This window comes from Eleutherodactylus coqui, chromosome 6 (genome assembly GCF_035609145.1).
Source record: "Eleutherodactylus coqui strain aEleCoq1 chromosome 6, aEleCoq1.hap1, whole genome shotgun sequence".
NCBI classification, from domain to species: domain Eukaryota; kingdom Metazoa; phylum Chordata; class Amphibia; order Anura; family Eleutherodactylidae; genus Eleutherodactylus; species Eleutherodactylus coqui.
The window spans coordinates 23,537,105-23,609,193 of NC_089842.1; the positions used below are offsets into that span (position 1 = coordinate 23,537,105).

At 45.6% G+C, this 72,089-nt stretch overlaps 2 protein-coding genes across 14 annotated transcripts in view; both read left to right on the forward strand.

The window, feature by feature from the left end:
* The first annotated feature begins 4,107 nt into the window (after window positions 1-4,107).
* Window positions 4,108-37,454, forward strand: LOC136631943 (uncharacterized). Of its 10 annotated transcripts, none has more exons than XM_066606438.1 (15): window positions 4,108-4,216; window positions 12,165-12,218; window positions 14,982-15,035; window positions 17,913-17,966; window positions 22,070-22,123; window positions 23,114-23,322; window positions 24,620-24,673; window positions 26,128-26,181; window positions 27,997-28,254; window positions 29,915-30,001; window positions 31,829-31,900; window positions 32,147-32,401; window positions 33,902-33,982; window positions 34,194-34,283; window positions 35,295-37,454. In XM_066606438.1, exons 2-14 carry the CDS (start codon window positions 12,178-12,180, stop codon window positions 34,280-34,282), a joined length of 1,362 nt encoding a protein of 453 aa, XP_066462535.1. In that variant the 5' UTR covers window positions 4,108-4,216; window positions 12,165-12,177; the 3' UTR covers window position 34,283; window positions 35,295-37,454. The 10 variants fall into 10 exon arrangements, with proteins under 10 accessions (XP_066462535.1, XP_066462544.1, XP_066462538.1 ...); XM_066606441.1 differs by lacking the exon at window positions 4,108-4,216 and adding an exon at window positions 7,426-7,685 and having other exon boundaries at window positions 34,197-34,283; XM_066606437.1 differs by lacking the exon at window positions 4,108-4,216 and adding an exon at window positions 7,428-7,685.
* Window positions 37,455-44,940: 7,486 nt separating this feature from the next.
* Window positions 44,941-72,089, forward strand: part of LOC136631944 (uncharacterized) — a 36,401-nt gene continuing 9,252 nt past the window's right edge. For 2 of the 4 annotated variants that reach the window (XR_010793101.1, XM_066606449.1), the window contains exons 1-10: window positions 44,942-45,370; window positions 46,429-46,468; window positions 57,763-58,493; window positions 58,659-58,698; window positions 60,434-60,498; window positions 60,727-60,789; window positions 60,900-60,932; window positions 66,924-66,962; window positions 70,134-70,196; window positions 70,492-70,566. Coding sequence is in view for 2 of the 4 variants with exons in the window: in XM_066606449.1 (XP_066462546.1) it covers window positions 46,431-46,468; window positions 57,763-58,493; window positions 58,659-58,698; window positions 60,434-60,498; window positions 60,727-60,789; window positions 60,900-60,932; window positions 66,924-66,962; window positions 70,134-70,196; window positions 70,492-70,566 (1,147 nt within the window). In the remaining 2 variants the exon portion in view is untranslated. Of the gene's footprint in view, window positions 45,371-46,428; window positions 46,469-57,762; window positions 58,494-58,658; window positions 58,699-60,433; window positions 60,499-60,726; window positions 60,790-60,899; window positions 60,933-66,923; window positions 66,963-70,133; window positions 70,197-70,491; window positions 70,567-72,089 lie in introns of all 4 variants that reach the window. The other 2 variants (XR_010793102.1, XM_066606448.1) reach the window with 2 other exon arrangements.

Consider the following 72,089-nt stretch of genomic DNA (forward strand, 5'->3'; position numbering starts at 1 on the left):
TAAATCTAATATTTTTACTGATTGAAGTTTTTCTGGTTGAAGTAATAAAAGTCTATCTGTTTACAGTTTTAGGATTTACGTCCCTTACCTTTCCTGACAAAGCTGAACCCCCAAGAAAATGGGAAAACATTAAGCTATTCTTGTGTATATCACTCAACACTACTGTTATCATGGGGGTATAATCCGGCCTGAGGGGGTATGAACTGGCTTGGCCATAATATACCCGGGGGAATAATCTAGTCTAGGCCCTTTAAACCCCGGGTATATTCCGGACTGGTGGTATACTCTGGCCTGTTACACCGGCTTGCCGTTGCCTATGATGGCTATTTCAGGTGATATGGGTAGGCAGTACAGAAGTCGTACAATGCATTATCATAGTGATCAGAGGTTTTTTGCTCACTTTCCCCTATTTGTATAGAAAATTTAAAAATTTTAAAAATCTCACATATTTGGTATCATCATATCCATATACCTGTACAATAAATTGAACACACTATTTATCCTGCACAGCCAAAACTGTAAGAAAAAAAAACTCTAAAAACCACAGGCAAAATGCTTATTTAAGTGAACAAAAAAGCCGTATGAACCCCAAAATGGTACCAATCAAAGTACAGTAAAAAAATTATAGAATTGAGGTTTTCTTTCTCTTCTCTAAAAAAAAATTGATAAAAATTCTACAATACTTTGGCCCTCATACGGCCCTGTCGATGGAAAAATAAAAGATCTATGGCTTCTGAAAAGTGGAGATGAAAATTCCCCCAAATGATTGCGTCCTTTGGGCCATAATAAGGCTGTGTCCTTAAGGGGTTAATACAGGCAGTCCTATTGAAGTGGGGTTGTCTGGTAACTGGTAATTAAGACTCCTTTTGAGGATCAGGACCGGGGTGATATCACAGCATCAGCCCCGGCTCATGTGATCCTCACACCGGCGCATGCTCACTGACACTTTGGCGCTGGACGCCGGCGGGGACAATTCTCTGCTGGTGTAAGGACTGATTGTTTGGCTTGGAGGTTGACCTTCCAGCCAGTCCATCAGCCTTAGCTTGTGTATCTTTCTTCCTGTTCCTCCTCACAGAGGACGCCGGTTCTACTCTTGGTCTGAAGGTGTTTCCTGGTCATGTCGGCGGCTCCGGCTCCTGACCTGCGTCTCAGTTAAGATAATTCAGCTGGTCATTTACATATTTATCTGTAGCGCTTGCACATCAGTTTCTCTGTACTCTTGGGGTTTATTTTCTCTCCTTTGCCACTATAACCTTTCACCATCTAGGGAAAGTCAGGATCGCCCCAGGTTACTGATGTGGGGTTGCCCTCATCATGGTGAGTGCTCCACTGGTAGGTAGGGGTTTCTCTTATCTGATGATTCAGAGTTGGTTTCCCCATCTCCCCTGTGTGTTTCCTTTTTACACTCTTGTGTAATTCGCATTTATACTGTGTGGATACATTTGTTCTTTTAGGATGTAATCGATATGGCAGATCTAACATTTTGGTTCTTCTCCAGGATCTATTTATTCTAGGAAGTCATCATCCAAACACAAGGAGACCTACGGACAATCACAGGGGTGGTCTCTGAAGAATGGGGCCACGTTGGTTCTAGACTGTTGTGGGATGTTTGAGATACATTAGAGTGTTCACCCACTTTTGGGGTCAGATATGCAAGTCTTGGGGTCCATATAATCCAATAAATGTATCTTACAGATCTGATTATTCTGTGTAATTAATGTATTCATATGACAACAACATATTTCACCACGCCAAATACAGAATATATCCACTCACCGTCATGGTGAAAAACATAACATGCCCCGAACATTGCTGCTGTGTGCAAAAATCTCAATTAGTACATTGTAGTATCTGGCTGCTCGGGAATGAATGGAATAGCAGTGTACAGTATTATTATATTGGCACTGGATGGTAACACTAAGTGGGCACCAATGGCAATACTACATGGGCACTGTATTAAATATCATGTAGACACTACATAGCAGTATCATGTGGACACTATAGGGAAGTATAATGTGAGAACTCTATAGCAGTACCAAGTTAGTACTGTATGGTAGTACTATGTGGGCATGGGTGGAAGGATCATATAAGAACTCTATAGCAGTACCAAGTTAGTACTGTAGGGTAGTACTGTGTGGGCATGGGTGGAAGGATCATATAAGAACTCTATAGCAGTATCAAGTGGGCACTGCATGGTAGTATGGGCACTGTATAAAAGTGTCACTTGAGCACTGTATGATGCTATTATATGGGCGCTGTGTTGTACTATTAGGTACTGACTGGCAGTGCTATCTAGATATTAGATTATTATAATGTCATTATTATTCAGTGTCCCACTCTAAAAACAAATTAGTACTTTACAACATCCGGCAGCTCAAAGACAGTTAGGCCTCATGTCCGCTTGCATGCATGGAATCCCGCAGCAGAATCCAGGCGTGTCCGCAGACGTGGGCAGGAAAATACATTTTCTTACCTGTCCAGCTCCAGCACGGATCTCCTCTGTGCCGGACGGATCTTATTTCTTCAGCACAGCGGATGCGTCCAAACGCACCAGCCAACGTGCTGGACGCATGTGCAGTGCAATTTTTAAAAAAAGTCTCCTGCTTTCCCGCGGTTCTGCGGCACGTCTACAATGACAGCTGTGGCTGCGCTGCAGATTGGACACCTTCCATTGACTTCAATGGAAGCCATCCTGCTGGATCCACAGAAAAATAAAAAATGCTGCGATTACCTTTGGCGTGTGCGATCCGCAGGCCGGGAGAAAAATCAGATCCGCATGCTTAAAATTGTTTTGCGGATGCTAATGCATCCCTATGGGGGCTAGAGGTGCGGATCCCCACAAATCAAATCTGCCCGTTGACATTGGGCTTTAGGGTAACGGCACATTCACACCTGCATCGTCTCAATGGATCAAGTTTTATTCAAAATGGAAGTGATAGAAAGTATCTGTACGCTTTTCACTTACATCTGTTTTTCAGCGTGGTAGTCGTGCCTCTTTAATGGCTGTGGCTCAGTGGTTAACGCTGTTGCCTTGCAGTGCTGGGGTCCTAGGTACAAATCTCAAGGGCAACATCAACTTTAAAAAACCTCCATATATCCACCCCCCTTGGTCAGACTTAAACCTTCAGTTCATATTGACAGGTTCCCTTTAACCCGATAAGGACCAGGTAACATAAATATGCAGTGCTTGGTCCTGGGCTTTAATCCTGTGTCAAAGTAAAAAATATGGCGCAGGATGAAAGCTCCTGCAATCTAGGAACAGGTCCTCAGATGACAGTGAAAGCCGAGGACCCGGAGGAGAAGGCAGAACGGGTTTTTAACTGCTTCTGTGGGCGTCATGGCGATCACTGAGTGCTAGGTAGTGTATAAAGAAAGCAGAAGTGCCCCCTTACATGGCAGAGCTGTAGTGTCTTAGCAGAGCCAGATCAGCTCTGTTAGTGACTGTTACTGGGGCTCTTATGGATGCGGCTCCTATGGCTGCCCCCGTTACAGTGGAGAAGTGTGAAACAGAAAAAATTGACAATGTGAGGACTTATATGACGTCATTGGGGACACAGATTTTAAAAAACATTGTTACAAAAATAAGTTTAAAAAATGACTGCATAAAATACAAATATATATTAACCCCCTCCCCCTCCCCCGCGCCAACGCGGACCCAAACCGCCTCCATAGAGATTATATATCATAATGTCAGAAACCAGAATCCATTCCTGTAATTTATTATATCGCCAATATACTCATTTTAAGAATAAACTATAATTTAAATGTATTTTTTGTATCCCTTTTTACCCGTAAGAAAACAAACCAAGAAAGAATGAGAAAAAAATTCTGTGAAATAAAAAAATATTTAAAAACCAGTCATATGCGTCATGGAAAAAAACACAGCAAAGTAATTTGGGTAATTGTAGAAAAAAAAAATAAGCCTGTAAAATCCCTAAAAAAGTGCCCGGTCCTTAAGGGGTTAAGCATAGACGTCATAATATCAGCACAAACCATTTCCTGTTTTTTGAGGAAGTAGATGATATAATTCATTACAGGGTGTGAAGTCGCCCGCCGCGGAGGCTCTGCAGGTAAGTCTCAGATCACCTGCCGTCTGCACACATCAGTAGGGTGCGGTCATGCTGACTCGTGCGGCGGACGTGGTGACAGCTCAATCACTACTGAATCGTTACTGGAAAATCACAGTTACTTTCTGCACGCCGAGATAAGAAGTCTCGTAAGTTGTGAAATGGCGCCGGCGCAGGCCTGCACGGGTTGGGAAATGTCATTTGTCCTTTTCCTGCACAAGGCATCTAAACATCACGGACAGCCATCGTATTTTCCGGACTGATCAGACAGACGCACTGAATGATGAGGGTGTAAGCGGTGTCTGTAGGTCAGATAGGGTGTAAGCGGTGTCTGTAGGTCAGATAGGGTGTAAGCGGTGTCTGTAGGTCAGATAGGGTGTAAGCGGTGTCTGTAGGTCAGATAGGGTGTAAGCGGTGTCTGTAGGTCAGATAGGGTGTAAGCGGTGTCTGTAGGTCAGATAGGGTGTAAGCGATGTCTGTAGGTCAGATAGGGTGTAAGCGGTGTCTGTAGGTCAGATAGGGTGTAAGCGGTGTCTGTAGGTCAGATAGGGTGTAAGCGGTGTCTGTAGGTCAGATAGGGTGTAAGCGGTGTCTGTAGGTCAGATAGGGTGTAAGCGGTGTCTGTAGGTCAGATAGGGTGTAAGCGATGTCTGTAGGTCAGATAGGGTGTAAGCGGTGTCTGTAGGTCAAATAGGGTGTAAGCGGTGTCTGTAGGTCAGATAGGGTGTAAGCGGTGTCTGTAGGTCAGATAGGGTGTAAGCGGTGTCTGTAGGTCAGATAGGGCGTAAGCGGTGTCTGTAGGTCAGATAGGGCGTAAGCGGTGTCTGTAGGTCAGATAGGGCGTAAGCGGTGTCTGTAGGTCAGATAGGGCGTAAGCGGTGTCTGTAGGTCAGATAGGGCGTAAGCGGTGTCTGTAGGTCAGATAGGGCGTAAGCGGTGTCTGTAGGTCAGATAGGGTGTAAGCGGTGTCTGTAGGTCAGATAGGGTGTAAGCGGTGTCTGTAGGTCAGATAGGGCGTAAGCGGTGTCTGTAGGTCAGATAGGGTGTAAGCGGTGTCTGTAGGTCAGATAGAGTGTAAGCGGTGTCTGTAGGTCAGATAGGGTGTAAGCGGTGTCTGTAGGTCAGATAGGGTGTAAGCGGTGTCTGTAGGTCAGATAGGGTGTAAGCGGTGTCTGTAGGTCAGATAGGGTGTAAGCGGTGTCTGTAGGTCAGATAGGGTGTAAGCGGTGTCTGTAGGTCAGATAGGGTGTAAGCGGTGTCTGTAGGTCAGATAGCGATATCAGCTTATCACCGGCGTTTACCACGAGACGTGAAATAATGAGGATTACGGTCTCCACACCGGCTCAAGGACCCGCGGACTAAAATAACTCGCGGACGCACAGAATATCTTTCACGGACGAGAAAAGTGCCTGATTTTTACGGACTGTCCAGGAATTTCTGCATGATTGGCAGCCCTGCTCTGTAGCTGTAGGGACTGGTTATGTTCAAGAGACTACATGTGTACTCAGGGCTCGGTGCCTGTGATAGTCCACAAACGGATGGATGGATTATAAATGCATGGATGATGGATGGGTGGGTGAATGATGGATGGAAGATGGATGGGTGGATGAAGAATGGATGTGTATCACATGGATGACGGATGGATGGATATATGATGGATGACAGATGGATGAGTATGAGATGGGTGGGTGTGAGATGGATGATGGTTGGATAGATGAGTATGAGATGGATGATGGATAGTTGTGTATGACATGGATGATGGATGACTGATGGATGAGTATGAGATGGATGATGGAGATGATGGGTGAATGGATGACAGATGGATGAGTATAAGATGGATGGGTATGAGATGAATGATGGATAGTTGTGGATGACATGGATGATGGATGAGTATGAGATGGATGACAGATGGATGAGTATGAGTTGGATGGGTATGAGATGGATGTTGGTTGGAAAGAGGAGTATGAGATGGATGTTGGTTGGATAGATGAGTATGAGATGAATGATGGATAGTTGTGGATGACATGGATGATGGATGAGTATGAGATGGATGACAGATGGATGAGTATGAGTTGGATGGGTATGAGATGGATGTTGGTTGGATAGATGAGTATGAGATGGATGTTGGTTGGATAGATGAGTATGAGATGAATGATGGACAGTTGTGTATGACATGGATGATGGATGAATGGATTATGAAGATGATGGATGAGATGGATTGATCTTGTATCTGTAACACCTTGTGATATCCATCGTCAAGTTGTTGTCGCCTTGTAATGTGGGCGCCATCTTTGTTACAGATTTAGGGCGGAGTCATACGTCCGTATTTGCGCAGGTATTTGTGCACGCAAAATCTGCTTGCACTTAACACAGAATACAGAACAAATTGATTTCATGGGGTCCGCTCTATCCTCCTGCGTTTTGCACAGCAAACGTGCCATAGAAGTCTCGGCAGGTACGTGAATATGCCAGGGGAATCACTGCGCAAAACACGGGGAAAAAAGACAGAATTTAATAGCTATTAAATTCCATAAAAAGGGAGGGTCACGGGTTATGCACCTCTTCAAACCCCGTTCATGCGCAAATACACTGCGCTGCGGAGAGTGTGCTTGCACAAGCACTCGTGCGACGCCGCGCTTACTGTGAGACTTCGGGCACATGGCCGCATGTGTGCTCCATATTACACCAGTGAATCGGACGCATTGATTTAAACTGGTTCTTTCACATGAGTGTATTTTTTCGTGCGATCATGTAAAAAAATATGTGACACGTTCTATCTGTGTGCGCATTTGCATCGGCTTGCAGAAACGAGCGTGACATACGCAAAAACCTGTGTACTCACTGCGTATATGTGCACAATGTGATTTTGTACGTATATTTTGTGCGTGGAAACACACAGTGGCATTTACGCACACAAATACGCGCGGCAGCAGCAAAATACACGGGCATAATAGATTTCTGGTTGAAATGTGCCTACGCCCATGTGGACAAGGCCTAAGGAGCGCTGACAGGCACTGTTTGTTCCCCTTCAGCAGCTAGAGCCACGGCCGAAGAGGGGGGTCTTAGAACGGGCGCTGCAGGGCCTGCGACGTGTTTTAAGCATTCTGTAAGTGGGAACGCTACTCCTACGGAGCATCTGAGGTCGGGTCTATGATGATGTATTTAGTGGTTACGCCGTGAGTAATGGGATGTAGACCTCTGCTGATAAAATATGAGGGCGCCTTACTGCTGCCAGGAGGAACTAATGAGGAATTTGTGTAAATGTCAGTGAGAGACGCCGGGGATGAAATTGATTACTGTCGCTTTAAGAGTACTGTCGCTTTAAGAGTACTGTCGCTTTAAGAGTACAGTCGCTTTAAGTGAGACAGCTTGTTCCACCTATATATTACATAACGTTCCCCAGACTCGCCGGCGGAGCGCAGTATTTTTTATGATGCAACTTTAAAGTTATTTTTATAGAGAAAGAAAGTGCCGCCTCCGTTTGTCATCGCGCGACAACATGAGGTGGGTCAGCTTGTTGCTAAGCAACAACCAAGGTAAACCCGGAAACAAACTGCAGTGACGCAATAGTTTGCGGTCTGAACGGAAGGGAGCGAGTCAGAGCGGCTGCACACGGGCGTAAGTAATAATATCTTTATTTTTATAGTGCCAACGTATTCTGCGGCGCTTTTGAAGCACAGGGAGCTCAATGAGGACGGGGTGGGGTGGTACAGGATGCACGGGGGCAGGAAAGGTACCTGATAGGCGTAATTTGAGGGCAGCGGACTAAATCAGGTGAGTCGGTATGCTTCTTTGAGAAGGTGAGTCTTCAGGGCATGTCTGAAGTTCCATGCTTCGGGGATTGTCCGGACGTTCTATGCGTCCCAGAGGATCGGTGCAGCTCTGGAGAAGTTCTCTAGGTGAGCAGGTGAGGTTCGGATTAGGGCGGCATCCAGTCTGAGTGTGTCAGCGGAGCGGAGCGTGCAGGCTGGGTAATGTATGGGCAGGAGAAAGGTGATGTACGGTGGTGCAGCGACATGGAGAGCTTTGTGGGTGAGGGTGAGGAGTTTGAATTTAGTTCTGTAGTGTATGGGCAGCCAGTGCAGCGACTGACATAGTGCAGGGGCGACTGAGAAACAGCTGGGTGGGAAGAGTCTAGCTGCTGCATTTAGTATGGATTGGAGAGGGGAGACTCTGGTGCGGGGAAGGCCAATGGACAGCGAGTTGCAGTAGTCGAGTCTGGAATGAATGACAGTGACAACAAGTGTCTTCAACGTGTCCGTGGTCAGAACAGCCAGATTTTAGCAATATTCTAGAGGTGCATGTGGCATGTTTGGGCCAGAGATTACATGTGGCGGATAAAGGAGAGGTCAGAGTCCAGTGTCACCCCAAGGCAGCGGGCATGCTGTCTGGGGGATATGGTAGTGCCAGATGCTGGTATGGAGATGCTGGGGGAAGGGGGGTTGGCTGGTTGAGGGTGGAAAACTGAGAAGATCAGTTTTAGAGAAGCTTGAGAAAAAGGGAGGAGGACATAGTGTTAGAGACAGCGGACAGACAGTAGGACAAGTTTTGGAGGAGATGTCGCTGGAGGAGTATAACTGGGTGTTGTTAGAGTAGAGGTGCTATTGAAGGCCAAATCTGTGACTGGTTAACCTGAGTGGGCCTGTGTAGATAGAGAAGACAAGGAGGGCCGAGCCCTGGGGTACCCAGACAGCAAGAGGAAGCAGAGTGGAGATAGAACCAGTGAAGGAGATGATGAAAGAACGGTCAGAGAGGTAAGAGGAGAACCAGGAGAGAGCAGTATCCTTTAGGCCAATGGAGTGAAGCATAGCAAGGAGGAGGTCATGGTCAACAGTGTAGCCGTCCAGCACACCATCCTGGTTCCCTCCATAAATGTCATACATGTTTGTCCTATGTAGCTGCACTGTACAAAGCTTGTCCTGTCATATCCAGTGTGTGTTGCACAGCTGCGGCGCTTGAGAGGTTAACTCTAATAAAATCATTGCCTGCATGTAAATGTATCAGTCTGTCATGTCATGTGGTATGAGTGAGGGTATAAATAGGAGTGCTAAAGAGCGGGAAAGGAGCTTCCATCTTGCCTTCAGAAGGAGAGAGCGCTAACACAGCGCCTCATGGAAGCACCTTCAGCTTCCATGTAGGTGAAGATGGAAGAGAAGGAGAGATATCCCATAGTGATTGGAGTCTGGATGTGAGTGTAGGGACTCCTAAAATCCTAAGATAGAGCATCCCCGTGTAATTCTGTATATAGAGACCCATCGTACAGGTACCAATTCAGACAACAAGTCGTTCCTATGTGGCCATCCAAAATCATGATCACCGCATAGAGTTACACTACTGAGTCAAATCATACCCTCTGCTGGGTGGGGTGCTGTTGCTAATCCTTTAAGTAAATAATTGCTGCCAGAGTGTCCGCGGAGTGCCCCCTACCCTCTCCTCCTCTGGAGTGCTCCCAGTCCAGGAGCAGTTCCGTACAGATAACATGGACTGTAGGACCGGTGTCATCCTGTGTATCCTCCCTGACCTCTGAACTCTGTTCTACTTGCACTTTGAAGAATTGTACTTGCATTGTTGTGAATAATTGTTTTGCCTAAGTTACTTCAAGTAAAGTTTATACCGGGCCCTAATTGTTTCTGGGGACCCGAGATACTATAAACAAGTCTCTGTGTTCATTCCCCACCGTGTAGCATACCGGTGTGTGGGAACAGTGGCATCACGCGTGATAACTACTACCCCCATCATCCAGTTTATTGGCATTCCTTATCCTAGGGGTGTCCAAGCTGGCCTGCGATCTTGCTCTGGCCTTGACTACGTGTCATCCCTCTGGGACCAGAGCCTGGTAACTTCTGCTGTGACAAGCCAACACTTAACCCTCCCAGGTCTTCACGTTAGTCAAGGGTCACCCCTATGGGGTGTTGCAGCAGTGTCAAATGAAGTGGTGTCAAGGAGGATCAGTAGGGAGTAGTCGCCACTCGATTTGGCCGTCATGAAGTCATTTGATACTTTTGTGAGGGCGGTTTTGGTCGAGTGGAGAGGGTGGAAGCCAGGCTGCAGGGGGTCGAGGGGAGAGTTGTCAGAGAGAAAGCTTGTGAAGCGGGAAATAGACCAGGCGTTCAAGTAGTTTGGAAATGAAGGGGAGGTTGGAGATGGGTTGGTAGTTGGCAGCGTCAGTCGGGTCAAGGGTTGGTTTCTTTAGAATAGGAGATTTGATAGAGTACTTGAATGAGGAGGGTAAGGTGCCAGAGGTCAGGGAGAGGTTGAAGATGGTGGTGAGATGAGTAATGATAGCCGGGGAGAGGGACTGAAGGAGGGGAGAGGGTCACTGGCGCAGTTGGTAGGGCGAGTAGCGGAGGGCAGTCTGGAGACTTCTTCCTCTGTTGTTAGTTCGAGTACAGATAGTCAGTGGGTGATGGGTGCAGTGCTGGAGAGGCCGGGGCTAGCCATGTAATGTTTGGGGAATTCTTTGCAGACATTTCAGCCTCATATTTCACCTGCCGGTTTTTGGGCGCGCGAATACACTGCGTATTTACCTGCGTAAAAAAGAACACACAAAAGTGCATTGATTTTGTGCATAAATTTGCAGCGAATACACAGATTTGTAATAGCGACGTGGACGGAACTCGTGGATGAAAATAACACATTGATTCCAATAGGTTTATTCACACGAGCGATTTATCTCCCGCAGGATCGCTGCACGTCCTGCTGTTGGGCGACGACTCATAAGGAATCGCCCGTTATATCTTGTAGGATCTTGTAAAAGAAAATTGTATCGCACTCGCATCCCCTTGTAAGCAGAAATGCTTCATGTTCACACCCGGGCTAATTTCACACAGATGCATGTGATATCGTCCCCATATCGCGCTCGCCAACATGTGATTTAGACGCGGATGTGAAGCGTTTTTGTCTCAAAACCACCCCACATCACTTTGGGGAATTAGCTGGCGGAATGTCTGCCATTGTTTTCAATGGGGAAACATCCCATCGCACCGATGAATTGCAGGTTTCAAGCCGGTGTCATACGAATGTATTTGCGCAGTGAATAGAACCCATTGATTTCAACATGTTGCTCCTGTAAGCGTAATCTGCAAGTGTATTTTGCTTGCGTGAAAAAATACACAACATGCTCTATTTTACTGCGCATGAAAATAGCGCATATTAAACTAATTACTTTAGCCTCATGTCCACGGGGAAAATCAGGCCCGCTGCGGATTCTTCATGCAGAATCTCGGAACGGATCCCTCCTTTCCCGCGGACATGAGGCCTAAAAATAAGCATTACTCACCTGTCCAGACGCTGTGGATCTGCCCTCCGTCGCGTCCGGAACTTCTTTCTTCGGCCCGGCAAGTCGTCAGCGTGTCACGCGCACACGCCGTGCACTCTATTTATTTATTTTTTTGAACTCCTGCGCTCCCGCACCAGAGAGCAGGAATTCAGCTGCGGGTGTGCCGCAAATCCATACAGCTTCCATAGGCTTCAATAGAAGCCTGTAGGAGCCGTCCCCACGGGAGACCCGCACTAAGATGGAGCATGTTGCGGGTGTTTTCCCGCACACGCAATCTGCGCCTCAAGGGAAAATGACATCCACAGGTATTTAATTACCTGCGGGTGTGCAATGCATCCCTATGTGGCGTGGATCACGCATGCGGGTGACCTGCTGCGGATCTGTCCTCATCGACCTGAGGCCTGGGGCACAAACAGGTGGGCACATGCGCTAATTCGCTCGCCGCGACGGAGCAGGTGGTAGAAGCAGACAACAGTGACAGATAACCAGCAGTGAGCATGCGGTGAGGCAGATGACCAAGTGGCACAGGCACCTGACTGGGCAGGGAGCAGGCGGCAGAGGCACATAAGGGAGTAGGCAGCAGAGGCACATGGCTGGGCAGGGAGCATGCGGCAGAGGCACATAAGGGAGCAGGCAGCTGAGGCACCTGACTGGGCAGGGAGCATGCGGCAGAGGCACATAAGGGAGCAGGCAGCTGAGGCACCTGACTGGGCAGGGAGCAGGCAGTGGAAGCAGATGAGTAGTCATTTCTATGCTTTCGATCCTGAGACAAGACCGGAGTAGATGTAGTAACCATATATTCTGCCTTTTCTCACCAGATATCCTGCAGACATGGCTGTGATTGCTGACGATTCCCCATCCCTGGAAAAAGTGTAAGTACCATAAAGGAGACGAGAACTGTGAGTAGAAGCGAGAGGAGTGGAGCAAACCTGATAGCATCAGAGGCTTTGGTCCCAGATGAATGCCTAGAGACCAAAAATGCCTTAGGAAGGGCTGTGAAGAGTGAATGAACTGTGGAGGTGCTGCCAACCAGGAGAACCCACCAAAGGTGGGCACGGCCGATGTGTGAAGAGCTGCAGAAAGAAAAGACTGGTGGATAGGTGCAACTCTCCAGAAAAGATGTATTATCCAACTTCTCTTTTATTAAGTATATTAAAAACAACAGCATAGGATACGCATTTCGTGGAGAACCCCTTCTTCAGGCAAGCTGGGTGGGACACATACATAAAGTATATACAAAGTCATAGGAGTAGTAGCAACATATGATAGACAAGTGCAAGAACAGGGAAAGAATAAAAATTGAATAAAACAAGAGAAATTACAGTTAGATCACAATAAATAAATATAACCAAAATAAATAGGTGAATATGTACATAGGCAGGTAATAGCAATGACTAAAACGGCATGTCGTATCAAATGTAACATGAACAAACTCTATATATATAGAAAATAGATATAATAAAAAATGTGAACAGGCTGGGGGCGGGGTCATATTTGGTTATAAAAAAGTGGGCGGTACAGTAAAAATACCATCATGTCAGGCTGATAAAGCATTAATATTCAAATAGAAATCACTTAAGATGGAGTAAAATAATGTTGTGACATTTGTTAAAAATGCATATAAGGTAAAACGAGCATAAAAAAACCTATATTGGGACTCCAAATGTATGCAGGACTAAGTTGGGTTTATTGATGGAAATTTATGGGCCGGTGGATGGCAGATGGTTGTGCATAAAAAACATGAAATGGTTATGACAGGAGAATAGATAATTACATGGATATATATTCTATCTTAAGTGATTGATTTGAACGAATTCTGATCGATAATCGTTGCGTGTAAATGGGCCTTAAGAAAGTAGTTTTATCTTTGCTCCTTATCTAATCAGAGCAGAAAGAAGTTCTCTAGAAAGAAGAATCAGTTCAACCAGCTCTATATACATGATGTAAAAACACTGTAATGCACATATTAACATATCACTGAATGAAGGTCTAGCCATAAACATATGCCAGATAACTTCACACTAATTATAACCCTGCAGGCCAGAGATTCCTGGCATAAACACACACTGAGAAAACAACATATACAGTGTTTACTTTAGCTAATAAGGGAAATGGAGAGGATTTCTAATGATTATCTGTACACTTGAATGCTGTGCATTTCTATGCAAAAAGTCGTTAATTAGTTCACTAATTTGATTGTTCGAACAATAATCGTTGTGTGTAAATGGGGCGTTAAGCTAAAATATATGCTGAGAACAAACAATCATAATGTTCATGGGTTAATGCCGAGTGTCCATGGGCGGGATGGAATATCGCGAGTGATATTCAGCTGCAGGATAGCACTAGTGTCACGTGATTTTCCATGATGAACCTATCTTAATGATAGGTTCATTGCGGAGAATTGCGGCAAATCACGGCAAATCACAGCATGCCACGATTTTCCACTCGTGTACAAAGCTGAGCTTTCTATAGTTATCCTATGGAAAGTGTGTCATGCGTGGTCTACGTGTGACTTATCACCGCGGCTCACGCTATGACAAATCGCCTATGGACACTCAGCCTAACACTAATTGTTATATGTTAATAGGTTAAATGCTAAATATATTGATACAAATACAAGTTGCAACTGATTGTATGTTATCACGATGCTGCCAATTCTTATGATTGGCCTTCTGTAGGGCGTTGTTTCTTTTCAAAATAGTATATAAATGGACACCTAACTACAAAGCAGAGTCACCTGGCAGGGAGCAGATGGTGGAGGCAGATGACCAGCAGGGAGCAGGTGATGGAGACACATGACTGGGCAGGGAGCAGGCGCTAGAGGCAGATAATCAGGCAGGGAGCAGGCGATGGAGACACATGACTTGGCAGGGAACAGATGGTGGAGGCAGATGACCAGGCAGGGAGCAGGCGATGGAGACACATGACTGGGCAGGGAGCAGGTGGTAGAGACAGATGACTGGGCAGGGAGCAGGTGATGGAGACACATGACTTGGCAGGGAACAGATGGTGGAGGCAGATGACCAGGCAGGGCACAGGTGATGGAGACACATGACTGGGCAGGGAGCAGGTGGTAGAGGCAGATAATCAGGCAGGGAGCAGGCGATGGAGACACATGACTGGGCAGGGAGCAGGTGGTAGAGACAGATGACCGGGCAGGGAGCAGGTGATGGAGACACATGACTGGGCAGGGAGCAGATGGTGGAGGCAGATGGGCAGACAGTGAAGGCACATGACTGGGCAGGAAACAAGTGGCAGAGGCAGATGACCAGGAGGCAGGGACACATGACTGGGCAGGGAGCAGGTGGTAGAGACAGATGAGTGGGCAGGGAACAGGTGATGGAGACATATGACTGGGCAGGGAGCAGGCGGTAGAGACAGATGACCGGGCAGGGAGCAGGTGATGGAGGCAGATAACTGGGTGGGGAGCAGATGACGGAGGCAGATGGGCAGGCAGTGAAGGCACATGACTGGGCAGGGAGCAAATGGCAGAGGCAGATGACCAGGAGGCAGAGACACATCACATGGTCAGGGAGCAGGCAGTAGAAGTAGATGAGTGTTCATATCTATGCTTTTGATCCTGAGCCAAGTCCTGAGTAGATGTAGTAACCATATATTCTGCCTTTTCTCACCAGATATCCTGCAGACATGGCTGTGATTGCTGAAGATTCCCCATCCCAGGAAAAAGTGTAAGTGACCATAAAGGTGGGAAGAGAACTGAGAGAACGGCCCCGGACTGTGAACTGCCTCTCCGATTAATATAAAGGCTATTTCCTATTAAACAATAGCAAAAGGGAAACCAATTTAGAATCTTTAATAAGTACCTCTCCGTCCAACATGTACGGATTCCACTCCATCAGCAGCAGGATTAAATATCAAACTTCTATTAAGTCAGTTTAAAAGTCACCAACATAAATGAGAGCCATTATGGCGTGTTGGACAGAATGGTGTCCTTCCTAGTAACCAACGGAACGTGGTAGCCAGCGCCTTTATATAGAGCTGCCAACCAATGAATACAGATTAGGACCATCTGACGTAGCCCAGAGTGTGTTTTATCACATGCTGGGCTCTGCAAACAGCTCCTGGAGGCCCATTTACATGCAAATAAATATGATAAAGTGTTAACGGACATTAACACTTTATGCAAAATGATCGCTAAAACTTTCAATTTTTCAATCATTTCAAAGATTATCTTTGCATGTAAATGGGCCTTAATGCACAGGTCTATTAACTCTGCTACGCAGAGAAGAGATTTCACCCCGTTACCAGAAGCTGGATGGTTGTATCCATGAATTGTTCCCCACCAGCCGTTCTGTCCAGACTGTTAGGGGGTGTTGGGATCAGGATGTGTGAGGGCTCATAAGGTGACCGGGTCAGGGCGCCCCCCAACAGACCACCAGTAGAGAGGAGCATCTGGCCAGACTGTTAGGAGGTGTTGGAACCAGTTTATGGGGGCACACAAGGTGACTGGGCTCAGGACGCCTGACAGACCACCAGTAGAGAGGAGCGTCTGGTAAGACTGTTAGGAGGTGTTGGGACCAGAGGATGGGGGCACACAAGGTGACCGGGCTCAGGACCCCCCAACAGACCACCAGTAGAGAGGAGCATCTGGTAAGACTGTTAGGAGGTGTTGGAACCAGTAGATATGTGAGGGCACACAAGGTGACCGGGCTCAGGACCCCCCGATAGACCACCAGTAGAGAGGATCGTCTGACCAGACTGTTAGGAGATGTTGGGATGCCCCTGACAGATTATAAGAAGAGAGAAGTGTCTGATCATCCGCCAAGCACGAGCAGCTCCAACTATTTTATTCTCCCATCCATAGATAAGGGGTGCCATCGTTTCACCCCTGTGTCTTTGAAAAACCATTTCCAGGCACTTAGCTGAAGGACATTTGGCCTCGCGACCCCCATTACATGTACGGCCTCTGACACCCACTGTCGCCTCCCTTTGTAGTGATGTTGTGAACGATGAAACTGGACGTTATGGAGGGGAATTGGGTTATGATCAGGGATGAATCCAGGTTTAGTTTGGGCACTGATGACGGCCGCGTTCATGTCTGGAGAACTCAGGGTGAGCGCCTCAATCCTGCTTTTGCTGTGGAGCGGCACACTGCCCCCTGCTGGTGTGATGGTCTGGGGGGCCATCGCATACGACAGTCAGTCCCCCCTAGTAGCGGTACGAGGGATAATAACAGCTCAGCGATATGTTCAGGACATCCTGCAGCCACATGTGTTCCTCTCATGGCAGCTTCCTAGAGGCATCCGGATAATTCTCAGCCGCACACACAAGGGGGTCACAGGAGCCCCCACAACATTGTCACATTTCCATGGCTGCAGATTTGTCGCCAATAGAACATGTATGGGACTATAATGTCAAAAATCTATGAGTTTGAGCGATCTAGAGGCTCAGCTAGTGCAATTATGGAGAGATATGCTGCAGGATACCATATGTTTAGTACGTGGGCCCTTCCATCCCGCCCATGGACACTCGGCATTAACCCATGAACATTATGATTGTTTGTTCTCAGCATGTATTTTAGCTTAAAGCCCCATTTACACACAACGATTATTGTTCGAACAATCAAATTAGTGAACTAATTAATGACTTTTTTGCATAGAAATGCACATCATTCAAGTGTACAGATAATCATTAGAAATCCTCTCCATTTTCCTTATTAGCTAAAGTAAACACTGTACATGTTGTTTGCTCAGATGGGTGTGTGTTTGTGCCAGGAATCTCTGGCCTGCAGGGTTATAATTAGTGTGAAGTTATCTGGCATATGTTTATGGCTGCTCACTACACCCATGCAGTCGTGCATGTAAGGCTCTGTTCATTTCAGTGATGCTGATGGAAATAGCTGAGTACAAGAGCTCGGCTATCTCCGGTAGTCCCACTGAAAATGAATAGAGCGGCGCTGCACATGCCCACAGCTGCTCCATTAGATAGGTGATAAAAGTCTACTTTGGTACAATCCCTCTAATAATGTGAAGATAAATGTGGATATTTCCTGAATCTGAAGCACCACTACAATCACCATCTATTAGTGCTTCTTGTTGCATCCTTATATTGCAGCCCTAGGGCAAGTGACTGGCAGGAAGCAGGTGGTGGAGGCAGATGACCAGGCAGGGCACAGGTGATGGAAACACATGGCTGGGCAGGGAGCAGGCAGTAGAGACAGATGACCAGGCAGGGAACAGGTGATAACGACACATGACTGGGCAGGGAGCAGGCGGTAGAGACACAGCAGGCGGTAGAGAGAGAGCATGTGACAGAAGCATATGAATAGGTAGGAAGCAGAAGACAGTGACAGTTGACCAGGCAGTGAGTATGCAATGAGGCAGATAACTGGGCGGGGAGCAGATGATGGAGGCACATGGGCAGACAGTGAAGGCACATGACTGGGCAGGGAGCAAGTGGCAGAGGCAGATGACCAGGAGGCAGGTACACATGACATGGTCAGGGAGCAGGCGGTAGAAGTAGATGAATGTTCATATCTATGCTTTTGATCCTGAGCCAAGTCCTGAGTAGATGTAGTAACCATATATTCTGCCTTTTTTCTCCAGATATCCTGCAGACATGGCTGTGATTGCTGAAGATTCCCCATCCCAGGAAAAAGTGTAAGTGACCATAAAGGTGGGAAGAGAACTGAGAGAACGGCCCCCGACTGTGAACTGCCTCTCCGATTAATATAAAGGCTATTTCCTATTAAACAATAGCAAAAGGGAAACCAATTTAGAATCTTTAATAAGTACCTCCCAGTCCAACATGTACGGATTCCACTCCATCAGCAGCAGGATTAAATATCAAACTTCTATTAAGTCAGTTTAAAAGTCACCAACATAAATGAGAGCCATTATGGCGTGTTGGACAGAAAGGTGTCCTTCCTAGTAACCAACGGAACGTGGTAGCCAGCGCCTATATATAGAGCTGCGAACCAATGAATACAGATTAGGACCATCTGACGTAGCCCAGAGTGTGTTTCATCACATGCTGGGCTCTGCAAACAGCTCCTGGAGGCCCATTTACATGCAAATAAATATGATAAAGTGTTAACGGACATTAACACTTTATGCAAAATGATCGCTAAAACTTTCAATTTTTCAATCATTTGAAAGATTATCTTTGCATGTAAATGGGCCTTAATGCACAGGTCTATTAACTCTACTACGCAGAGAAGAGATTTCACCCCGTTACCAGAAGCTGGATGGTTGTATCCATGAATTGTCCCCCACCAGCAGTTCTGTCCAGACTGTTAGGGGGTGTTGGGATCAGGATGTGTGAGGGCTCATAAGGTGACTGGATCAGGGCGCCCTCCAACAGACCACCAGTAGAGAGGAGCATCTGGCCAGACTGTTAGGAGGTGTTGGGACCAGTGGATGGGGGCACACAAGGTGACTGGGCTCAGGACGCCTGACAGACCACCAGTAGAGAGGAGTGTCTGGTAAGACGTTAGGAGGTGTTGGGACCAGTGGATGGGGGCACACAAGGTGACCGGGCTCAGCATCCCCCAACAGACCACCAGTAGAGAGGAGCATCTGGTAAGACTGTTAGGAGGTGTTGGAACCAGTGGATATGTGAGGGCACACAAGGTGACCGGGCTCAGGACCCCCCGATAGACCACCAGTAGAGAGGATCGTCTGACCCGACTGTTAGGAGGTGTTGGGACCAGTGGATGTGTGAGAGCACACAAGGTGTTTAAAAGTCACCAACATAAACGAGAGCCATTATGGCGTGTTGGACAGAATGGTGTCCTTCCTAGTAACCAACGGAACGTGGTATCCAGCGCCTTTATATAGAGCTGCCAACCAATGAATACAGATTAGGACCATCTGATGTTGCCCACAGTGTTTTTCATCACATGCTGGGCTCTGCAAACAGCTCCTGAAGGCCCATTTACATGCAAATAAATATGATAAAGTGTTAACGGACATTAACACTTTATGCAAAATGATCGCTAAAACTTTCAATCTTTCAATCATTTGAAAGATTATCTTTGCATGTAAATGGGCCTTAATGCACAGGTCTATTAACTTAGCACTGTATGAAGGTCTAGCCATAAACAGATGTCAGATAAGATGGGAGACTTAAGGCCCTTTTACACAGACCAGCAGTACGAGTGTATGAGTGCTGATGTCATCGCTAAGGTCATCAGCGCTCCTGCAGAGCATTCATACAAAGTCCTGCCGGCGGCTTGCTGGCTTTTCGTCCGCCTCTCACTCAGTGCTTCCCCCTCCTATGGGAAATGCTGTGCAGGAGCTGTCAGACAGAACGAGAAGCCAGCGAGACAGCGAGTGCTAACAAGGTTTTTAATGCTGACTGAAAAGTTAGCTTAAAGAACCTCAAATGACAAGTGAGCGATTTTTCCACTTCACAATGAACAATTATCTCTCACGTTCGCTTGTTTGAACCAATTTTGAGTGATAATCCATGTGTGTAAATGGGGATTTAAGCTGAAATATTTGCTGAGAACAAACAAACATAATGTCCATGGGTTAACACTAATTGTTATATCTTAATAGGTTAAATGCTAAATATATTGATACAAATACAAGTTGCATCTGTTTGTATGTTATCACAATGCTGCCAGTTCTCATGATTGGCCCTCTGTAGGGCGTTGTTTCTTCTCAAAAAAAAAAATATATATATATATATATATAAATGGACGCCTAACTACAAAGCAGAATCACCTTATGGAACACATTTCATGATGAGTTACTTGTGTTCATTTCTCCGAGCTTGTACCAACCACACATAATTTGGCCGTTCTGTCCAGACTGTTAGGGGGTGTTGAGATCAGGATGTGTGAGGGCTCACAAGGTGACCGGGTCAGGGCGCCCCCCAACAGACCACCAGTAGAGAGGAGCATTTGGCCAGACTGTTAGGAGGTGTTGGGACCAGTGGATGGGGGCATACAAGGTAACTGGGCTCAGGATGCCTCCGACAGATCACCAGTAGAGAGGAGCATCTGACCAGACTGTTAGGAGGTGTTGGGACCAGTGGATGTGTGAGAACATACAAGGTGACTGAGCTCAGGACGCCCCCTACAGACCACCAGTAGAGAGGAGCATCTGGCCAGACTGTTAGGAGGTGTTGGGACCAGTGGATGGGGGCATACAAGGTAACTGGGCTCAGGACGCCCGACAGACCACCAGTAGAGAGGAGCATCTGGTAAGACTGTTAGGAGGTGTTGGAACCAGTAGATATGTGAGGGCACACAAGGTGACCGAGGCTCAGGACCCCCTGATAGACCAACAGTAGAGAGGATCGTCTGACCAGACTGTTACAGGAGGTGTTGGGATGCCCCTGACAGATCATCAGTAGAGAGAAGTGTCTGATCATCCGCCAAGCACGAGCAGCTCCAACTGTTTTATTCTCCCCCATCCATAGACAAGGGGTGCCATTGCACAAAAATCACAACTTTGTGCTTTGTGATTTTTGCTTGATGCGTTTTTAACATTAGAAAGTCCTATTGACAGTCACGTAAAAAAAATGCAGCGATATCGCGATCACAAGTGTGAAGGCACCCTAATTATGAGCTCACAGGAGAATAAAGGGTGAGGTCTGATGCAGAATACCACAAGCAGGCTGCCCAGACAAACAAACCCAACCACAAAGAGGCGTTGAGCCCTAGAAGCTTCCGAAATGGGAAGCCACAATATGCTGTGCGAGCAAGACCCCACCAGACCATAACAAGGTACGGACCCAATTCTCCTTTCATTTTCTACATAATTTTCCCCACTCAGGATTTTTTTTTTTGCTTTTACCATTAATATGCTTTCCCTTTTATTTTGTCATTGTTGTAATAGAACCTGATTTATTGTACAGAGGAAGAAACTACATGCCCCTGTGTCATTTAAGAACTAATTTTTATCCTTGCTGTTGTGCGCACCTGTTCTGGTCTTGTGGGGTCATGTTCTCACTCCATATTGTTGTTCTGCATCTTGAGTCTTGCGGTTGGGTTTGTGCCCCCGGGCAGTGTGCTGCTGGTATTCTGTATCAGTCATGAGCCTTTAATCTCATGCCAGATAATACCTACAGATTGTCTAATCATTTGCTTCATTTTAACAGCTACCAGCTTCGTTGTCATTCTGAGGCTCGGATTATAATTTAGTCAACCCCCTTATTATTATTTGGTTTGCCATCAGGAACCCCTGTTTTTGCCCTCCCACATCATGCGGCTATGTCAGATGGTTTTAAACTATATGTTTCATTGGTTGTTAGTTGCTGGCTGCGTACCTCAGTTATGAGTAAGGAAGCCATTCTGTCTGAAACGTTAACTGGTTCCATTCATGTTGGGGACTTTTAAACTCGTTTTAAAAAAGTTCGATATTTTATCCTCCACTTGCATGCCGGATCACTTTTTTTCATTTTGATAATACCTATTGTTCTCCGATAAAGAGGGGCAGGTGGAGGTGTGCCCGTTATTAGTTTGTCATACTATAGCATAATATATGTCTCACCCCATATAGACAATGGGAGGCATGTAGTTAAAATTTATTAGGCACCTACAGAAGACACTCGTTGGGTATGCAACACTGTGTGTAATGGGTTATCAAGCTGGCACTTTGTATGGTGGGGCATTTAGTGGGACTTTGCATAGTGGGGCATTTAGTGGGACTTTCATTGGATTTGGGGGGGCTGTGGTTATTCTTGTATATGAGGTATGTGGCTGTCTCTATATACTGAATATACATATATATCAATTACTATTCCTCAACAGAATTCCTGCTGAGATCCCTGTGATTACCAATGAATCACCAGCTCAAGATGAAGGGTGAGTATAGCACATCTGTAATATACATGGTGAAGGAACCACCCAAATATATGAAATACATTTTAATGGTCAGGGGCCATCTAATGTAGAAAATACATGTATAAATACCATTTTACAATATTTAATAAGGAGGGGAGGAGTCCCTAGTTCAAGACCCTCATCTATTATCCAGAGTGAAAATAACCTTCCCCTGTCCATACACTCAATAAGAACTATGTAATACTGTACATCTCCTGTGGGGGTGCTACAGGGAAACCCTTTCTGCCAGGTTCCCAGAATTCAGCTAATAGGTGGAGATCCCAAAAGTGGAACAGCTTGTGATCAGTGCAGAGCTACTCTAGGTGGCATAAGAGGGTAAATTCTAAACTGACCATCGGTGAGGCTGTGGATGCCACTTTTTTTGATTTTTTTATAGGCTTTTGATATTGTTTTATATGTTAGGTTGGTATGTAGCATGAAAAGTGTGAAATATAAGAGTGAAATATAAGGGTTCTCATTCATGTGACCCTCCACAAAACTGTCCTTGGATTGGAGCGTGGTGGGGCTTGGACTACCTAATCACTCATAGTACATTGATAGTGTTAGAATTATTAATGCACTATACCTGCTCTGTAATTGGCCAGCACTGCTCATGTGATCAGGGCTGGCCAACCACAAAGCACTGTATGGTGTACTTGGAAAATGACAACAGTCACCTTGGCTACCTGAAAACTGGACTCTGAACCAGTGAAATTGAATGACAGCCGACAAAATTAACTACAGGTAATATACCCTTCCACCTTCCAGTCCCAGGACAGAATTTTGTTTCAAAACCGGAAGGTCGCTTTAATAAAAGATTGGGTCACGGTGACCAGTGGGCAACACAAGGTTCGGGATTAAATTCTGGGGTCAATCACTCATGTTGATCTAATATCCTTGGAGGTCACTTCTTCCAAGGATACAATACCATGTAGATAATTTTGACTCTGTCTTGTGTTGTCATTTTTTTAGGTTCTCCACAGACAAAAGCAAAAAGTTCTTTCCACCCTGTGACATTGACCAGGATTTTGACAAGACGCCTTTACCACCCCAAGAAGTCATCATAGAGGCGCCCATTCTTCTTCCACCCCATAAAAAGGGGAAGAAAAGGAGGCAGAGGAAACGGAAATGCAAGAAGATAAAGGCAGTGGTGGCCATTAAGGGCCCACGTACTAAACATGGCAAGTTTATCATCCAAATTGGTAAAAGTCAAAGCAGATAAAACTTGGGTAACATAGTAACACGAAAAAAAGAACTATGTCCAACTAGCTCAACCTATTACCCCCCAATATTTATCCAGAGGAAGACAAAAACCCCAGTGAGGTAGAAGCCAATTTCCCTCATTTTAGGAGAAAAAAATGCCCTTCGGACTCCAATCTGACAATCAGAATAATCTATGGATCACCAATCCTTCGGAAGTAATCAGTGATATAACATGTAATGTATCGCTCAAGAAGGGTGTCCAGGCCTCCTAAGCTCTTTCGTCAAATTTGCCATCCCCTTCTTTCCTCTGCACGTAGAGGGCGCCCCCTTGTTATATCACAGTCCTGGGTATAAATAGATGATGGGAGAGATCTCTGTATTGTCCCCTGATATATTCATACAAAGTTATTAGGTCGCCCCTCAGCCATCTTTTTTTCTAAACAAAAAAAAAACAATTTTGATAACCTCTCTGGGTATTGTAGTCCGCCTATTCCATGACTTTAGTTGCCCGCCTTTGTATCCGCTCGAGCTCTGATATGTCATTTCTGAGTACTGCTGCCCAAAACCTTACATTCATCAGTTATAAACTTTATTTACCATTTTTCTGCCCAAGCCCCCAATTTATCCAGATCCATTTGCAACCTGATACTGTCCTCTCTTGTGTTAATTACACAGCAGTAGAAATTATTAAGAGGGTCTATGGATGTCCTTGGGTAAAATATAGGAATCCCCTAGTTCTCCCCTAAACACCACATGCCATAATTCTGCCAAAGAGCCTCCAAACATAAAACCCCCAATAATAACGACCCATGGTGTCCAACTTATCTGCAGCTGAAGTCATTCCACACTCCTCCATCACATGCCGATGGGAGTTGTCTTTCTCTCTCTGTTCCCCAACAAGTCCCTATTACAGCTAAGGTTACAAGTAGGCCAGGAAATGGTCTGCGGGATGGTGGTGGGTGTAGAGGTTATTATATTCTCTCTGATGGTTGATATGTAGCCCTCAAACTAGAAGCCTATGGACCCCACATATTGTAAAAAGCAGGATGATAGAGAGACCTAAACAGTATAGGATCTTGGACAGTTGCCCTTTTTGCACCTCTTAGAAATAGACCCTGCATATGGGCAGATTATGGCATGAGATATGGTTATTTTAGGACGTTGCTTTCAAAAAGTACCCTCACATTGTACATCATAAAGATTAAGGAGCCTTTTGCCATTGCCACCTTTGATGGTATGTTGCCCACCTGCCTAATTAATATTTTTATACTTTAGGTATTTTCTCAGGAAAATTTCACCTGAAGTTGCCTAAAAGAGCCATCGGAAACAGTAAGTTATCTAAAAAAAATTCTGGTTTTGTGCAAAGTTCTACATGACCCCAAAGTTTAACTTATTAGACTTTCCTGCACCTAGGTCGTAGGTTTGGTTTGCTGCTATAGCTTAGAATCTAAATACTCTGGTCAAGGCAGAGTAACTTTTGTCACCTACCTGACCCTAGCACCTGGGCACATGACCTGCCAACCCCTATTGAGCTGTGTCACTGCAGAATGATGGCGCAGTCCTAGAGATTCCAACTTTTTTATCCAGATCTTCTTCTATGCTACACCAACTGGGCAGCTCTGTTATAATGCAGCTGGGAGTTGGCATAGAGGATGCTCCACCTGCTGACCCCCGTTCACCAGGACCATGGGCTTCTGTTATCAGTAGCCATCAACACCTCTGCTCTTGGTGCAGTTAGAGTAATCTTGGTTGAAACTCGGAGTGAAGGTGGTATGCTCTATAGATTTGTGTACAATGACTGGAGACAAGTTTGGGATCATATCTAATGAGTGCTTAAAGGGGTTGTCCCGCGAAAGCAAGTGGGGGTATACACTTCTGTATGGCCATATTAATGCACTTTGTAATGTACATCGTGCATTAAATATGAGCCAAACAGAAGTTATTCACTTACCTGCTCCGTTGCTAGCGTCCTCGTCTCCATGGAGCCGTCTAATTTCAGCGTCTAATCGCCCGATTAGACGCGCTTGCGCAGTCCGGTCTTCTCTGTGGTGAATGGGGCCGCTCATGCTGGAGCGCTGCTCCTCGTAGCTCCGCCCCGTCACGTGTGCCAATTCCAGCCAATCAGGAGGCTGGAATCGGCAATGGAACGCACAGAGCCCATGGTGCACCATGGGAGAAGACCTGCGGTCCACCGTGGGTGAAGATCCCGGCGGCCATCTTAGCAAGGTAAGGAAGAAGTCGCCGCAGCGCAGGGATTCCGGTAAGTACTATCCGTTTTTTTTTTTTAACACATGCATCGGGTTTGTCTCGCGCCGAGCGGGGGGGCTATTGAAAAAAAAAAAAAAAAGTTTAGGCGCGGGACAACCCCTTTAACTTTGGCTTGAAGGAATGCTGCCTTCCAATAGGTGGCACTGTGGAGGTATTGTTCATTCTCCCTTATTTACATATTACCCATAGGAGCATGAATGGCCATTTAAGTCTCCTCACTCACCATCTAGGTGCTCTCCCTAAGGAGAAAAGATAGCATTTCTGACCCCCCATCCCAGGCCTCTCACTAGCAAAGCCAGACTCCTACTGTCACTGATGAAGGGCAAATACCCTGAAACAGCTGTATGTACATGGAGTCTGGCTTTGCTTTTAATTCCCAGTCATTGTTATAATGCTTGTATGAAGAGTCTAACTTTGGCTTGAAGGAATGCTGCCTTCCAGTAGGTGGCACTATGGCGGTATTTTTCCATCTCCCTTATTAGCTTTAATTACTAATTAGTGTTCCTTATTTACAGGCCTTCTTTTTATTGCCCTCTGCACCTTTCTACAATACCAGTTGGCACATTCTGGTAAGTTGATGTCTACATGCAGAACACTAAATGACATATTAGCGTGGTCAGGTCTATGAAGGCTTAAGTAGGTCCACTACCAAAGTCTTCTCCTAAACATAGTATTGGTTTTTATTGATAATCACTCTTGAAGTCTTTGTCTTGGCTCTAACATGCTATACATGCTCTTTATATCATATGCTTGATAGATAACCCTTTAAACCCTTCCCACCCCAGGGCGTAAATGTACACCATGGCTGGGAAACAATCCCCCCCAGAGTATACACTTATGCTCTATGGATAGTGCCGGCTCAGAAGCTTAGCCAGCACCATCTGCAGCAGAAGCTAGCTGTGACTGACTGCCCCTGTTCCCCCTGTCAACCCCTTATATGCTGCGATCAATGTCCATCACCTCTTGTAAAGAGGGTGGGTGATCCTTCTGTGATGTCATCGGCCCTCCACTATGTAATCATGGAAGGCTGATGGGCAACCGGACACAAAACAATGACATTCCTCTCCCATTCCCTATGATCAATACTATTAGTGATAATACATTTCAGTACAGAAGTACTGCAATGTATTATCAGGATCATCATAAGAATGCAGGCTCAAGCTCCCCACAGGGACATAAAAAAGGTAAAAAAAAATAACATGTAAACATGTAGTAATAAAAAGAAAACCTTTTTTGCCTGCTTTCCCCTTTTTGTTTACAAATATTAAAAAAATAACTCACACTTTTGGTATTATCGCATCTGTAACAACCCATACAATAAATCGAATACATGTTTTATCCCGCATGGCAAATGCTGTAAAAGAAAAGTTAATAAACAGAGCCATAATGCTGTTTAAATTCATTTTGCCTCCCCAAAAAAATGCAATAAAACTGATCAAAAAAGCCATATATACCCCAAAATGGTACCAATAGAATCTACGGTTCGCCATGCAAATAACAAGTCCTTACAAAGCTCCAGGAATGGAAAAATAAAAACGTTTTGGAACTTTGAATGGAGTAATATAAACAAAAAAAAACCCAACTATACATATAATTTTGGTATTGTCATAATCATTCTAACCCTCAAAAAAAATCTCATCATGTAATTTAATCTGTATAATTAATGCTGTAAGAATAAGTACCCACAATATGGTACCAATAAAACTACAGCTCACCTCGCAAAACACAAGCCCTCATATCGTCATGTCAATGGAAAAATAAAAAAGGTATGGTTTTTGGAAAGTAGAGATGAAAATCCCCCCAAAATTGTCAAGTCCTTAGGTCCAAAATAGGCTGAATCACTAAGGGGTTAATGTGAGTCACCTTTCAAATGCTCAAGAGTTGAACTAGTGAATGCTAGTAGCATTTACCGGACAAGTTCATAACCAGCAGAGTGGACAAATAGTACTAATGAGCATATATATCAGCACTGTCCGCAGCTCCTCCTTTCTCTAGAAGCTCTTCCCCTTCTGCAACTTCTCTCCCGTGCAGAAGCTCTTTCCTTCATCAGCAGCTCCTCCTCACTGCAGCAACTTCTCTCTCCTGCAGCAGCTCCTCTGCTCTCTGGAAGCTCCTCCCCTACAGCAGCTCCTCCTGTCTCTAGAAGCTCCTCCCCATTCCAGCAACTTCTCTCCCCTTGCAGCAGCTCCTCCTGTCTCTAGAAGCTCCACCCCACTCCAGCAGCTTCTCTCCCCTTGCAGCAACGTTTTTTTCTCTCCAGCCATTCCTCTCTTACCTCTAAGCTCTGACTTAAGATAACTTATCTCTTGTGTTCATTAGGTTGAATGGTATAAAAGCTACTTAGCAAATCATGTTGTACATACAGTTCTTTTATTAATTTTCAGGTGTTCCACCATCTGCACTCAACTGTATGACGTCTGTTCCGGTATCCGATGGTCCGATTACCCTCCAGTATAATAGCCAGGAAGTTATTCTGCAAGAGCGCACCTCCTGTCCACAGAAGGTTCACATGTTCGGCTTCTGCACTGCTTGTTTTAGAGAAGTATCTCTGCTGGAAATTGCCTGCAGCGATGCGATCACTCTGGAGATCAAACATGGAAACCTACATGAAAATCGGGCCCTCGTAAGAATTATTCCTAAAGGTAACTATTTCATTTTGTAAGTATTACAGAAAGTAAAGTAGAGGCAGAAGGGGGGGAGGGGGGGGGGTGATGAACTGAACTGCGGGATCAGAGGATCTGTGTAATTTTCAAAAGATGTCACAAAATGGAACGCTACCTTCCTCTCTCACACGAAACAATGATCACCATGATTGGTTGGTCAATTCTGACCGGCCGTTAAAATCTCTTAGGCACATTTAAACCCATGATGCCACTGGACTCAGTAAACTATGCTGATTGGTGCCACATATGGCAACACCAATCAACTCGATAGGCAATTAGTATGTTGGCAGTGGTTCCACCCTTCGTCATTGCTGTGATTGGTCAGTTCAATCCAAACTGACCAATCACAGCTGGAGAGGGCAGTGGAAACCTCTGGAATGTCTTCTAGATGCAATTCCATTCAGAACTGCGGTCCAGAGAACAGTCTGCTGGTCTGTACTGACTGTTGTGCTGGGATTTGTGGTTTCCAATAGTGATTGAATTGTAATCTGCAATTTTCATTTGCTGCAGTGTCTGGTTATCATCTGCTGTGATCTCCTGCAGCATCCCCAATGCCCTACTTTCTCTGTCCAGGTACCAAATTTCACTGTTTCTTTTCTCATTGCTCCCGGTGTCTCGTGCGGTTGATGAGCGCTGATCAATGACGCTATAAGCGCATGTTCACACGGGGCGGATGTCCAGCAGACACTCTGCAGCAGATCCTCAGCTGAAAGTCAGAATCAAAACCATCATATGGTGTGGACTTTGACGCGGTTTTTAAGGGGGGAATTCAGTGATTGACAGCTACTTAATCACTGCTAGGACCGCCCATTGGACATCAAAGCTCAGAATGAGCAGATATATAAGGGACTAGACTACAAGTTATACTGAATATTTTCCCACAACACTATATATCAATCTGCTCAGCTCCTTCAGCTCTACGACATCATGTCTACAGCTTGGACAGCATTTGCAAGTTGACAGATTCCCTCTAAAGGGGTTGTACAGGGAGGGTAAATACCCAGATCACTGATATCTCGACTTGTGGCTTGTTTCAAATACCGGCTACTGTGGTTATGGACCTTCTTAGAGCCCGTGACATCATCTCAGGGGGCTGGTTTAGTTATTAATATGAACTGAACAGTCTGCTCTGTGAGATGACATGATGGGCACGGAGAAAATCCATACTATGAGACCCAGTGTCTGATCTGGGCTAAACATGGAGGTTCTGAGACTACTGGCCGGGTTAAAGATTTCCTCTTCGTGGACAACCACTTTAATGTTTCTCAGAAAACTTGGTCTGCATCAATATGGCCAACAACCTGTCTAAATCTATTACCTTGGAAACTTGAATAACAACCTCTGTAGGATCCAATGGTGGCCATTCTGGCAGTAGAATATAATTTAGGGGTAATGTTCTGGTTTATTGAATGGTAAATGTGGGCATTATGTTTCTGTTTGGATTTGCTATGATGGATGAAGAGAATCTTATAAGTGGGTGGATTTTGGATTCTGTAGTATAAGGGATTTAGAAGAAAGAGATCTAGTATAAGACTATTCTCTTTAAAGTATGATATTGACCAAATTGTTGTCCAAATCTTTGACCAAAATTGAGACAATATTTTTGAATTAGTTTTGATGCACAAACATTTATGTTTAACTCTAGACTGTAACCACTTTGTAAAAAAGAGGCATCAACACCGGATGAAGAAATCAGAACAACCGAGTTCCAGTGTCCACCCTAAAGGTATAGAAATGTAAAAAATTGCAATAACTCTTATTTCTGGATAGGTCATCAATAGTTGATCCATAGTTCGGGACCCCAGACGATCAGCTGTGCTCTTGGTAGCTGTCAGGGTACACAGAGCAGGAAGGAGACTGTTACGATCGTGTTGTGCTTACTAATGCTAATTATCTAGCACGGTGCCCACACGATCGTGCCCAAGGGGTAGTAGTTTGCATGCGCATGGTTTTCAGACAACTGACCCTGTGCTACCGGGGAGGGTGATATGGCCCTACCTAAGCGTGGACATCGCCCCAATAGAGGGTGGCCCAGAGGTCTTTGGATCTTGGCCCTAGCTGCACCTCGGACCCATGCACCAGAACAGCATACATAAACGTGCCACATGACAGGAACAGAAGAACAGGACACACAGAGCCAGAATACACAGCATACAGCAGGCAAACTGTAACACTAATAGCAGATGATAAGCTGCATATAAATACAAGGTATTAGTTGACATTTTGTACAAAACATGGAAGCTAGCGGGCCACTTCATGGCTCCTGGTTATACCACTAGTCCCTACACTATCCAGGAGATCAGAAAAACACACTGACACAAAATAAATGTACAAATGGACATGAACCAGCAAAACACAGATCACAGCGCAAGCTCCAACAGACAAGCATTCATGACTGCTCACCCTGCACACCGAACACCAAACACACAGCAAGCTGGAACGGACATGGATACATGACTGCTCACTCTGGACACCAGACAGAGACTGACAGGAGCAGGGTTTATATGTGAGCAAAGACCCAGGGAATTGGCTAGCAGGAAGTCACTGCACCCAGCTAGCACAATCATTAACCCTGTGAGTGCTGTGCTGCTATAAGCACAATGGTACTACAGATTCCAGCAGCTCACGTAACAGAGACAGCTTCATACACTTTTTGGTGGACCGGGTTGATAATACAAGCACTGTTCCCATTGAATTCAATGTAATACCAACAGCCACCAGGAGAACAACTGATCGGCCAGGGTTCCAAGTGTCGAACTCTCATAAATTAACTATTGGTGAACTATCCTGAGGATAGGTCATCAACAGTGTGGAGGTAGCCAACCCAACCGCTTTAAGGAAGACCTGTTGTCTTTTCTGACATGCTTGCTTTAATAAATATTTGTATTCTTCATGAAATAAGAATTCTGGAGCACCTTTTCACAGACTTCTGTGTTGAACTGTTCTTCTGTTAGAAAAAGATGGCCGCTTTCTTCAAGAAGCAGCTCTACAACTGAACACGGTTTGTGTCTGCTATGGCTGCTCCACTACATTGAAGTGAATATGGATGAGCTGCAATGCCACATACAACCTGTAGTCAGGAGTTTCTTCTTTAAGAAAGCAGCCATTTTTTTCTAATCCTGGACAGCCTCATACAAGGGTATTCTCATAAATCAGTAATAGTATATCCCTAGGTCATTCTATGATTAAGGTATTGGTGATTAATCCTTACAATGAAGGAATCACGAGGACTAGCACCTTCTCAGGGTTTCCATGCACAAGTTGACTGGTTGTGTGTTGCTATTCTCTGCATATTGGGTGGTCCCGAGAGCCTCTGTGCTGGAGTACAATAGAAGGGACTTTTGTTTCTTCATTCCCAGGGGGCCTCCACTGGTCATACATGTAATAGACTATCTTAGCGATTTGCCGTAACATTACGAGATCAGAACATTCTTAGATTGAGGTCAAGTGAATGGGATAAACTCACTAACACTACACGCACTAATATATATATACTTGATCCTACTCTATAACTGTTTGTGATACTCATATAATGCAATTTTCTTTTATTTAGTCGACTTACGAGTGAGAAAACGATCCATGAAACAGAAACATGAAAATATGGCATCTATGGAAAATGATGATGGTACTAAGGAGCTAATGCTTCTAAATGGTGGTATAATGTAATGTCTGTCTATCTGTATTTACTACAAACACAGTGAGAATGGTTTCTCTCATTGACCCGCCAGCTACATCCAGCCAAGTACACCAAATGTATTCCACAATCAACGTATCTCCATATGTGTTTAATATAACAAAGACCTCCCAAAGACTCAACACCCCTATGTGATTGATGATTTTTGCCTCATCTCTTCTTTCTTTTCCTCTGTAGACTTCTGTAACGTTGCAGTTCCAGTCACAGATTTTCCAATTGTCATCGTGGAGGATGACCACAACTTCACTTTTCGCGAAGCCACATTTTGTCCAACGAAAGACGACATATTCGAGAGATGCTCTGCTTGTTTCCAAGACAAGACCGTGTTAGAAATATTTAGCAAAAAACGAGCAGATGAAGATTATAGATTGTTCTGGGTCGAGCATGGGAACGGACAAGGCATGAGCAACCTTGTGTACATTAATTTTGAAGGTATGGAGTAGATATGGAGGAGTTGGTCATCAATAATGCCCTTCACTATGGGACTGCACCACCCAAATTTTGTTGAGACAGAAAGAGAGGAGAGTCAGAGAAGGAGGGGTACGAATTGTCTGAGGATAGAAGTGCAAGTGAGTTTCCTTCTCAAGATGAGGCGAACCCCAGTAAGTCAGGTATCATGGATAGCCCCAGCAGTTCCCAGTCTCATCTTTGACCCTTCCAAGCGGGGTACAGTCTTTGCAGCAGTGTCCATAAGCCAATACTTGCACAGAAAGTCTAGGTGATGAAGCTGCTGAAGCTACATAGGATTAAAGTGCAGCACCAGATGGTGTGAATTGAAGCATAGTAGAAAAGCAGGTGAAAATCAGGGCTGGCACAAAGATGCAGAGACACGGTCCAGGTAGATGGTCAGGGTACACAGTGAGCAATAGTTTAGTCCAGTAATCAGAGCCAAGGTCAGGCAACACAGAAAGCAGAATAGTTGACGGGAGTAGAGATGAGCGAACGTGTTCTTAACGAACACTTACGCACCCAGACACCGGCTTTACCGAGGACTTCAGTGTCCGCGCGTAAAGATTCGGCCGGCGCCGGGGGGCGGGGAGAGGCGCGGCGGCGCGGGCAGCAGCAGCGGGGAACAGGGGGGAGCCCTCTCTCTCTCCCTCTCCCCCCCACTCCCCGCCGAACCCCCTGCGCTGCCACGGCGACCCCCGAACTTTTTTCGCCCGAGCACGGAATTGCTCGCAAAGTTCGGTGCTCGGGCGAAAAGGGGCGGAGCCGAACACGTTCGCTCATCTCTAGACGGGAGTCAAAAAACAGAATTTAGAGAAACAGAGGCTTTGTCACAATGGCTGTAGGAAACCAATTGCTTAGGCATCCCCACTATGGGGAGGATGCCTAGTATGGCTGGACCTGAGAGAGGATTGGTGGCAGATGGAATTAGGGAGAGCGCATTGGACCTTTAAGACAGGTGCGGGGTGTGCATGCACCCTAAGGGCAGCGGAGAGGGAGCGGGCAGGGGAATCACAATGTGAAGTGGACAGAGCCAGTGTGCAAGACAAGACAAACGGCAGCATCTGACTGTGGCACCTGTGACAGCTAAGTCCCAGCAGTACAAGCCATGACAGTATTAATTATTATCCTTGTGAAGATCCAGCAAAAGATAAGGGGACTTCTGTAATGCAACCTGGGAATAATATTCTAATTAGCTCCCCTCCAGAAGGAAAAAAGAGTTTCTCATTAGTGACAACCATATAGATGTCTCTCCTTTGAGTCAATGTCTGACCTCCTAATGAGCCTCGAAAGATGAATTTGGATTCCAGTCCAAGATTTTCCCATTCCTTAATTGTTTTTATCTGGATAATCCTTCTTCTTAGAATTTTACCTAACGTCTCAAGGTCTATAGAACTTCAGGAATTAGTGCTGTCCCTGCAGCCAAAAAGTCTCAAGAATCAGTTCTGAACTGCTACTCAAATGAGAATTGTTTTGTCATTGCAGAGTGTCACCAAAATGGGAATGATGTGAGCAAAAGACAAGCTGACCGGCCTGATGGCGGGACGTCTACAGAAACCATTCAAGGTAATGGCAGGACTTAGATGGTGTTATGGGGTTACAGACCTAGTACAGCTACATTCCCCATTGCACTGATCATGTGATATTGTTTCTCCATCAACGATACACCAGGATGTAAAGCCACCCTTGGAAACTCACTGCTCCTTATCCCACGTATTTAAAATTTGGACTCCTAATTGTATTGAATGCAACTATTCATACCAATCTGCTTTTTCAGCAGCGAATAAAGGAACATCCTGGAGGGACTCCGGTATATTTGTCATTCCTTTACTCTTTCTGTTGGCTTTACTCGTTGGATTTCTGTAAGGCAAGTAATTTCTTTACTAAAAGAAGGAACTGTTGACTTTCACCCAATCAACCCAATTCAAGCATCCATACAAAAAAATTCAGAATGGAGAGGCAGGAAAATATGAAGATTACCCCTTTACATGCATTTTACCTGTGCTCCTCTCTGCACCCCCACCTTCACCTGTTTGTCTTCAAAGAACTGCTGCTTCCATCAAGTTACAACAGCTGGGAAGAAGCTCTGGCTGCTGTAACTTAAAGCAACAGGGTTAGAGGTTGGAAGGGAAAGAAGTGGCTTTCAGAGACCTACCTCTCCAAATCTTTGCTTGACCGTTGCCTGGCGTAAGGGCCCAACTGTATCTCCTCATTATACCCCTGGAGCAAGTTAAAAAAAAGTCCTTTATTTGAAAGATCCTGAGCTAAAATGGTATAAATTCCTAAATGGTGAAGATCCCAATTTTGAGATCCTTATCTATCCTCCCCATTCATCAATTAATGGCAGCCACAGTCCCTGTACAAGTCAATGCAGAAGGCTTGATGCTTAGCTCGGTAATCTGAGAAGAAAAGACTTAAAGCTAGAGTCTAATGAGGTCCAACAGCAGTTCTACTTGTATGCAGTATTTGGAATGTTTAACGCTTATCATTTTCAGAGCCACCTCTTGAAAAAAGCATCAGTGGGGGTATGGTAGAAGATCCAGTATGCCCAAAAAGGTGCAGAATGACTTATATTCTATGTATGGCATCCACTTAGGATCCAAAAGGTCATACCTAGTAGAGTTGTAATAGCTTTATGCGGTGTGTTGGTCCACCACTCCCCAGTCTCCAAAGGCTATAATATTATGGGTATATAGCATCTATTGTAGGTCCACCAACTCCATGCAGGTTTGGGCGCATGTTCATCTACCGTGTTACTATATTGCTAAGAGTCTTCAAAATGGCCAACTTGTGACCGTACAGAGTAAAATCTTCTGAACATTGCAGTATCTGAGTACTTATTCTAAAGCTGAAGAAATGTTCTGTCTTTATTTCACAGTGACCCCTGCAGATGACCCCCAGCGCAGTTACGGGCACCACTATTTGCACATTTTGGCCATCGGACAGCTCTGCCATTTTCTCGCTTTGTGTACACTTTATATTTGCTTGATCATTTTTTAGCTTTAGCTCTTGTAATCCAATCATGAAGGTTTTCCAATCACTGCTATGGTCAGACATCGTCCCTAACTAGACTGGACATTCAACTGTATTTAGAAGAATGGGACAGCTCTGACATCTTCTGTGACCTTTGTGTGGTTTGCGGAAAGCCACCTGAGGTGGAATACCTGATATTATTATGTAGGGTCAGCTAATATAGAAATCTGCTTTATGTCTTGTATTATCAGAAGAGCATCTTTGTGTGAAAGATCTCGCATATCTATGTATTACATAGATGGACCTTTATTTTCAATGGTGTAATACTTTTTTCCTGCAGCGGGGGTGCTGTAGGGAAACAGAACACAGGTTCCCGCACAGATTGCAATCGATCATTGAGGTCCCAACAACCTGTGATTATCTTTTTTTTATGGGGTCCTTCTAAGAAAAAGCATCATAAAAAAGATGACCCTTTTATCAAATCGGGAAGATCTATGAGGAACGTTTCCTACAGAGATATGAAATACACATAACGGAATATAGGTATTATATCTAATTCACCAGTTTCCCGGCATACAAAAGTCAAAATTCTGGTGCACGTGCCAAAATTTTCACCTTTTTGAAGTTTTTTTATTGGGCCCGCCATTTTTTTCAAGGTAGTGGGGTCATGTGTGCCAGAAAGTGGCAAGAATTATAGTTGAAACCTACACCAAATTGTAGCTAGTGTAGGCTTCAGTCTGGTGCAAAGAGGTGCAGTCAGTCCAAACAAATGCATAAAAAGGCTTGTGCCTGTATACCGGCGTGACCGTTTCTCTGTCTTAAAGGGCTCGGCCACTTTTCTTGTACACAAAATTGAATCCTCATGCAATGAAAAGTTCTAGAACATTTTAATAGTCTTTGGGGGACATTTACTTAGACCGGTGTTCCATATGCCAGACTAAAGGTACCATTAGGTTGCTTTCACATGTCCCTGAAAATCATGCAAGATTTGTACATTGCAAGGTGCACAAATCTTGCACAAATCGGAACCTCATGCTTTTGAATGGGGTCGTATATGGGAGCAAAAATAATTGGCAGCATGTTTCATCTTTGGGTGTTTCCTCTGAACACATCGGCCATTGTTTTTAATATCACAGGAAAACACGCTGTACTGAAGTGATGGGAGGCGGTTTTTACAGAATGCGCAAGTGTGACATTGGCCGAGTTTCATAGTCCGAAATCGTGCTCGGCCGTTTGTAGAAAGCCTTACATGGGCTGATAGTCACCCGAATAGCTGCTCAATTGAGCGATTTCAGGGGACTGTCACCCATGTACACACGGCTGCCGAGAGGGCACTGAGGAAGAAGTCGCACATTTGTCGCTAGTCATTCTATATCAGCTCACTGAATTGGAACGACTGCTGAGCGACTTCTCGCTCCGTGTAAACAGGAGTTGTTCAATCTATGAGTGACTGCCTGTTTACTGTGAATCGAGGCAGATGGGCCGGAATGGTCTGCTACAGCTCCGCCATCATTCATTAGAACGACTATTGCTCCTGCGTAAAGCACTGGAGTGATAGTTGCTGGTATGAAAAGTGCCTTCCGGTTGTACCGTGTAGAGGTGTATCAAGTAAACCTTGCAGCGGGCCATCTGTGACAAATCTATAAGAAAGTTCAAGCCTCTTATGACATTATTTGCATCTGGCAGCACCGCCATAATCCAAATTGAAGCCTCCACCAGTTGAGTACATGTGATCATCCGCAAGTAACCATGTCCCTAATAATAGGCCCTGTATACTTTTTGCGCCAAAGTTGTGACTTCTGTAAACCAGAAATCCAGTGTCCAGAATAAGGTCCATGAGCCCCATTGTGTTCTGATTCTTGACTGTGTTAGAACTGATACATTGTAACAGTAGTAATGTGTTTTTAGCTTCTGACATTAAACACAAGTGTTTCCATTCACTGACAGCAAGCAGATATCTTAACCTGGCTCTACCTTACCTGCTACATTTTATCAATGTTTAACTGCTTTTAGGATAATGCTGTGTATTTTTACAGTGTCCAATTGATTCAACATATACAAAATACGGCACAATCTTGATTAAATTCACATCTGCAGCAAAGACTTTGTATTTTATGTTAGTAGTGAACAGATATTTGACAATTATTAACCTAACCATAGCAGCATTTGCCACAGAGTCATGCCCTGCCCTGACCCCACCTCTTATTATCTTAGCCATACCACTAAATTAACCCTAGTTATATCTTCAGGACAATTCTGGTTCCTCGGGCTGAGCGTTCAACAATTGGGCCCTGAACTGTAGTATGTAGTATGCCAATGCACTGAATGACATTGTGCACAATAAAATAGTCCCAGGAAGATAGGGGTTACCATAAAATAGTGCCAACAACATAGCAGTGCCTAGAGGAAGAACACTTTTGTTCCCAGTGTAAATGTTAGGTCTGCTACCTCTGTTGGACGCTCTCTTGCTGTTCCGGGCAGACTTGGGCGACACTCTGCTCCTTCAGTAAGAATGTACTCTTTTCTTCTAATTTTCTACCAGCACTACACTGGTTAACCCAGCTCAGTGCTCACAGCCAAGCTGCAGCTTAATTGGTGATTACCTCCCTATTTAGCTGAGCTGGGAATCCTCCATTCTTTGCCTCAGTATTGTTGTGTGTTTGTCTCAGACACCTAGCACATCTAGGTCGTCTGTCTCAGGACTGTTTTGTCTATTTGATCCTGTATCTATTTGTGTTTATTCTGTATGTTCTATGCTTCAGCCTGTGTGCGTTTATCTTTTTTTTTTCCAGTCTTTGCATCGTTCCCATTTTCTGTGATAAGTCAGTCCTGCTCTATGTTTTGTGTGCCATGTATTCAGTACATTGTCCCTGTGTCCTGTCAGGGATAGTCAGCTATGAGGTGAAGACAATGGGGCAGTTCTTATCAGAATGAATACCCAACTTCTAGGCAGGGGTCTTCCCATCTTCCTGATTAGCTAAGGACAAGATTCCCCATCTGAGATTGCCCTGCAACGGTACCTCTGACCACTGGGGTCCTCTGCCAGCCATATCAGGTCGGGTCCAAAAGCCAGGCTGGTTGGTTAGCACAGTGGGTTCACACTCATAGTCCCTAAAAGCAAAATCCTGGGGCAATACGCCATTCAGTTTAGAACCCTGGCCTCAGAGTTGGGTTGGAACAATGAGGCCATACTATTGGCTTTCTGGGAAGGCTTGGCAGGGCGCATCAAAGACAAGTTGGCTGGCCACAAGATTCTGACTTCCCCCTGGATGCCTTAATCCCCTAGCCACGAGAATTGATCGCCGGTTCCACGAGAGGACCAAGAAGGGTACCCAGTATAAGCGGTGGATCAGCCTGGCACCCAAGTACCAGAGACTGCTTTCTGTGCCACCTAATTCTTCTTGTCTATTGACCCTGAGCCCATGTAGGTTAAACGGCTCAAACTAACTGAGGAGGAACACATGCGAAGTTGCTCTAAAAAGCTGTGCACATACTGTGGAGCTCCGAGTCATCATGTCGGCACCTGTCCTCGTAAATCAGGAAAACTCTCAAGCCTAGGATCAGTAGGAGTGGCTACCCTAGGTATAGATCAGTCCTCTCCAGGATTGTATTTACATGTGACGTTGTCTGTCTCCGGTATGCAGTTCCCTGTGTCAGCTGGTCTGGATTCTGGTTCGGCATGGAATTTCGTGCATCAGGCCTTGGTGGACTACTACCAGATTCCTACCTGACGTCTGGAAAGACCTCTGGTGGTGATAACTGTAAGTAGAGAAGTGGAGGTACCCTTTCTGAGACCATCCAGTTAGTCACAGAGCCGCTGGATCGGAAAGTAGGCACTCTCCACTCATAGAAAATTTCCTTGCTAGTTCTTCCGAGATCCACCAGTACCCTATTACTAGACCTGCTCTGGTTTCATCTGCATAATCCAACCTTGGAATGTTGCTCTGAGAGGGTGTAACATTGCTATTCTAAGTGCCTGCTTCCAATACAACCTGTTCATCGCCCCTCGGTGCCTAAGAATCCCCAGGGTCTGCCAAAGAATTCTTCATTACAGTATCCTGAAAAGGTGACACAGAGATCCATGGTTAGCCACGACAATGCTTTGTCTCCTCTCCACTCCCCTAAAAGGAAGCAACGACTTGACAATGTCTGTCTTCCCAAGCAACCGAATAACTTCCCCTGTTCCCCTGGCCACTACAGGCGTCGAGAGCGGAGTCATGGACAGCTCGGCCCTAGACAGGGTTTTCTGTCCTCAAGTGGATGTTGCAAAGTAAGTTACTTGAGCTCTCAACGACAAGCCGTGGACCTTCTCAAGAATTGGTTCATTGTAAGAAATAGTAGCATTGAGCTTCTTCAAGATCTTACTTCATACTCAGAGTACACCGTTTCTGATGATATTAGTAAATCCATAGCCCCAGGAGATGAACCCAGAGTTTATGGATCCAGGAGGAGGAGTGGGTATAAGGGGGAAGGTACTGTTAGGTCTGCTACCTGTGTCGGCCACCCTTTTGCTGTTCCGGGCAGACTCAGGCATCACTTTGCTCCTTCTATATGAATGTTCTCTTTGCTTCTATTTTCTATCAGCACTGCACTAGTTAGCCCTGCTCAGTACACACAGCCCAGCTGGAGCTTAATTGGTAATTACCTCCCTATTTAACTGAGCTAGGAATCCTCCATCTTTGCCTCAGTATTGTTATTTGTTTGTTCCAGAATATCTACGCTGTTTCACCAAAAATAAGAAAGGGTATTTTATAAATTTTTGCCCCAAAAGAAGAGCTAGGGCTTATTTTCAGGGGATGTCTTATTTTGACGACAACAGGACAACTCACACGAACTCAGACTTTTTTTGTTATTAGCGTTTTTACTGCATATTCTGAACAGTTAAAATGCTCACAAAACCCTCAACTGTGCTTGCGCTCTGGAGAGTAACAGGAAGAATCTGAACCAAGTCTACTGGGTAAGTGACTCGAATGACCTGCGTGAACCCCGCTATAAAAATGCAGCAATTGCATTTTTACGGTCCTTTTCACACACCTAAAGAATTTCTATTGACTTTTTTATTTACTGTAACTAGGGCTTATTTTCAAGGTAAGGCTTATATTTCAAAGCTCCCCAAAAATCCTGAAAAATCATTATAGGGCTTATTGTGGGGGTAGGTCTTATTTTGGGGAAAACAGATTAGGTCGCCTCTCTTAGGACTGTTTTGTCTATTTGATCCTGTATCCATTTATTCTGTATGTTCTTTGCCTTGCGCTTCAACCTGTGTATGTTTATCCATTTCCCTCCAGTCCTTGCATCGTTCCCGTTCTGTGGCAATTCAGTGCTGTTCTGTATTTTGTGTGCCCTGTGTTCAGTACATTGTCCCTGTGTCAGCCCAAGGTGAAGACAATGGGGCCGTTCTTATCAGGACACCTACCCTGCATTTAGGCAGCGGTCTTCCCATTTTCCTGACTAGCTAAGGGCAAGATTCCTCTTCTGAGATTGCTCTGCAACGGTACCTCTGACCACTGGGGTCAGCTGCCAGCCACACCAGGTCTGGTCCAAAAAACAGGCTGGTTGGTTAGCACTGTGGGTTCACACTCATAGTCCCTAACAGCAAAATCCTGTAATAGGTGCGCTTTATAGTACTGGTGCCTTCTCATGTAGCAGAGGATGAAAGAGGTCACAGGTGCAGAATATGACGCCGCAAATAAAAGGCGATTTAGACTTCTCTTTTGTTCGGTCACTTTGCATTTTGTTAATTGAGAAGATAAACTATTAACTCTTCTATTTCTGAAAGCATTCTCTGCAACAATTTTTCACATCTGCCTAAAACTTTTGCACAGTACTGTATATATGTACTGGCATTTAACCCTTACAATGACACCAAGTAGCTCCAGGCACCATGACCCAAGTACAAATTATGTCTTTGCACCCACTATAGCTGAGCCCCTGGCACTACCAGCATCCGTACCAAGTTGCCAGTCTCAGTAATGTCACCATAACACAGCTCACTTATCTCCTCTATGACCAGTGTCAGCATCAGCGCCAAGCAAAGAATTGTATCACAGACATCACAGCCGACCGGGCTTGGTACACGTTATATACTCGTTAATCTGAGGGTGGAACAGGCGGAGGGCTGGGCGTAATTTAACAAAACAAAGAAAATTACGGCTCACCGCATGTCCTGCAGCTCACATAGAGGTGTCCACAGTAGTCAATTAGCAGTGAAAACACCAAGCCGCTCCTCGGGAACATGTGAGACACTGATAGCGGCGAGGGCCAGCAATGATGAAAATCCAAAGTTTAATTCAATAGATTGAAAACATCAGAAAGGCGCCGATCCTAGGAAATATAACCTATGCGTTTGGGCTCATAGGAGCCTTAGTCACAGTATAGCAGTATAGTAGAACCCAGCGATATAAATAGGGGAATGACGTGTGAATAATCGGAATGCCCTCCTCCATATGCAAGTGAAATACAAGAAAATAAAAAGTGCAATAACCGAATCAATAAATACACATAAGATCCGTCTGCGAAGACCGAGGACGCAATATTCTGTTACAGCGTTGTGTAATCTGCCCTTGAGCGGAATATTCAGCACCAGAATCTGCACCGCAGAAAAAAGATTTTTTTTTAGGACAGAGCCTCATGCAGATAATGAAAAATGAAATGCGACGGTGAAAAAGGAAAAATGACTCACCTGGCGTAGGCGGCTAACCCAGGGAAGGGTCGCTGCCACACCGAGGCTCCTGGTTCTCAGGTAGGTATACTTCTTACGCACTCAGGCACCCCGGGCAGGAGAGCATCGAGTCCAAAAAGGCCCATTATCGGAAAGCAGAAAGAGTTTAGATAAATAAAACAATAAAGATACCCGCGCCCATGAGATAGTGGTAAAAAGGGACAAAGGACAGGAAGGGGATCTACATACGGACAGAAACCCCCTTCACCAAAGGCAGCGTGACTAATGGAGTAAAGGTATAAAACGGTTTAATCCTTTAAACAAGGATAAAGGTCCAATAGTTGTGACGCGTTTCGGTGGCTTATAGACACCTTTATCAATAAATCCCACAAGACTCATTTAGCCGTTAAAACCGCAATTAAACCCACACTAATTGACAAAATATCGCCGGCGCTGCGTCCTGCAGACACTTCTGTCTCGAGTGAACGGTCGCTATTAATTCTTTACTGCCCTGCTGCTCTGCCCATGTAGTATACCGCGCCGAGTGCACCTCTCGTTGTGTATCTAGTATCTAGTAATCGCACCGCTAGACGCGCCTTATCTGGATCGTCACTTGTTGAACGTTCATCAGTCTGATATTTCTATCTAAGAGACCATTCACATGCCACGGAATATTCTGCAACAGCGTTGCCAAAGGTGCCGCCCTTGAACTGCTAACTGGGGAGTTTTATATGGAATTGCCGGCAGGATTCTGCTATTTCCAATTCTGCACCAAAATCCACAGGTTAGCAGTGCAGATTTTGGGGCTGAATATTCCACCGCAGGACAGACTCCACAACACTCCCTAAAAGTTACTGCTATTGAGAGAGTTACAGTTTCTGAGAGGAACCTGCTGTGGCTGCCACCAACAGGCAGATACGAGTGTAAGCGTGACATCTGTGGACCCTGTGCTGCTCTCTGATCCTCCAGAGCTGCAATCTCCCAGCTGCTTGTTCGGTGTCTGCACAGAGCTCATTCTGATTATATACTGAATCGCCTTCACACGGGGCACAGCACAGTGATCGGACATAGGAAAAATAACTCCCTGCTACACCCGCATTATAGGAACTGAATGATCAGGCGGGTGTCCACTATCAAGGTTGCTGACTGTCTCCAGTAACAACCAGCAGTCACTCAACCTTTTATGTAGGTCAGTTTTATATATAAAATGACATTCCGCTGACAATTTCTGACCAGGGTATAACTTCCCGATAGTCCAGAACAGGAACCGGTTTGTCAGATGTTGGGCTCATATTTTAATCTTGTATGTATTTTATGCTTTAGCCCTTTGTCATGGCCGCTGGTGCCACCTCTGCGTGCCCACCTATAGGAATATACAGTACAGGTCCAACAATAAGGTATCATGAGGACTGCGGCGTCCACTTTCTGTGTCTCTCTAAGTCCCGTGGGACCGCTGCTATGACTGAAGTGAGAAAAGCGGACTGGAAGTGGCCTCCTTCTGCTACAATGCATGCACTGAACCGGTCAACAGTGTAGTCTAGGGCTGGTGCCATCATTACTGGACCACGTTAGTGAACGGCAAAGCGTTGATTCAGTGCAGATGCCAAGCAAATTACTAGTAAGAGCATGACCCAATCAGAAGGCAATGCAACTTCAATCTGAACATGTGGGTTGGAAATTGTCACGATCACCTTGCTGTTCATTCCAGGGACTCTCAGTACAGATCGGTACCTAAACCTTCAGATGACGGTGGCTGACTTCCGGGATGATCTGCCCCGATAGTAGCAGAAGGAGGCCACTACCAGTAAACTTTTCTTCAGTCATATCAGCGGCCCCACGGGACTCAGAGAGACGCGGAAAGCAGATATCTTCGCCTCACATGCGACTCTTTGACTTTGGAATTGGGTTTTACTCTTTATTAGAGATGAGCGAGCGTACTCGGATAAGCACTACTCGCTCGAGTAATTGGCTTTATCCGAGTATCGCTGTGCTCGTCCCTGAAGATTCGGGTGCCGGCACGGAGCGGGGAGCTGCAGGGGAGAGCGGGGAGGAATGGAGGGGAGATCTTTCTCTCCCTCTCTCCTGCCCGCTCTCCCCTGCGACTCACCTGTCAGCCGCAGCGACACCCGAATCTTTAGCCCCGAGCACAGCGATACTCGGATACAGCCAATTACTCGAGCGAGTAGTGCTTATCCGAGTACGCTCGCTCATCTCTACTCTTTATCTCTACAGGGGCCACAAGATGAAATGGAAATCCATGGACCCAGGTGGTATACCATCGTGTAGTGCATCCATGCATTTCTATTCAAGTACCTCTTGTTTTTCAATATAGGACACCAGTAGGGAGATGTAGCGCCAAATCGGTCTTCTTGACCTCAGCCTGAACATGAAGACGTCGCCATTCTATAAGGAAGCCCAAGATGTTCGCTTGTGTCCAAAGTAGAGGAGATGACATGGACTCGCTAAGGGAGACTATAGCTGAATTATCCAATATGAAAATGGTGGATTATCAGAACGTCAAATGCCGGACTAAAGGAATGTTACTGCATGTGACCTTGAATTAGATGAAAAGAGGGAAAAATCAGCAGATTGTTGGACAATTTTCGAGGTTATATATCTAATGGTCAAAATCAGACAGCAGGACTTCAGCTGTGACGGGGTTAATGTATTCTCGGCAACCTGGAAGGGAAACAAATATTCAAAAACTTTTAATATGATCTCCTATCCACTGAGGAAATGGAGCGAATTGTGTCTGGCCTAACTTCTTGGTGGAGAGCCAAAGCATTACAACTCCACAAGTCACGGGATTAGCCAATAGTTCATACGTCAGATGGTGATCTAAGTAACCGGAAGAGGTGGGAGCAGAAGTGACGTGATGGGGCAGTGTCTTCTTGACCTTGAAGTAGAGGACACGATGAGAACTCAAGACGGTCGTTTGTGTTTTCTGCCTTTATTTCTTTTAACTTCTTGAGCTCTTTTGCGTTCTTCTCTTTACCGTAGGTGTCAAGAGTAGAATTCTGATTGCTTGCCAAGAACAGCAAGAACACTTTTTGCCACATGTTTTTCATCCCCGAGGCAGCCATTTTTTGATTGGACACTGGAGGGCCTTGTGTGACAGCTATTTATAGGGGATCATGGGCGGAGCTTATTAGTTGCGGGAAAAGGAGCATAGAGTGCACATCAGCTGCATTTGTGGAACATTCTACTTGTATCCAAAGAGTTAATTATTTGTAGAATCCGTGTCCGGGGTTACAGAGACAACGCCCTGAGACTCGCATAACTTCCAGGGGACGGAAAGGAGCAGAGCTGCGAACTTGGAGGTAAGACGCCATTTGCTTAGCTTTCTAGTCTAGTTTTGCATTTAGACTCCTATGAATGTGTTCTGGGGTAGGAAATGAATCATTATGTCTGAAGGTGATGATAAGTTTATAACATAGAGTTTACACAGTGACCCTTTGCATAGAGATAAGTACACAGGAAGTGGGGTGGGGTGCAGGCAGCCGGGCTACAGAGTGCTCACAAAACAGGGGCGGCTCGGCTGGTGCCTTCTACTAGCCTCAGGTGATGTGCAATCGGCCTAGTCTGGGGACTTCTACCATGTTTCCTAGAAAATAAGACACTGTTTATATTTTTGCCCCAAAATAGGCACAGCGTCTTATTTTCAGGGGGTCTCTTAATACTCACCTCACAGGCGGTGTCTTTGTCTCGCTGCTCTGCAGGTGTGCCAACATTCTTCTTTGTTGTCCTCACCATTGACAGAGCATTCTCTTCCTGGTAACGTGGGTTGAATACCACACTTTCCAGCAAGAGAATGCTGTGATTGGTTCAGGACCACAGCCTCAGCGAATCATAGCTAGCGATTGATGAGCCAATCACAGCCATTCAGTGATGTCATTCATTAAATGGCTGTTTTTGGTTCATCAAGCGCCGGCTGTGATTGGCTAAGGCTACAGTCCTGAGCGATTCACAGCATTCTCTTGCTGTAAGCATGGTATTCAACCCCCGTTACCAGGAAGAGAATGCTCTTTCAGTGCTGAGGGCGACACTGAAGATTGTCGTTGCGCCTGCAGATCACCTGGAGGGACCAGGGCGCCGCCTGCGAGGTGAGTATTTTTTTCATGTAGTGTAGCTAGGGCTTATTTTTGGGGGAGGGTTTATATTTCAAGCTCGCCCCTCTCTCCTGAAAATCAGGGTAGGGCTTATTATCGGGGTAGATCTTATTATCGGAGAAAAAACACGGTAGGCGCTCTCCCTGAGGAGAAACGATAGTCTTCCCGACCCATTTTGTTCTGGTCTAGCAGGAGTTTGTAGAGCTGTGATATTCTCTCCTCATATATTGTGTTTACTGAGACTTTCATCATTTTATTTTTCTCAACAGAAATGGCTGTTCCCATCTCTTCATCACCAAAGAAAGTAGGGTGAGTGCAAGTGCTGACAACATGCAAAATACAATGCCATAGACACACATCAATATATGTACACTGACATGCCACAAGTCATGGGAAGGAGTTAATATCGTGTTGGACCCCCCTGGCCCAATAATGTGCAGCAATTCGATGTACCATCACTTACACAAGTGGATGGAAAACATCTGGAGGGATGGTGAGATGCTGGATAGCACCAGCTCTGTGATATTTGTAGGCGCAGAATCTTAGGTGTGAATGAACATCTGCACCACATCCCTTAATTGCTCGATTGGGCTAATGTGGGGTGAAAATGTAGACCACATCATCCATAGGAACTCTCCAGAATGCTTTCAAACCAATTCTGGACCACTTGGACCTGATGGCACAGTGCATTATCCTCCTAGAATATCCCATCATTGTGAGGGTACATGAAGTCCATGAAGGGGTGCAAATGGTCACCAAGCAGTGGAGTGTAGCTGCGTTGGTCAAAGATGGGTTTAGGTAGATCAGTGGACCCAACCCATGTCATGAGAACACACTCCACACCAGTATGGAGCCACCACCAGCCGGCACAGTGCCTTGTTGACAGTCGGTGTCCATGGATCTGTGCCACTCACAAACTCTACCATCAGCCTGAAACAATTTAAACCATGTCTCATCAGACCACGCCATATGTTACCTGTCCTACAGGGTCCAGTTGGCAACCTCAGAAGCCTCCGGCATTAAATGTCAATTCTGCTAAAGTTGCTTGTCTGTTTACACCGACAATTCTAGTAAGATGCCATTGCTTGTGATCATTATGCACCTGTGGGTGGCCACTGTGCTGTACACTGCAGGTGGTAATGCCTTCTATGATGTATTTTCTGTACACACATAATAATAATAATAATCTTTATTTGTATAGCGCCAACATATTCCGCAGCGCTTACATAGACAGGGGGAATACAGAAAAACAAAAGTACAAACATTACAGAACCGCGGTTACAAAGTAATCAATTGATGGAAACAATAGGGGTGCGGGTCCTGCTCCAACGAGCTTACATACTACAAGTAATGGGGTGATACAGAAGGTAAAGGGCTGGAGATGTGCACAGAATGGCGAGGTGGAGAGTGAGGGATGCTATACACAGACAATGGTCAGACATTTAGCCGTGTGACGGCAGAAACAGTATGACTGCAGGAGCGGTTTATGGTGGCTAGCAGGGATTGCAGTCAGTAGGTCAGGGAGCATGTTATCAGGCGGAGTACAGAGGGGTTTGGTTTAGGGGATGTGATATGCCTCCCTGAAGAGGTGCGTTTTTAGAGCACGCCTGAAGTTCTGCGAGTCCTGGATTGCTCAAGTAGCCTTTGGTAGTGCGTTCCAGAGGACCGGTGCTGCTCTGGAGAAGTCTTGGAGGCGGGAATGAGAAGTTCGAATTAAAGGGGCGCTCAGTCTGGTTTTGTTAGCAGAGCGGAGGTGATGGATTGAGATGAGGGAGGCGATATAGGGGGGCGCTGCACTGTGGAGGGCTTTGTGGATGAAGGTGGCGAGTTTAAATTGAATTCTGTATTTAACGGGCAGCCAGTGCAGTGACTGGCACAGGGCAGAGGCATCAGAGTAGCGACTGGACAGGAAGATGAGCCTGGCTGCCGCATTCAGGATGGATTGGAGGGTGTAGAGTCTGGTGCAGGGGAGGCCGATCAGCAACAAGTTGCAATAATCGAGTCTAGAGTGGATGAGGGCAACAGTAAGCGTTTTTAGCGTGTCCACAGTGAGAAAGAGCGGATTCTTGCGATGTTCTTGAGGTGCAGCTGACATTTTCGGGCCAGAGATTGATGTAGGGGGTAAAAGAGAGATCAGAATCGAATATGACCCCAAGGCAGCGGGCATGTTGTCTAGGAGTTATGGTGGCGCCACACACTGAGATGGAGATGTCAGGCGGAGGTCGGTTAGTGGAGGGTGGAAATACCAGTAAGTCAGTTTCTAGAGAGGTTTAGTTTTAGGTAGAGAGAGGGCATAGTGTTAGAGACAGCGGACAGACAGTTGGTGATGTTTTGGAGTAAAGGTGCAGAGATGTCACGGGAAGAGGTGTTTAACTGGGTGTCATCAGCATACAGGTGGTATTGGAGGCCAAATCTCCTGATGGTTTGTCCAATAGGGGCTGCGTAGATAGAGAAAAGAAGGGGGCAGAGGACCAAGCCCTGGGGGACCCCAACAGCAAGGGGAAGAGGAGGGGAGGTAGAACCAGCAAAGGAGACACTGAAAGAGCGGTCAGATAGGTAGGAGGAGAACCGGGAGAGGGCAGTGTTCTTTAGGCCAATGGAGCGTAGCATACTGAGGAGGAGTTTGTGGTCAACAGTGTCAAATGCTGCAGAAAGGTCGAGGAGGATCAGTAGGGAGTAATCACCCCTCTATTTGGCTGTCAGTAGGTCATTGGATACCCTTGTAAGGGCAGTTTCTGTCGAGTGTTGAGGTCGAAAGCCAGACTGTAGGGGGTCTAGGAGAGAGTGCTCTGATAGGTAGCTTACAAGGCGGGAGTAAACCAGGCGCTCTAGTAGTTTGGAGATGAAGGGGAGGTTTGAGATGGGTCGATAGTTGGCAGCATCAGTCGCGTCCAGAGTCGGCTTCTTTAGCAGTGGGGATATGATGGCGTGTTTGAAAGAAGAGGGAAAGATGCCAGAGGTCAGAGAGAGATTGAATATAGTGGTGAGATGGGAGATGACCACTGGGGAGGAGAAACGGAGGAGGTGTGAGGGGAGGGGGTCGCTAGCGCAGGTGGTGGGGCGAGCAGAGAAGAGCAATTTGGAGACTTCTTCCTCTGTTGCTGGTCTGAGTACAGACAGTGAGCAGGAGCTAGGTGCAGTGCTGACAAGACTAGGGTCAGGGCTAGTCTGAGATTGGGAAGTTATTTCCTGACGGATGTCATCAATTTTCTTTTTGAAGTAGGCAGCCAACTCAACAGCACTTAGATCCGTCACCGGGGGCTGCGGTTTAGGGCTGAGAAGGGAGTGAAAAGTATCAAAGAGCCGTTTAGGGTTGTGGGATAGTGAGGAGACTAGAGAGGTGAAATAGACTTGTTTGGCATGGTGGAGGGTAAGGTTGTAGGTTCTGAGCATGAATTTGTAGTGGAGGAAGTCTGTGGACATTTGCGATTTCCTCCACAGCCGTTCAGCACTTCTAGAGCACCGCCGGATGAAGTGCGTTTGAGGCGTGAGCCAGGGTTGCCGCGGTCTACATCGGATGGCTCGGGTCCTGGGGGGCACCGCTTCATCCAGGGCATGTTTGAGAGCGGTGTTGTAGTGAGCGGCAGCCAGGTTGGGGCAGGTGAGGAGAGAGATGGAGGACAGAGAGGACTGTAGGGATTCAGCAAAGTCCTGGGTGTGAATGGCCTTAAGGTTCCTGTAGGTACTGTAGGTAGGTGGGTCTGGAGAGATGTTAGGGAGCGTGACAGAGAAAGAGAGGAGGTTATGATCCGAGAGTGGGAGAGGGGAGTTAGTGAAGTTGGAAGCAGAGCAGAGCCGGAGGAAGACCAGATCCAGAGTATTGCCACTCCTGTGAGTGGGAGAGGCTGTGAGTTGAGAGAGACCAAGGGAGGAGGTGAGCGAAAGAAGCTGAGAGGCAGATGGGGAGTTGGGGTCATTAGTGGGGATGTTAAAATCACCTAAGATGAGGGTTGGAATTTCACAGGATAGGAAGTGGGGGAGCCAGGCAGCAAAGTGGTCCAAAAACAGGCGAGCAACACCTGGGGGGCGATAGATAACTGCTACTCGCATGGACAGCGGGCGGAAAAGCCGTAGCATATGTACTTCAAATGATGGAAAAGTGAGTGAGGGTACAGGGGGATGACCTGGTAGGTACATTTCGGGGAGAGAAGAGCACCTACTCCTCCGCCACACCAGTCATCTGGTCTCCGGGTATGGGAGAACTGCAGGCCATTGTAAGACAGTGCAGCATGGGAAGCCGTGTCAGACTGCTGTATCCACGTTTCTGAATTCCTCAACATGATGCTGTGGATTGAGGAATTTACATCCCTGCACAACTTCAGAAATGGGATGCCTTATCTATTCGGCACCCACTGGCATGCCTTGTTTGAACTTCGATTCAAGTTGTCTTACCTTGAGCATGCTGGCCAGTGGTCAACCTCACTCACCAAATTACACCCTACAAATTATACAGGAACAGGTAAAACCACTTCATAATTTGAATATTGCTATCCCATTAGTATGGGAATATCAGTGCATATACACAGTGAATGGCCGCTTTTTTAGGTACTCCCTTCTAGTAGCATGTTTAACCTTTGGCCTTCAGAACAGCTGCAATTAATCTTGACTTCTGTCCCTGGGTATCGGAGGACCCGGGGTCCCACAAAAAACCTTCTCCATACCATTATTCCTTCCATCCATTATCAGGCAGGAAGGGTTCATCGATTCATGCTGCTCATGCCAAATTCCGACCTCCCATGAGCGTGGTGCAACAAAAACCTTGACCAGGCGATGGTCTCCTACTGTTTGGTGATGCATGTTTTGTGCTCTTTTGTCCCCTGGAGTCTCGCCTTTCTATTTCTTAGACACAATGGCGCTGGGACTGGTCATCTGCTGGTATAGCCCATCTGTGTTAAGGACGATGAGTTGTATGTTGGAGCACCAGCGTTGTATTTGACTGCAGTTTCCTTGAGTGTGCAGCGCCTGTTGATCAGAACAATTCTTGACATCCTCCTCTAACCCCTTTTGACGAGGAGTTGTTTCCATCCACAGGACTCTTTTTCGCTGGATATTTTTAATTGATCTCATCATTCTTTGTATACTCTCTACACTATTACACTACCAACACATGGGTGAGAGCGATATCGGACTGAGAGACTCGGACGGATATTGCGCTCACCAATGTGCGTTTTCACTGCAATGTGAGGCCTATTTATGTCAAAACATCTCCCATCACTTCAGTAAGGTAGTGATCCTCTGGCACAGCTTTCAGCCTTGTTGGAGGATCGGCATGTGTTTCCCAATGTGCGTTCCGTCTTGCTGTCCCATTGAAAACCATGGGCATTGCATTCCGAGGAAAGACAGAACATGCAGAGATTTTCTGTCCTGCGCCGCACCGCATGGGGTTCATATTCATACAACACTTCTGTGTCTCGGAATACACAAATCTCGCACAATTTTCTCGGCCGTGTGAAACCGACTTTACTTGGGAAAACCCTACAGGATTGGCAGTAACCCCCCCCCCCCCCCCCCACACACACACACATTCCAGTCTACATGACCAGGTGTCATTGGAAGATGCGGAGATCCGTGGGTTTTCTCAATTTTTGTGAATCCTAACTGAAACTGATCCCCGGAAAACGTGTCACAGAATTTTATGCTGCACTCCGGGGTCTTGGGGATAATTACTAGAGATGAGCGAGCATACTCGTCCGAGCTTGATACTCGTTCGAGTATTAGGGTGTTCGAGATGCTCGTTACTCGTGACGAGTACCACGCGATGTTCGGGTTACTTTCACTTTCTTCCCTGAGAAATTTGCGCGCTTTTCTGGCCAATAGAAAGACAGGGAAGGCATTACAACTTCCCCCTGCGACGTTCAAGCCCTATACCACCCCCCTGCAGTGAGTGGCTGGTGAGATTAGGTGTCACCCGAGTATTGAAATCTGCCCCTCCCGCGGCTCGCCACAGATGCATTCTGACATTAGTTCAGGGAAAGTGCTGTCGTGTTGGAGCTGCTATAGGGAGAGTGTTAGGAGTTATTGTAGGTTTCAAGAACCCCAACGGTCCTTCTTATGGCCATAAATCTTCTCTATATGCGCTCAATGGGGCCGGCGGCAGCAGCGCCGACCCCATTGAGAACATATAGAAGACAAATCCTTCTTCTCTGCCATAGCTGTAACAGCTGTGGCAGAGAAGAACGATGTTTGCCCATTGAATTCAATGGAGCCGGCAATACAGCAGGTTCCACTGAAAGCAATTGGCTGCCAGCGAGCGCAGGATGAATTGTCGGGAAGGGGTTAAATATAGAAGCCCTTCCCTGCAATTCATCCAGAAATGTGTTACAATAAAAATATATACCGGCGTATAAGGCGACGGGGCGTATAAGACGACCCCCCAACTGTCACCTTATACGCCGGCAATACAGCGGAGCAAAGAATAAAATTCATTACTTACTTCTTCTGACGTTCTGCGGCGCTGCTGCAGGCTGTCACTCCCTCCTGGTGTTCTGCGGTGCTCCTGCAGGCTGTCGCTCCCTCCTGGTTCCCGGCAGAGCATTGCTTTCTCTACGAAGGGCTTTAAATCCCCGCCTCCAGAAACACACGTGCCTTCAGCCAATCACAGCCAATGACAGTGATGTCATTGAATGGCTGTGATTGGCTGTGTTTCTGGAGGCGGGGATTTCAAGCCCTGCGTCCAGAAAGCAATACTCTGCCGTGGACCAGGAGGGAGCAACAGCCTGCAGCAGTGCCGCAGAACGTCAGAAGAAGTAAGTAATGATTTTTATTCTTTGCTCCACTGTATGGCCGGCGTATAAGGTGACAGTTGGGGGGTCGTCTTATACGCCCCGTCGCCTTATACGCCGGTATATATTTTTATTGTAACACATTTCTGGATGAATTGCAGGGAACGGCTTATATATTTAACCCCTTCCCGACAATTCATCCTGCGATCGCCGGCAGCCCATTGCTTTCAGTGGAACCTGCTGTATTGCCGGCTCTATTGAATTCAATGGGCAAACATCGTTCTTCTCTGCCACAGATGTTACAGCTATGGCAGAGGGGAACGATCTTTACGCTGACAGTGGGGGGGGGGGGGCCCACTCTTGCCGCTATTGTGGCTTAATAGTGGGACCTGGGAACTTGAGATGCAGCCCACCATGTAGCCCCTCGGCTGCCCTATCCGTTTCTGTGTCGTTCCCATCACTTTGTTGAATTGCCCAGATTTTCACAAACGAAAACCTTAGCGAGCATCGGCGATATACAAAAATGCTCGGGTCGCCCATTGACTTCAATGGGGTTCGTTACTCGAAACGAACCCTCGAGCATCGCGAAAATTTCGTCCCGAGTAACGAGCACCCGAGCATTTTGGTGCTCGCTCATCTCTAATAATTACCATACAGAGAAGCTTCAATCATGAAAGGGCCGAGGGATCTAGTAAAGTAGCCAATCAGTGTGTGTGTGTATGCAAAATGCACAGTCTGTATATTTTTTAGTCGATAGATAGATAGATAGATAGATAGATAGATAGATAGATAGATAGATAGATAGATAGATAGATAGATAGATATGCAGCGGCTGAGGAGCAGGCACTCAGGCGAGGAGACAGCGGTGTAGAGATGTTAACATTGTCACAGGGCTCTAACATGTCCTCCCGATAGGTAGCTCAGGACCCGACCTTGTGACAGCTGGGGGAGATCACAGGGGTAGTAACTAGTGTTACCTGTAGTCCATTTTGTCACTCGTGAGGCCAACGCTCTGTCCTCTGCAGTGAATCTTGGAATCTTGAAATAAAATAGTCCACGCACACAGAGTAACTCTTCTGAATAAACACCGGCAAAAGTTCTGTTCCATCGTTTACTTAAACATTTCAACAAACAGCATATCAGAATTACATCTCGGTGGGGCTCACATTTCCATCCACAGGTGCCCTTTTCGCTGGATATGGGGCTTCCTTCTCTTCTCACTAATCGGCGGTTCCTTTTCTCTCCGTACTCACAAGTAGTACAGAGGGTTCCCAGGATGAACGGGCCCAGGCCGAGCAATAGGCAGTCGCTCGGTTTCCTCCAGTTCCTCCATGCACAGACCAACTGGCAGTGTCTGTGTGACTGACTGACTCCCAGACTCTCCAAACTGACTGACTGACTTGAATTCTGCAAAAACATTTATCAAGCATCATCACAAGACCATAAACGATGCACATAAAACGATACATTTTCCAGACAGGACAGGACATACCAGACATTAAGGCCTCCTTCCCACGAGCGTGACGGGCTCCGCAGCGTAATATTACGCTGTGAAGCCCGTCACGGCGCCCCCCAGAGCCCCTATACTTACCTGCGGGAGATAGCGTGAAATCGCTTCCCCGCCCACCGCCGCCGCGTCACCGCGCGTCACCGCCCACCGCCGCACGTCACCAGCCGTGTCACGTGCCGCGGCCGGCCGTGTCACGTGACGCGGCCGGGCGCGTCATATGACGTCATATGACGCGCGGCGGTGGGCGGGAAAGCGTTTTTTCACGCTATCTCCCGCTGGTTACAGCGGGAGATAGCGTGAATGGACGGCTTCCATTGACTTCAATGGAAGCCGTCAGTGCGTACAGCCCGTCCTCGCCCGCAGAAAATAGAGCATGCTGCGGGTGAGGACGGGAGAAATCGCGGTGCGTAATTCCGCGGTGGAATTACGCATCGTGAGCATGGAGCTATTAGGTTCAATAGAACCTAATAGCTGCGGGCAACGCAGCGGATTTTCGCCGCGAATTACGCGGCGGAAATCCGTTCGTGGGAAGGAGGCCTTACCCTTTCAGTCCTGCAAACTGTAATACACATAATTCGGATGCACTCTTTGAACAAGACACTGACAAGACAGACATAGAACATTCTGGAGGGGAACCCATTAACTCTGGGCCACTACAGATATTAGATAGATAGATAGATAGATAGATAGATAGATAGATAGATAGATAGATAGATAGATAGATAGATAGATAGATAGATAGATAGATAGATAGATAGATAGATAGATAGATAGATAGATAGATAGATAGATAGATACTTAGAAAGATGGATAGGGTATTAGTGTATCTTGACGCCACCGGAAGGTATGGGTGTGACAGGGCTTACATAGAGGGATGGCCCTGTCACACCCATACTTTCGTATTGGCTGTTAGTAACCGTGTTAGGCCGTGCCCCCGCAGCAGTCTTACTCACCAGCCGACCGCCTCCTTGGTCTCTGGTGCAGCGCAGCTCCGTTGGGTGCTGTTTTTGGTGCGACAAAGACCTTCTCTGAGGGCTGGCACAGCAGGGCCGGAGGAGCGGGGAAGCACAGCAGCGGTGGGGACCAGCACTGGGGGCATACCAACGGCGGAGGCTGCAGCGGAGCACAGTGGAGACTGCACCCGGCCCCACCTCAGACTCCGGAACCCAGCGGCGGAGCGTCCAGTGTGCAGCACAGCGGCTGACAGAGCAGCGCACTGCACAGGACTGGGGAGTGGAGACGCTGCGCAACCGCAAGAGACCGGCGCAGCGGCGACAAGTGGAGGCAGAGGGGAGCTGAGGTACCTTACAGATAACTTGGCCTGTATGATTGGTGTCATCCTGTATATCCTCCCTGACCTCATATTCTCTGTCTTGACTGCACTGGTGTGTAAAGCTGTACTCTGCAAAGCTTCAAGTGAAGTTCACCGGTTACTGCCTGTTCCCAGTGATTGAGGTATTCAATGGTAACTGTGTGTGGACTCTTATTTAACCGCTGAGGATTTGCCGGTGTGAAGGAACAGTGGCGTCACGCGTGACAACTTCAAGTCCACTACACTTATTCAGGTAACCGCCACCCGCCGTTGCCTGGAAGGGGCCTAGCGGTGCCTTGGCTGAGGTTCTGTGCGTCCCTCCGGGAAAGAGTCTGGTAGAGCCACCATGACAAGTGACACCTATACTCCGCCAGCTCCTCAGTGTGGGCCTCGTGTCTTGGTTGCTGCAGGACACCACAGATAGATAGACAGACAGACAGACAGATAGATAGATAGATAGATAGATAGATAGATAGATAGATAGATAGATAGATAGATAGATAGATATGGACTGTGTGCGTTTTTGCGTTTTGCCAGTGGGTAATACTGAAATAGAAGCCGAAATCCAACACGATACCAGGGACATAGGAAATGAAGATTTATTCAATGTCGACATGAATGAGTCTAGGAGACAGAAAGGTTCTCAAATCCAGACTGACTTGTGACATCACAGCAGATTCTTAAATACTAGATAGGCAATCTTATTGGAATCTAACACTTATTGGTTCATCTTATCTCTTAAACCAGTTACAAGTACAGGAAGTAAGTGGTAGTCGAAGCTAATGGGGGATCAACGCTGCATCCCAACTCTGCTCTTCATATGTACAAAGTTGTGAATTCCTGTGCCTGCTCGTTGCACGGTTTCCTTGACTACCACTTACATCACACAGCAAAAGTTTACATTCTTGAGAAAGGAGATTACATTCCCATGGTCATAGTAAGGGAACTGAAATATTATGTGAAGTTAGTATACAGTAGCTGTATTTCATTTGTTAGATACTTATAATTACGTTATGTGTAACCGAACAATATATGTTTAATATGCTTCAGCCTGAAGGCTGGTAACAGAGAAACAATAGCTTATAAGTCCTCGTACCACAATACTACTTTACCATTTCAGGCCCCCCTCCCCTTTTCCTGCTGCTCACCAGCCTGGCATTGTGCTCTTCTATTAGCGTTGCTGACCTGATTATTTTGTTTCTCCGGACAATTTACCAAGAACCTGCGGACAGCTGGGCTGATACTTTTCATGGTCACATTAGAAAACCATAATAAATGATAAGGATTACACATTCCGCCTGTCTACAGCCCAGATTACTGTGAGCTGTACAATGCTGATATAATCACAGTGATCTGTACGTGTATCACGCAGGTATACACGCGGAGATAGTTCATGGGATTGGGGGCCCGCGGCAAACAAGCAATGTTCATTGCATACTTGCCATGCGAGCGTATCAGTTGTCACCCCCTTTTCCATCTGAGGATAGTGTAGGTAGCCCCTGGGTTCTGGAAGTAGAGTGGCCCTCTTCACAGCTTTTAGGCAGGGTTTGTCCATATTAGTATGATAGGGTGAGATCTTCCTTTCTCCATTATTTAGTTTTTAAGTATTATGTATATCCATTCTTTACGTGAACAATTGGATGAGGTGTTTTTGGAGTCCAGCTTGGATGAAGCAAGTATTATGTGGGAACCACATGGTGATATTATGTAGGCTCCTTATGGGAGTGTAATTTGGATAGTGCATGCTTTTTGTATGCTACATGGGGGTATTATGGAGATACATGATATCTAGACACTATATGAGGGCTGAAATTACAAAAGCGACTGTCTAAATAAGATGGATGCCAACCAGCATCTCTTCCCTGTGTAGGACATGACAATGACCACCTTGGCTTCACAGTGAAAGTCTTCACATGCGAGTATGACGTTTTATGAGATATTTTAGTAGCTTGGTCCATAATCTTTATCCTTACTGCTCTGTCCACATATTCACAAGGTTTGTGAGTTAAATGGAACCATAAATTGTGATAATTCATGACTTGTGTTGTATTTTTTGTAGGCGCCACATAAAGAACACAAACACAAAGAAAAATGTCACCAAAGCCTGCAAAATTGCTCAGGAGTCAGTCAAGAAACCATTACCAGCCCAAACAATAATGACAAAACTCCCTTGTCTTCAGCCAGCAGAAGAATGCAAGCAAAAGAAGAGCAAGAAGAGAAGTAAGAAGAGAAGAAAAGTGAAGACCATCACAGGCCAACCTGCTAGTCCCATGGAGGCCAGCACAGGCCAACCTACTAATCCTGAGGTCATTACAGACCCACTTTCTAATGCTGTGGAGGCTATCACAGGCCCTCTTACTAGTCCCATGGAGGCCATCACTAGCCAACCTACTAGTCCCATAGAGGCCATCACAGGCCAACCTGCTAGTCCCATGGAGGCCATCACAGGCCAACCTACTGATCCTGAGGTCATTACAGACCCACCTTCTAATGCCGTGGAGGCTGTCACAGTCCCTCTTACTAGTCCCATGGAGGCCATCACTATCCAACCTACTAGTCCCATAGAGGCCATCACAGGCCCACCTACTAGTCCCATGGAGGCCATTACAGGCCCACCTGCTAGTTCCATGGAGGTCATCGCAGGTCCACCTACTGATCCTCAGGTCATTCCAGACCCACCTTCTAAAGCCGTGGAGGCTGTCACAGACCCACTTACTAGGCCAGTGGACGTCATCTCAGACTCACCTCGTAAGAATGTAGAGATCATTATGGATCTACCTACTAAACCGGGTGAGTGTCTTCAAGTGACGAGGCTCTCATTTCTGTACTATGTTCTTTTGATGCCAAATTCCACCAAAACATTGTGCTTGGGTACAGCAAAGCTTTAGCTTTAGTAAAACATGAGTTTATTACTTCAGGTTTATTTCTGTGACATTTTTGTGTTTTTCTTTACAGAAATTGCTGTGGCTGCCCGTTCTCCTATCAAGAGAAAACAGTAAGTATATAATAAACTGATAGTCTGATGCGACAAGATCAGGACTAACACCTCGAAATGAAGATGTTAGAGAGCGTCGTCAGTATGGGCTGTGGTGTGCGGACGTGCATTATGATGCCCCAACACAGCACCTTTGGATAGCAGTGCTCCGATTGTCTGTGAGCCTCTCACTCTAACGAGTTGTTGTTGATTGTTGAACCTTTTCTTTTGTGCAAATCAGAAATGGGGCGGCCATTTTTACTTGCACTGCAGACAGAAATTAACTGATATAACAATATTAAACCTGCACTAAATCAGAGACTGGGGTGATGGTGACCTACAACGGAAAGCATTGATAAGACGGTGCGGCCAACAAACGCTTCAATGTAACTGTAGTGCGGATAATTTTTGACTCGCCCTTGTATAAATGAATCAAGCTTTCTCTAAAGTGCTGATGCTTTTCAAAAGAGCTCAAGTTTTCTTTAGAGTAGTTAGGCTTTTCATAGATCAGGCTTTCTATAAGTGACTCAGCCTTGCTATATGGTGCTCAGGCTTTCTATAGTGTCTAACTAAAAGCTGGCTCCTTAAAAACACTTCTTTTATTTTTCTTTAATCACAAAAAATCCATAAAAGTATAAATGATGGCTACCGTGTGATACCGTGTCAACGCAGATGCATTTCGAAAGATACTACTTTCTTGATCACAGCAAGCAGACTGACATGGTACTTTTCCTTAAAAACAATTACGGGCCAATCATTGTACATTTTAATCATATGTCCACAGTACCACAAGCTTGATAGCGACACCCAGAACAACATGAGAAGGAAAAGGTGTTCTATATAGTGCTCAGGTTCTCTATAGAGTGCTCAGGTGTTGAAAAAAAGTGCTCAGGTGCTCTATAGAGTGCTCAGGTGCTCTATAGAGTGCTCAGGTGCTGTATAGAGTGCTCAGGTGCTGTATAGAGTGCTCAGGTGCTGTATAGAGTGTTCAGGAGCTGTATAGAGTGATCAGGTTTTGTATAGAGTGCTCAGGTTCTCTATAGCGTACTCAGGTTCTCTACAGAATGCTTAGCTTCTCTATAGAGTGCTCAGGTGTTCTATAAAGTGCTCAGGTGTTCTATAGAGTGCTTAGATTCTCTATAGAGTGCTCAGGTTCTCTATAGAGTGCTCAGGTTCTCTGTAGTGTGCTCAGGTTCTCTATAGAGTGCTTAGGTTCTCTATAGAGTGCTCAGGTTCTCTATAGAGTACTAGGTGTTCGACCGAGTGCTCAGGTTCTCTACAGAATGCTCAGCTTCTCTATAGAGTGCTCAGGTGTTCTATAGAGTGTTCAGGTGTTCTATAGAGTGCTCAGGTTCTCTATAGAGTGCTTAGATTCTCTATAGAGTGCTCAGGTGTTCAATAGAGTGCTCAGGTGTTCAATAGAGTGCTCAAGTTCTCTATAGATTGCTCAGGTTCTCTATAGAGTGCTCAGGTTCTCTATAGAGTGCTCAGGTTCTCTATAGTGTGCTCAGGTTCTCTATAGTGTGCTCAGGTTCTCTATAGAGTGCTCAGGTGTTCTATAGAGTGCTCAGGTGTGCTATAGAGTGCTCAAGTGTGCGATAGAGTGCTCAGGTTCTCTATAGAGTGCTCTTGCTTTCTATAGATTGCTTGGACATTCTATAAAAACCTTGCTTTCTATAATGTGATCAGGCTTTGTCTAGAGTCCTCTGGTTTCTCTAGAGTGCCAACTGTATTTCAATCAATATATATATTTTAGCAGCAAGATGAAGAAAAGCCAAAGCAGGACAGCAAAGGTGCTCATGGACCCACCTACTAAACAAGGTAAGTGTCTTTAAGTTCCTGATTATTTTTTTGCTGTATTCGAGATGTCCAATTGCATTAAAGATCGTTGCCGGACAAATAAATGATGATTTAGAGGATCCCAGTCACAGGTGATGGGATGACTCACTAACACCAATGACATCTGAACCATCTATGAGTCTAATGGTCATTGGGCCATGAATATTGTATATTGCTAGTAGCACTCATAGTGATATTGTACGTTTGCAGAGATATTTCTAATGGAGAAGGTCTTCCTCATGCTTGAAGATACATGGACCAGAGCATTAAAGGGTAATGATGGGGTCTGATAACACAACACAAGAATAATCTAATCTGTAAAGCATCAGTAGCTAGTATCATGTGACTACAAGTAATTGTGTCTTACTGATATTTTTTCACAGTAGACCTGAAGATGCCTATGAACGTCCTTTTAGGTACGTGATCTCATACATGTCATTAATGTGGTTGGAAGGTAACTTTGGGACAAAAACAGTCCTGCTGCATTTACAGCACTGTAACCAGCGGTTCTCAACCCTTTTTCAGCCCTCAAGCCGTACTAGTTTAAAGCCAGTCAAAGTTAACCTTGTTTACAAAGTTAAAATACTGAATACTTTTTTTTGGAAAGTTTGATAGTGTTTAACAGATTAGCATTAATTGTGAAAACAGGTCTCTTAAAATGACCAAAGAAGTATTTTAGTCAGCTAAATATTTAAAAACAGGTTAATTGTGGATACAATAATCAATAGGTTTGAATACAGTGACTCCACCAGCAGACTAGTGAGTGCAGCTCTGGAGTATAATACAGAATGTAACTCAGGATCAGTACAGGATAAGTAATGTATGTACACAGTGACTCCACCAGCAGAATAGTGAGTGCAGCTCTGGAGTATAATACAGGATATAACTCAGGGACAGTACAGGATAAGTAATATATGTACACAGTGACTCCACCAGCAGAATAGTGAGTGCAGCTCTGGAGTATAATACAGAATGTAACTCAGGATCAGTACAGGATAAGTAATGTATGTACACAGTGACTCCACCAGCAGAATAGTGAGTGCAGCTCTGGAGTATAATACAGAATGTAACTCAGGATCAGTACAGGATCAGTAATGTATGTACACAGTGACTCCACCAGCAGAATAGTGAGTGCAGCTCTGGAGTATAATACCGGATGTAACTCAGGATCAATACAGAATAAGTAGCGTACGTACACGGTGACTCCACTAGCAGAATAGTGAGTGCAGCTCCGGATTATAATACAGTATATACCTCAGGATCAGTACAGGATGTAATGGGTGTACACAGTGACTCCATCAGCAGATTAGTGAGTGCAGCTCTGGAGTATAATACAGGATGTAACTCAGGATCAGTACAGGATAAGTAATATATGTACACAGTGACTCCACCAGCAGAATAGTGAGTGTAGCTCTGGAGCATAATACCAGATGTAACTCAGGATCAGTACATGATAAGTAATGTATGTATACAGTGACTCCACCAGCAGAATAGTGAGTGCAGCTCTGGAGTATAATACAGGATGTAACTCAGGATCAGTACAGGATAAGTAATGTATGTACACTGTGACTGTACCAGCAGAATAGTGAGTACAGCTCTGGAGTATAATAGAAGATGTAACTCAGGATCAGTACAGGATAAGTAATGTATGTACACAGTGACTCCAGCAGCAGAATAGTGAGTGCAGCTCTGGAGTATAATACAAGATGTAACTCAGGAGCAGTATAGGATAAGAAATGTCTGTACACAGTGACCCCACCAGCAGAATAGTGAGTGCAGCTCTGAGGCATAACAAATGTCAAAATGACTGCCGGCATTAGCTCCAGCTTTCCTTACTTGGCTGTCCTGCAGAAAAACACTCTGGTTCCCTCTAAATTATGCAGTGATAATGACATTTACTGTATCTTAACCCCTTAGTGACCAAGCCTGTTTGCGCCTTAATGACCAGGCCAAATTTTGCAAATCTGACATGTATCACTTTAACATGGAAAAACACCAGAAAGGTTTTGCATATCCAAGCGATTCTGACGTTGTTTTTTCGCCACATGTTGTACTTCATTTAGGCGGAAAAAATAGACCGATAGAATTTGTGTTTATTTATTAAAAGCACCACAATTGGGAAAATTTTGAAAAAATCGTCATTTTTTTCACATTTCCAACTGCAATATCTTAAATATGTGCAAACATAATATAGAAATTTTTGCTAAGATTTATATTTCCACCTGTTTACTTTATTTTGGGCGCACATTGGAAAAACTTTTCTTTCTTTTTTTAACCATTTAGGAGACGTACAAATTTAACATTACTTTTTAGCATTTTGAGAAACACTTTGTTTTCCTACACCAAGCCAAGATTGGAAAGGCTCGAGAGTGTCAAAATAATAGATACCCCCACAAATGACCCCATTTTAAAAACTACACCCCTTAGTTTACCCACTGAGGGGTGTCATGAGTATTTTGACCCCACAGTTTTTTTTCAAGAATTAATTCAATTTAGAGGAGAAAAAGTAAAATTTCATATTTTTGCAAATCTATCATTTTAAAGACATATTTTTTTTCCTATAGTTAACATGAAAATGAGGATTTACACCCCAAAATGGATACCCCTGTTTCTCCCGTGTTCAGAAATATACCCATTTGTGGCCCTAATATTTTATCTGAGTCCACAACGGGACCCAAAATGAAAGGAGTAGTCAGTGTCTTTCAGAACAGAAATTTTGCTTGAAGTCCTTTTAGGCCCCATTGCCCACTTGTAGAGTTCTTGAACGCCCAAAACCATATAGAACCCCCACAAATGACCCCATTTTGAAAACTAGACTCCTTAAAGAATTTATCTAGGGGTGTACTGTGTATTTTGACCCCACAGTTTTTGAATAAATTCAAGCAAAGCAAAAGGAAAAAATTAGGATTTTCGTTTTTTTGGCAATTCTGTCATTTTAAAAACAGCTTTTTTTGTACAGCACACATATGAAGGAAGACTTGCACCCCAAAATGGATACCCCTGTTTGTGCTATTTTCAGAAATATACCCATTGTGGCCCTAATCTTATGTCCGCATGCACAACGGGGCCCAAAATGAAAGGAGTAATCGGTGGCTTTCAGAACATAGATTTAGCTTGAAGTCCTTTTAGGCCCCATTGCCCACTTGTAGAGTTCTTCAGTGCCCAAAACCATAGAGAACCCCCACAAATTACCCCATTATGAAAACTAGACCCCTTAACGAATTTATCTAGAGGTGTACTGTGTATTTTAACCCTACAATTTTTGAATAGATCTAAGCAAAGCAGTAAGAAAAAAATTACGATTTTCATTTTTTGGGCTATTGCGTCAATTTAAAAACAGGGTTTTTTTTGTACAGCACACATATAAATGACAACTTTTACCCCAAAACGGATACCCCTGTTTGTCCCGTGTTCAGAAACATACCCATTGTGGCCCTAATAGACTTACAGGACACATGACAAGGCCTACAATAAAAGAAATACCCGTTAGATTTCAGGGTACAATTGAATAAATTCCAGGCCCCATTGCCCACTTATTGAGCCATTGAGTGGCCAAAACTATAAAAAACCCCCACAAATGACCCCATTTTGAAAACTAGACCCCTTAACAAATTCATCTAGGGGTGTACTGTGTATTTTGACCCCACAGTATTTGAATGAATCTAAGCAAAGCAGAAGGAAAAAGTTACGATTTTCAATTTTTTTGACAATTTTTTAAATTTAAAAACAGTTTTTCTGTACAGTGTACATAGGAATGAAGACGTTCACCCCAAAATGGATACCCCCGTTTGTCCCGTGTTCAGAAACATACCCATTGTGGCCCTAATCTACTTATAGGACCCATGGCAAGGCCTATGAAGGAGAGAACACCCGTTGGATTTCAGGGCAAACTGAATAAATTACAGGCCCCATTGGTCATTTGTACGGAATAAAAATTGACTCCCTAAAATCCCCCCCCCCCCACACACACACACACACACTCCGCGCCCTTTTTGGCGTTCGCAAATCTTAGATAAAGTAATAATGTGAACTGTGTGGTATTTCCGAAGACAGGGGTAATTACGGAGGCTGGTTGGAATGGGCCTATGGGGCAATAAAACAGTGTATCCTCCCTCCTTTCATGCTTTTTGGGGGTCATTTCGTGACCTCAGTGGTGGGTATGGGGTGTAAAAAGTGTCGTTCCGTGAGTCTCCGTAAGCTTGATGAGGTGCGGCGGTCTCACACAGAAGGCGCTCAACAAGGTGCTCCTGGAACTGCAGGAAGGCGAACGTTCCCGGGGCTTCTTGTAAAATACGTATCACAGGTAGCGGTCTGAATAACGCCGGGCTCACGCAGCCGTGGGTGGAATCCGCTTGCGGAGGCCCGCAGCGGATCCCAGCTGTGAGCCTGGCTGTGAACCTGCGTACGGCCGCGTAATGTACTGCGCATAACTGCCTACTCACACAGGCGGTCATGCGCAGTACTTTCTTTTTGCTAACATTTCCCGCACCGTAGCTTAGCGATGACGCGGGTACCAGCAGCCCGCATACAACGTAGTTGCGTATGGGCTGCGGGTATATCCGTGACCATGGATCACAATGGGCTCTATGTTGCGGATATCCGCGGTAAAATAGAACCTGCTGTGTTCTCTTTTCTGCGAATGGATTACGCAATTCCGACCCACTAATGTGAGCGGAATTGTGTAATCCAATGCGATTGATCTGCACCACGGATCAGACGCATGCGGAATCCGTAATTCCTATCCGGTCATGTAAGACCGGCCAAAGGTAGATCGCTACCTTTTTATCACGTGACCGGGGACCGCTCAACGAGGCCACCTGTCACTGCTCCAGGCTCTCGGCGACCGTTGGTCGCTGGGAGCAAGGAGATTTTAAGTTTCCTGGGCTCCCCGACTCCTGCGCATGTGTCCGGTGTTTTGCTGGCGGTCGCATGTGCAGAATCCGGGTAAGTTCACGGATGAAGATCGCGTCGGGGTTCAAATACGCAGGCCTCCGGTAAAAAGTTTCATCTCCTCTCATCGATCGCATTGGTGAGGGGAGATGAGACTTCAAATTTTTTTTTAAACTTTTACGTGATCGCCATTATCCATTGTATAACGGTGAACACGTGATCAGGAACCGCTCACCGCGGCCCGCCGTGAAATCTCCGGGCTCTTGGCTCAGTTTTGTAGCCAGGAGCAGGGAGATTTTCAATTATCCTGGCAATCCACAGCTTTTGCGCATGCGTCCGCCATTTTGGCGACGGGCGTGTGCGCAGAAGCTGGGGTAAGGTCCGCGGATAAATCTGGGGGCCTTATATGCGTACTTTAATCCTCCCTCATGGATATGATCCGTGAGGGGAGATGAAACGTACACTTTTATAAACTTTTTAAAAACTTTTTAAAACTTTTTCAACTTTTTTTTCTTTTTACTTTTTCACTTTTTTTTTACTATACATGAATGGATGACAGTGATCATGTCCCCAGTGACATCCCTCTGCTCTGGGCTACACATGGCAGCCTGGAGCAGAGGAATTTTAAATTTCCCGGGGCTCGAGCCCCTCTGTGCACGCGCCCGATGTCAATCATCGGGCGCGCATGCGCAGACGGGGATTCGGGCACCCGGGACATCGGGACATCGGGGACAACTTAGGTGAGTATTTTCACCTCCCCTCATGGATCCGATCCATGAGGGGAGGTGAAACTAGCACTTTTTTTTACTTTTCAAACTTTTTCGCGATCGCGGCTATCCGATGGATAGCGGCGATCGCGGGCCCGGGGACCACTCACCGCGGTCCCCGGTAACACCTCCTGGTTCCCGGCTACCTTCAGGAGCCGGGAGCCAGGAGGTTTTGAATTTGCCGGGGGCTCCCGGGCTTCTGCGCATGCGCGTGATGTAATCGTCTGGCGCGCATGCGCAGAAGGCCGCCGGCGGGTCTGGGAGGACCAAATCTCCGGGGGACACCGCCGACAAGACAGGTGAGGATTTTCAGCTCCCCTGATGGTTCCGATCCATCAGGGGAGCTGAATATCTAACTTTTGGGGCACTTTTATTTACTTTTTTGCGATCCGCGCTATCCATTGGATAGCGCCGATCGCAATGCCGGGGGGGGGGGGGGGGTCCCCGCAGCCCAGGATGATAGCTCCATGCTGTTGGCTACCTGCGGGCACCGACAGCATGGAGCTGTCACGTCCTCAGCCCACGGGGCTTTATTCTCTGCAGGACGCATGTTTTTACGTCCTCAGAGAATAAAGCCCACTTGCTGAGGACGTAAAAACACTATGGCCCGGTCGTTAAGGGGTTAATAGGTACAGCTAATCTACTAATATTGTAATTGGGTTACACCATCCACAACTACACTGCAGTAAGGAGAGGGAGGGAGACGAGCACAACCAGATTAACTGATTATTACATGTTTTGTTTTTCTAGGCCTTTTCTTCTTCATTGGCATGTATCCGAACTGTTCTGGTAAATTTCTGTTCATCTAAAATATTATGTCATGGTGTGATCACTTCTGATAGATAACCACTTTAACTCTATCTATCTCATATCTATCTATCTATCTCATATCTATCTATCTATCTATCTATCTATCTATCTATCTATCTATCTATCTCATATCTATCTATCTATCTCATATCTATCTATCTCATATCTATCTATCTCATATCTATCTATCTCATATCTATCTATCTATCTCTCTCATATCTATCTATCTCATATCTATCTATCTCATATCTATCTATCACATATCTATCATCTATCTATCTCATATCTATCATCTATCTATCTATCTATCTCATATCTATCTATCTATCTCATATCTATCTATCTATCTCATATCTATCATCTATCTCATATCTATCTATCTCATATCTATCTATCTATCTCATATCTATCTATCTATCTCATATCTATCTATCTATCTATCTCATATCTATCATCTATCTCATATCTATCTATCTATCTCATATCTATCATCTATCTCATATCTATCTATCTATCTATCTATCTATCTATCTCATATCTATCATCTATCTCATATCTATCTATCTATCACATATCTATCTATCTATCTATCTATCTATCTATCTATCTATCTATCTATCTATCTATCTATCTATCTATCTATCTATCTCATATGTGAAGTGATCCCATTCCTTCCCTCCATCAGATGGACTCCGCTGTGTGGCTTCCGTGCCAGTATCCGACTGTAATTTGTAATCCTCGCATCGCAGCTTGCCTTTAAACATCGCTAGTGGAAAGGCTGTCATTGAACAACATGTGTGGGACATACCCATTTACTGCGAGAGCTCGCACTCTCACATCGCACTGAAAACGTGCGATTACCCCGCCAGCGGAGAGGAGTCCTAAGGGTGGCTTTACAGGAGACAACAATCCCTTGAATAGTCACCCAATACCATATGATGTAAGCAGTAGTTGTTTTGTGTAAACACGGCCACCAACCGGGTGACAAGTGAGAATTCACTCACTAGTCACTTCATTTCAGCTCACCTAAAAATAGTTGCTGGTTGATTAATTAGGCTTCTCTCCATTGTCCATGCATCCGGGATCATGGGGGCATCAGAGGAGATTTAGGGGCACATGATGAGAACATTGTTCTTCCTCTTTACAAGTCACTGGTCAGACCACACATGGAATATTGTGGACCGTTTTGGGCACCGGTACTCAAGAAGGAGATATCAGAGCTTGAGCGGGTACAAAGGTTGGCAACTAAAGTAATATATGGAAAGGGCGGACTACAATACCCAGAGAGGTCCGACCTAATAGCTATGTATAATATATTGGGGGACAATAAAAGATCTCTCCCATCATCTCTTTATACCCAGGACTGTGACTGTAACAAGGGGGCGCCCTCTGCGTCTAGAGGAAAGAAGGTTTCTACACCGACATAGAAGGGGGTTCTTTACTGTGGAACTCTGTGCCTGAGGACGTGGTGATGGTGAATAGAGTATTAGAGGGTCCTGGAAGTCTTTTTTTGAGCGATACAATATTACATGTAACATCACTGATTTCTTCAGATCGGTCAGTGATCCGGGGATTATTCCGATTGCCAGAGTGGAGTCAGGAAGGATATTTTCCCTTAAATAGGGGAAAATTGGCTTCTACCTCATTGGGGTTTTGCCTTCCTCTGAATCAACATCAGGGTGGGAGGTGGGGTGTTGGCTGAACTGGATGGACATAGGTCTTTTTTCGGCCTAACATATGATATTGCGTGTTATCTTCATTCTGTGGCTCAGACCCTTTATCATGATGCCAAATTCATAAAGTTTAGAATACTTTTAAAATAAAAAAATGCTCCGTCTCCTGTCTTGCGCCCCATAGCATTTTTTGTTTTTTCCATTGATGCAGCTGGTCGTGGGCTTGTTTCTTTCTCAGGTGACCTGTAGTTTTTAGGCCTCATATCCACAGGGTTAAAATCTGCAGCGTTTTTCCGGCACGTGGATCCGCGCCCCACAGGGATGCATTGGACACCCGCAGGTAGTTAAATACCTGCGGATGTCATTTTTCCCTTCAGGCGCGGATCCGCGTGCGGGAAAAAATCCGGACATGCTCCATTTAGGTGCGGGTCTCCCGCGGGGACGGCTCCCACAGGCTTCTAGTGAAGTCTATGGAAGCCGTCCGGATCCGCGGGAGATCCGCACCAGAATTAAAACTCACCTGTCCGGACGCTGCAGGTCTCCCTTCCTTCCCGGCCAGATCTTCTTTCTTTGGCCCGGCGGATGTGCCCGGCGCATGCGAGCGGCATGCTGCCAGCGTGCCGAGCACATCCACCGGGCCACAGAAAGAAGATCTGGTCGGGAAGGAAGGAAGAACCAGAGCGTCCAGAGAGGTGAGTTTATTCTTGTTTTTTGGCCTCATGTCCGCGGGGCAGGAAGGACCCGCTATGGATTCTGCATGGAGAATCCGCGGCGGGCCTGATTTTCCCCGTGGACATGAGGCCTTATAGATACCATTTTGAGGTGACTTTTTGATCTCCTTTTATTCAATTTTTGTCTTGGAGACGGGGTGACCAAAAACATCCCACAGTTCTGGCATTGCGTATCTTATTGTGGACCCCATTCACCGTATAAGGAATGTAAGAGTTTAAGAAATCGGACTTTTAAAGACACCGCAACCAATTTTCAATTTAAAAGTAATTTTTAGTTGCAACGACAGGGAAAAGGTTTTTTTATCTAAAACTTTTCCAATTCTTTATTTTTTGTGATCATTAAAACTATCTTTATTTTACTTATATTTTAGTCCCCACAGGAGACGTGAACCTTCGATCTTTCGATTGTTTGTACAGTATAATGCATTACTACAGTATTGCATTATACTGTATTCTGACAGGCATCCTATTAAGACATGCAACATGGATTGTGAACACATTGCAATATCTGCCCTAGACCACCAGGGGTTCTCACATGAACCCCTTCCTCTCCATAGACCTCCAGGGAAATTGTGAATGACCTTAAACCACGAGTGACACTGGTATTAACCCCTCCAAAGGGATATTAGATGATTCTTTGTAAGGGTTTATGTGTCATCTGTAATGTTACAGCAATTCCAATCTACACATGAATGAATGGTGCGGTTAATAATCAGTAATGAGTGAATGTTTTTGGTTTTCTTTAGACTGTACCTTCGTGGAGAAGGGATTGATGATGACAGATCAGCATCCCAATGGAAACCAGAATGGTATGGAGAGACCTGCTGACCACCATATTGTGAGCCGTGTACCCCACACATATATGCAACCAGACAATGCTAGACCCATAGTAAACCTTAAACGACAGCCCCCATTGTGTCCTGCCCCATCTGCCCTCCTTACCATCTGCCTGTTTCCATACACGGAGAGCAAGCAGAGATGTTGAACACTGCGGGAAACCATATGATATATTAGTAAGAAGGACGGGGAAATCCAAACTTTACAGTAATGCTTATAAAGAAGCCGCTAACAACTAACAACGTTCACTTCTCTAATCCATTATAGGAAGTCAGCCGTCCGTGAAGGAGGCGATCAAAACCGAGACGTTGGAGGACGTGACACCGGCTAGGACTGATCATGGTACGAGCGATTCCCTCTCCAATGACAGATTGCACATTTCTGGCCAACCGTAATGATCATATTTTATTGTCGGTCTTCACTGGTTTGCGCTGCTGTAAATATACAGAATCGGCGTCTCAGTCATAAATGTGGCTTGTGAGGGCGGTTCATAGATGCCAGTAATACTCACTGCCAAGTGGGAGGGGGGTTTCCTCTCTGGTACCAGTGATGATCGATATGATGGAAATGTCCAGCAAACCCTTGGGAATTATTTGTACCACAGAGCTGGCCTTAGGGGTGTATGTGCAACCTGTGCCCCTACTGCAGGGGGCGCCAGTGATGTGTGACCACCATGAAACGTAATTTTAATTGTGCAGCTGTATTCCTCAGACATTCTAGAACTTTCTGTAGCATTTTGGGCACTATATGGCAGTAGTTGCTTGCATGTGTCGCACTTCTACTTTGGCATTTTAGTACAGAAATGCACAATTTTTTCTGGTCCGAGGGCCACATTGTCCTATTAAACCACTTCTAGGGGCCATAATAAAATAACGGGATATTACTGCTGAGGGGAAATGGAAGCTGCGCTGCGATTGGTTGTTATGGGCAATAAGGACAGGCTTTCTTTTAGACAGCTGTCATAAGAGTGTGGAGGCCACCCTGTAGATGCTATGGTGATGATGAATGAGTGTGAGACATAGTGTGTAGTTACCTGATGCATACACAAGAGGGCACAACTGCACCACAGTAGACTAAGATGTGTGTATGTATGTATGTATATATATATATATATATATATATATATATAATATGTGTGTGTATATATATATACACATAAAGATGGCGGCAGGTTGTAGAGGCCACTCTGCTCTATATATTGTACAAATTTGTGGATTTCATGTATGGCAGCAGTTGGTTTGGTCTGATGGTGCGTTTGTGATGTGACTGTGAAGGGTCCGTATCTGTGATGCCGTAATCCACCACACTGCTGCCTATGTGGGAGTTCATTGTACGCCTTCCTAAAGAGTCTCCCTTGGTGCGGCCATTGAGTCTGTGAAGTCCCCGGCTTCAGCATAGACTCAGCAGCTCATTGCCAGTTACTGGGCTTTCTCTCGGTGGGTTCTGGTAGGTCACAAAAAATACCAGCCAAGGTAAAAGGGGGTGTGGTTTGGGGCGTGGCTTATCACAACCTACGTTTTTACCTCTGTTATTCTAGTGACCGCAATTAGTGATTGTGACCCCCTTTAGTGGCCCCAATAGTAGTTGTGCCCCCAATAGCAACAGTGTCACTAGTAGTGTTACCAGTAGTAATAGTGCCACCAGTAGTGGCCACAATATTAGCAATACCCCCAGTAGTGACCTCAACAGTAACAGTATCGCCAGTAGTAGTAGTAGAGTCCCCAGTAGTAATAGTGCCCCCACTAGTGCCAGTAGTAACAGTGTCCACAGTAATGGGCTCAATAGTAATAGTGTCCCAAGTAGTAACAGTGACTCCATTAGTAGTAGTGCCAATAGTAACAGTGTCACCAGTAGTGTCCTTAATT

Bases quoted from the DNA above. Each gene is read 5' to 3' on its own strand.
- LOC136631943 (XM_066606438.1), top strand. From the start codon at position 12,178: ATGGCTGTGATTGCTGACGATTCCCCATCCCTGGAAAAAGT. The intron at 17,967-22,069 runs GTAAGTGACCAT...ATTCCTCAACAG, and splicing joins TCCCCATCCCAGGAAAAAGT to AATTCCTGCTGAGATCCCTG. The intron at 30,002-31,828 runs GTATAGAAATGT...TCTTTTATTTAG, and splicing joins TTCCAGTGTCCACCCTAAAG to TCGACTTACGAGTGAGAAAA.